This window comes from Miscanthus floridulus, chromosome 13, assembly GCF_019320115.1.
Source record: "Miscanthus floridulus cultivar M001 chromosome 13, ASM1932011v1, whole genome shotgun sequence".
Lineage (NCBI taxonomy): Eukaryota > Viridiplantae > Streptophyta > Magnoliopsida > Poales > Poaceae > Miscanthus > Miscanthus floridulus.
In genome coordinates, this window is record NC_089592.1 from 73,095,733 (window position 1) to 73,167,821 (window position 72,089).

The 72,089-nt window shown below is 42.9% G+C and overlaps 1 long non-coding RNA gene and 3 pseudogenes across 1 annotated transcript; 1 reads left to right on the forward strand and 3 right to left on the reverse strand.

Moving 5' to 3' along the window:
* Nucleotides 1–31,683: 31,683 nt before the first annotated feature.
* LOC136500326 (uncharacterized) lies at nt 31,684–32,430 on the reverse strand. The gene is made up of 2 exons (XR_010770008.1): nt 32,067–32,430; nt 31,684–31,839 (listed from the first exon to the last, which is right to left on the reverse strand). It is a non-coding gene; the product is annotated as an uncharacterized lncRNA (long non-coding RNA).
* Nucleotides 32,431–32,464: 34 nt separating this feature from the next.
* LOC136499032 (uncharacterized protein At3g49055-like) lies at nt 32,465–34,656 on the forward strand (annotated as a pseudogene).
* A 2,192-nt stretch (nt 34,657–36,848) lies between these two features.
* Nucleotides 36,849–38,128, reverse strand: LOC136501771 (uncharacterized; annotated as a pseudogene).
* Nucleotides 38,129–38,605: 477 nt separating this feature from the next.
* LOC136500661 (dihydroxy-acid dehydratase, chloroplastic-like) lies at nt 38,606–44,629 on the reverse strand (annotated as a pseudogene).
* Nucleotides 44,630–72,089: the final 27,460 nt, after the last annotated feature.

Below are 72,089 nucleotides of genomic sequence, written 5' to 3' on the forward strand. Positions count from 1 at the left end.
ATGAGATGGACATTAAGGTGAAGAGATTGCTGTAGATTTCACTTGAAGTTGCATTAATTTACATTAAGTTGCGAATTTCCCGAACAACAACTCATATTTCTATTGTCATAAAAGTTGCGATTCTCTGCAGCCATGAGGAGAAGAGATGGACATTAAAGTGAAGAGATTGCTGCAGAGTTCACTTTAAGTTGCAGTAGTTTACATTAAGTTGCAAATTTTCTGAACAAAAACTCCTATTTCTGTTGTCATAAAAGTTGATCTTCAGAGTTAAGTGATTGCCTTACCTTCATCCAAATAACTGCCTTTCAGGAGCTGATGGAGAAGTTAAAGGTGCCATCACATGCTGAGTTGATGAAGATTGCTATTGCTGACATTAATAATTCCTTTGTTTTGCTGGAGGACCGCCATCGTGCACACAATGATAATTGTAAATTAGGTACTTGTTTGTCAATATAAACATATGCTCGCAACCTCATCTTTGGCAAATCAATGCATGGATAAACGTGTAGTTACGGATAATAGATGTGCCATTTTTTACTCTTGTCCATAACAGAGAGTATGTTAGTTTAGTTATTTACCTGTAAATGATGCATGCTAAGATGATCCATGTACATGTTGAATAGTTATTTGTACTAATTAGGGTTATCATATTCATACTGATTAGGAGTCGCACATCCAAACTGATTAGGGTTACAGCAGGTATACTAATTGGTGGCTGCAATAGGCATAATGATTAGGGATTTAGGGGTCACTGTAAGGGTTGTGACTATTGTTTGCCCCCTCTCTACTTTGTAGTTTGTTGTGATTTAGGGTTGCTTGAGGGGTTAGAACTATCATTTTCACTCCACCCTAGTTTGCAGTCTTGTGATTTAGTGTTACTTTAGGGGTTAGGACTATTGTTTGCCCCCCATCTTACAACATGTTTTGATTCATAGTCGATATAGGGTTGTGACTATTGTTCTCCTTCGGTTTGTAGGCATTTGTGATTTTGGGTTGCTTCAGGGGTTAGAACTATTATTTTGCCCCTAGTTTGGGACATGTTTTGATTCATAGCGGATGTAGGGTCATCACTATTGTTCCCCCCTAGTTTGTAACCAATTGTGATTTAGCGATGCTTCAGGGGTTATGAGTACTACCCACACACACACACACACACACTAGCTTATACCACGTTTTGATTCACAGTCAATCCAAGGTTGTGATTATTGTTTGCCCTCTCCCCAGTTCTGCTATGATCTTACATAAGTGCGGGAGGTTTGATCTTGGTTTCCCTCCACCCCCACTCCACACAATGTGATTTAGGGTCATTGTAGGGGTTGTGAGCTGTGGATGTGAGTTTTCCTCTAGTTATTTGCAGCTTGTGATTTAATTTATCACAGCATATTCCTAAGAATTGCCAACACGCCTTAAGTTACTACATACCTAGTCTATATTGGAGTTGATTTTACATAAGTTTTTATCACATAGTTTTTTCACTACATAAGTTATCCATAGTTTTATATAAGTTGCACGATTTTATTCGACAAAAGTTGCTACTTGGGTCCTATACATAAGTTCATACATTGTAACAGAGAAGGCTTTTATATGATCTCTTCATAAATTGCTATTAAACATTTATCATAAGTTGCTACACTGTCTCTACATCAATTAATTACATTATCTCACTTCAAAAATAAATACATTATCTCAATATAAGTTGTTACATGTCTCTTCGTAAGTTGTGGTTGTATAAAAGTTGTCGTATATTCTTTATATATATTGATCATAATAAGTTCATACATGGTCTCCATATAATTACGACTTAAAAGTGGTAGTAGACATACCATTTACTACACCATAAAACATAGGCTATTGACATGTGCATGCACAACTGCTTTATACTAGACATTCATGACAAGCCATTATTTGCAAAATACTACATAAGTCATTACACAATCTGTACACAAGTTACTATTGTACATTCAATATGGATCTAGTTCTATAAGGGTTCGTCGTACAAAGCACAAAAACATACACTTTATGAGAGAAATATGCGCATTTGAAGAAAATATTCTCGCTAACATCAGTGGCGCGGCATCATCCATAAAAGTGACTTGTGCATGTTGCTACATGCTAGGCCTGCTTGGATGCCAGCCATAAATTGCCACACCCCATGTGCGACGGCGCCACCGTTTGTGGAGTGAGAATTCAGTACCAGAGTAATGGGATTTGTGACGCTTCTGCTATGGAAGTAATATTGTGGTTGTCTAACCAGTCTCATAAACCAAGCATCTAACAGAACGTGTGTGGCGCTGACACACCCGTGTGGTGTGCACTACTAGAAAACAGACTTTAGAACGATGTCTCAATTTAGCATTAGCCTCGGCATTTTTTGCTCCAACCGGAACTAAAGGTCCCTGCCCAACGGTCGTCCGCGGGGCAGGGGTCAGGACTAAAGCTTTTAGTCCCGGTTTGGGTGTTGCCCCGGGAATAAAGATTAATCTTTAGTCCCGGTTTGGACCCCTAACTGGGACTAATAATCCCGGCCTATAATTCAGCTCATTTCTTCCTCCCCGAGCCCGAGCCATTCCATTCAAACTCACTGCCTCTGTTTTTTAGCTTGCTGTTGTTCTTGCTCTCTCCCCCTCCATTGGTGTTGCTCTTCGATTTTGGAGGTAACAAACTTAATCCTCTTATGTTTTATTAGTAGCTTATTTCATTTTGCGATGTAGATGCATGTGTAACTTTATATGTTGGACTTTATTATGATTTTATATGTAAACTTAGAAAATTGTAGAAAATTCGTACTAGTTGAACTTGCGGACCGTGTTCAGCTCGGCGAGCATGTTCTCTACCGAGCGGTAACGGACGTCAAGGAGGAGCTTTGATTCTACGAGGGAGAGCGGCAACGGTCGTGGAAGACCGTGTTCCCTTTCTCGTAGAATCGGAGCTCTTCCTTGGCCAAGTACGGTGCCATCCGGTGGAGAAATGCTCGCCGAGTTGATCACGTAAGCAAGGTCAACTAGTACGGATGGTTATTTATTGAAACATGTTTTTGAGCTATAATTTGATGGATATTTGATAACTTCAGACCTATAAATGTCATCTACAAATGTTACTATCCTCGGCAACCTAAACGTCCGCGAGCTCGCCGATATCGAGCAGGTCACTTAGAATTATTTTTTCCATGAAATGAACTACTTAGAAATCATGCCTTTTATTTTTTAGAATTAAATTTTCCATGAAATAAAAAACTTAGAAAATAGTTAGAAAATTGTAGAAAATACGTACTAGTTGAACTTGCGGACCGTGTTTAAGTCGGCGAGCATGTTCTCTGCCGAGCGGTAACGGGCGTCAAGGAGGAGCTTTGATTCTACGAGGGAGAGCGGCAACGGTCGTGGAAGACCGTGTTCTCTTTCTCGTAGAATCGGAGCTCTTCCTTGGCCAAGTACGGTGCCGTCCGGTGGAGAAATGCTCGCTGAGTTGATCACGTAAGCAAGGTCAACTAGTACGGATGGTTATTTATTGAAACATATTTTTGAGCTATAATTTGATGGATATTTGATAACTTCAGACCTACAAATGTCATCTACAAATGTTACTATCCTCGACAACCTAAACGTCCGCGAGCTCACCGATATCGAGCAGGTCACTTAGAATTAATTTTTCCATGAAATGAACTACTTAGAAATCATACCTTTTTTTAGAATTAAATTTTCCATGAAATGGAAAACTTAGTAAATAGTTAGAAAATTATAGAAAATCCGTACTAGTTGAACTTGCGGACCGTGTTTAGCTCGGCCAACATGTTCTCTGCCGAGCGGGAACGGACGTCAAGGAGGAACTTTGATGCTACGAGAGAGAGCGGCAACGGTCGTGGAAGACCGTGTTCCCTTTTTCGTAGAATCGGAGCTCTTTCTTGGCCAAGTATGGTGCCGTCCGGTGGAGAAATGCTGACCAAGATGATCACGTAAGCAAGGTCAACTAGTATGGATGGTTATTTATTGAAACATGTGAAATCCGTACTAGTTTTGTTTAAATATATCATTTTAGAAAATATGAAATTTACACTAGTTTGCAAAAATAAGTATAGAAAGTAGATGACAACTGGTACCGGATCATCGGCCTCTCGTTCGGTTGCGAAACGACTGAGGCCAGAACTCTCTCTCATTATCTGCGGCAAGTGTAAGCAGAAGATTGTGATGGAGTACCGAGTCAAGAGATAGGGACCCAACAAGGGTCGTGTTTTCTACAAGTGCCCGGATCGCGATGTGAGTTTCTTACGCATTTTATCTTTATGGCTAATTGACCTACTTTTTTGAATATTTTTGACTAAATATTTTTTGGCTTTAATTACAGTTGGAGGGCAATGGATGCGATGGTTGGTACTGGGAGGAAGATTATACTATATACGTGCAGAATTTGGGTGCACTTGAGGTAGCGGCTGCTGCTGATGAGGCAGTGAGCCAGCAGGAGAAGCTTATTGATATTCAACAGAAGAATGATTTGTCTGTTTTAGTTGCGTACGATCACGAAATAATTATATTACTAAAGTGCATTATAGTTTTAGTTTGTTTAGTGATAGTTGGGATTGCTTACGTTGTAGCCAGACTTAGTTAATTAATCAACCGTGTATGTGTCATTTATGTTGTGTAATAAAATACTAAATTATGTTCAAGATTTTCATAATTTGTCGTGTAATACAGATTATATCACGCCATTGGATGTACAATGCCGATCGCCGCTCCCAAGACTTTGTTGAGGGCTTGCACTATTTCTTAGGTGTGGCCGAGGCAAATAAGCGGGATGGTTTCATGTGCTGTCCATGTGCCCTATGTAAGAATTTAAAGGAATATTCAAGCTCAATGAGTCTTCATTCACATTTGCTTAAGTCAGGTTTCATGTCAAACTATATATGTTGGACTAAGCATGGAGAAAGCGGGGTCATGATGGAAGAAGGTGAAGGAGAAGATTTAGACATTGATGACATTATTGCTCAGTATGGTGCCTTTGATGATACTACAATGGGGGGAGATGAAGAAGAGATAGCAGTAGAAGATGATCTCGGTGATGTTCTTGGCGATGCCATTCGTGATGCACAACAAGAATGGGAAAGTGAAAAAGAGAAAGTTAAGTTCGAGCGCATGCTTGAGGATCATAGGAAGTTGCTATACCTGATGATCGAAGAGGGGCAAAAAAAGCTAGGTACAACACTGGAATTGCTACAGTTGAAGGCAAAGAATGGTATATCCGACAAGGCATTTGAGAATTTATTGAACCTCATAAAGAAGATGCTTCTGAAGCCAAATGAATTGTCCACCACTACGTACGAAGCAAAAAAGGTTGTCTATCCATTGGGATTAAAAATCCAGAAGATACATGCATGTCCTAATGACTGCATCCTCTACCATGGCAATGAATACGAGAATTTGGATGAATGCCCGGTATGTAAAGCATCGCGGTATAAGATCAGGCGCGATGATCCTGGTGATGTCGAGGGTGAACAACGTCCTAGAAAGAAAATCCCTACCAAGGTTATGTGGTATGCTCCTATAATACCACGCTTAAAACGTGTGTTCAGAAATAAAGACCATGCAAAGTTATTGCGGTGGTATAAAGAAATTCCTCAATGCAATTTAAAGGGTATAATAAATGTGCCAGATAAGAAATTCCTAAACTTAAAGTCCCATGACTGCCACGTGCTTATGACGCAATTGCTTCCAGTTGCTTTAAGAGGAATTCTACCTCCACATGTACGTCTAGCCATCGTGAAGCTATGTGCATTCCTCAATGTAATTTCTCAGAAGGCAATCAATCCAGTGGAACTAGCTACTCTACAGAATAATGTGGTTCAATGTCTTGTCAGCTTTGAGTTGGTGTTCCCTCCATCCTTCTTTAATATCATGACACACATCCTAGTTCATTTGGTGAAGGAGATTAGTATTCTTGGACCTGTGTTCCTATATAACATGTTCCCCTTCGAGAGATTTATGGGAGTCTTGAAGAAATATGTGAAAGTCCGTTCTAAGCCTAAAGGAAGCATCGCCCAGGGCTATGGAACAGAGGAGGTCATTGAGTTCTGTGTTGACTTTATTCCTGACCTTGCCTCGATTGGTGTTCCCGAATCACGACACGAGGGGCGACTCAGTGGTAAAGGAACTTAGGGAAGAAAACATATATCGGCATGGAAGACGATTATTTCAATAAAGCACACTACACAGTTCTTCAGAACTCGTCATTGGTGCATCCGTACATCGAGATACATAAGGAGTTCTTACGATCCAAATTTTCAGGGAAGACTGAAGCTTGGATTAGGCGTCAGCACATGGAAAGTTTTAGTGGTTGGTTGCGAAAAGAATGTCAAGGCGATGATAATATTGATGAGCAACTGTATTTGTTGGCTAGGCAGCCATCGTGGCATATCTTCACGTACCAAGGGTACGAGATAAATGGGAATACATTTTACACAGTTGCCCAAGATAAAAGGAGCACCAATCAAAATAGTGGTGTTCGCATAGATGGAATAGATCCAAATGAGAATATACAAACATATTATGGCCGCATAGAAGAGATATGGGAACTAGACTACGCACCTAATTTTAAAGTCCCTTTGTTCTGGTGCCAATGGGTGAAGCTGACCGGAGGAGGGGTAACAGTCGACAAAGAGTATGGAATGACAACAGTGGACCTCAACAATATTAGGTACAAAGAGGAACCATTCGTCCTTGCTGTCGATGTGAGTCTGGTGTTCTATGTGAAAGACATGTCTACAAAATCAAAGAGAGGAAAAAACGAAGACATCAACTCAATGATCAATGAGCCAAAGCGCCACATAATTCTTTCTGGGAAAATAAATATAGTGGGAATTGAAGACAAGTCAGACATATCAGAAGATTACGAAAGAAATGTCCGAATTCCACTCTTTATAGTGAAGAAAGATCCAAGCATCATGTTAAATGATGAAGACACTCTATGGTTACGACAAGATCATAACCAAGGGTCATACATCAAGAAGAAATTCACTGTTGTGCCCGTATGATACAACGATGCATGTTTAATATATTATGTTTTAGAGATAGATATTATGTAATATGTTATGACTTCACAATTGTAGATCTTACTGAGATGATCAAACTTGGTATTCAAAGTTTTTTCATCTGAGGTCATTTAGTGTCTCATTTGAGCAAGTTTGACCAAGTCAAATTTGGTCAAATAAAAAAACAACACTTTGACTCTAGTATTATGAACTCTAAATGACTTCAAACTGAAAAGTTTTGAATACCAAGTTTGTTAAACTCAAAAAGATCTACAATTGTTGTTTTGGTCAACTTTCCATTTGAGAAAGTTTGGATGGTTCAAATTTATGATTTTTAAATTTTAACGCCTACAAATTAGTTTTCGGGACCCTAGATTGTCTCAAATTAAAAAGTTTTGAATACCGAGTTTGTTAAGCTCATCAATATATACAATCCTTATATAGGCCATTTTTTCATTTGAGAAAGCTTGAACAAAATGTAGTTCAAATTTCATAAGTGTGTGACATAGTTTTAGAAAGTATATATGAGATTCAAGAAGTTGTGACTAGTGTTTGATAAAAATTTCTCAAATGGGAAAATAAGCTATGTAACAATTGTAGATCTTGCTGAGATGATCAAACTTGGTATTCAAAGTTTTTTCATCTGAGGTCATTTAGTGTCTCATTTGAGCAAGTTTGACCAAGTCAAATTTGGTCAAATAAAAAAACAACACTTTGACTCTAGTATTATGAACTCTAAATGACTTCAAATTGAAAAGTTTTGAATACCAAGTTTGTTAAACTCAAAAATATCTACAATTGTTGTTTTGGTCAACTTTCCATTTAAGAAAGTTTGGACGGTTCAAATTTATGATTTTTAAATTTCAACGCCTACAAACTAGTTTTCGGGACCCTAGATTGTCTCAAATTAAAAAGTTTTGAATACCGAGTTTGCTAAGCTCATCAATATATACAATCCTTATATAGGCCATTTTTTCATTTGAGAAAGGTTGAACAAAATGTAGTTCAAATTTCACAAGTGTGTGACATAGTTTTAGAAAGTATATATGAGATTCAAGAAGTTGTGACTAGTGTTTGATAAAAATTTCTCAAATGGGAAAATGAGCTATGTAAAAATTGTAGATCTTGCTGAGATGATCAAACTTGGTATTCAGAGTTGTTTCATCTGAGGTCATTTAGTGTCTCATTTGAGCAAGTTTGACCAAGTCAAATTTGGTCAAATAAAAAAACAACACTTTGACTCTAGTATTATGAACTATAAATGACTTCAAATTGAAAAGTTTTGAATACCAAGTTTGTTAAACTCAAAAAGATCTACAATTGTTGTTTTGGTCAACTTTCCATTTGAGAAAGTTTGGACGGTTCAAATTTGTGATTTTTAAATTTCGACGCCTACAAACTAGTTTTTGGGACCCTAGATTGTCTCAAATTGAAAAGTTTTGAATACCGAGTTTGTTAAGCTCATCAATATATACAATCCTTATATAGGCCATTTTTTTATTTGAAAAAGTTGTAGAACAAAAAATACTACATTTTCTCTATTTTTATAGGTTCAACAAAAAATTCCTGTCAATTTTGGTCAAAAACCGAGAAAAAATTGAAACATTGACGTTACAATAATGTGATAATAAATTTTCTATCGAATAATATTAGTTTTATTAATTTTAAGTTACAAATATATTTTTGCATTAACAAAATACTTAGTATTAGTAACATTTATATTCTATATTCATAAAACTAATTAAAAACTTTAGGTTACAAAATTTTCCTATTTACAATAAATAATTAGTTAATCAATAGTATTTTTTTAAATAAATATTGCAAAGTATTGAAGTTGCTATGGAATTAATTGATTAACCTAGTATTAAACAAAATCAAAATCCCAGGCCTTTCCAATTACGTTGGCGGGTTGGCAAAATTTTCAGAGCTTCAGTCCCGGCCCAAACCAAGAACCGGGACTAAATGGTGGGCGACTAAAGGGTCGCGGGCTATATATATCGAACGTCTGTTCTGTTCATCTTCGATCTCACCTCCGTCGCTCAGCCCCGTCTGGCCGCGCCATCCGCTGTCGTCGAGCTCGTCTCTGCCGCGCCGCCGTCGTCGTCTACCCCCGCCTGGCCGCGCCATTCTCCAGGCCCGCATCGCCGCATCCCGTCTCCGCCGCCGCACCCGACCCCACCCTCCGTCGCCGACACTTCCCGCGCGCCCACGCCGTACGGCCTCCGTCGAACTCGATCTTGATCTGCTGCTCTCGATCGGCCATGTTTTTTAGATTTTTTTTACAAAGTCTCGGCTGTATGTTAGATTAAAATGTATTAAATTTTAATTAGTAGTTTATTGTTAGTTTTTTAGTTATTTTTAGATAGTTTTTGATATATTAGATTTAAATGTATTAAAATTTAATTAGTATTTTACTTAGATAGTTTTTTTAGATAGTTTTTTATTATAGTTTTTGATATATGTTAGATTAAAATGTATTATCTATTACTAGTTTATCTAATTTCATGTTAGATTTATTTAATTGGATTTAGTAATTATATATTCTATCTCTCTATATATATTATATCTAGAGAGAGATTCTATATGTATACATATGTACTTAATTATTTCTATATGTATATATACATGTACTTATTTTCATGTGTTGAGAGAGAGAGAAAATTGTATCTAGAGTGACATTCTATGTGTATCACATGCATATCTAGAGATATAGACATATGCACTTATTTCTATGTGTTGAGAGAGAGAGAGAAAATATATTATATCATTCTATGTGTATATATATACATGTACTTATTTTCATGTTGATGAAATATTATGTGTTATTATATTTAATTGGATTTAGTAATTCTATATGTGTTATCACATATACTTATGTTATGTACCATAGTAATTCTATCTATGTGTTATCTTGAAGATACAAATGGCTGCTCCGAACGATAACTTGAGTGATGACATAATGGCGGATATTATCAACGCCGGCACCTATGTGGATGTAGATGACACGAGTCAGTACTTTGCTGATTATGAGGATATCCTGAATATGCCAATGGTTGAAGATCAACAAATTGTCGCGCAAGAAAATACTGGCGAGGTATATTCGATTATCTATCATCTCTTATAGATGCATGCGTACGTATATTTGTTATTAATCGTTGTGTTTCTACTCATGTAGCCGGTCTCTGGATCTACATCAACCACCGACAAAAGTAGGAAAGTCCAAGGGCCAAAAAAGCCATTAGAGGGACGTTTCATAATATCAGAATTCGACACCGACACCGGCAAACCATTGGGACCACATGCTCAGACATATGTCAATCAATGTGGGTTCGTTGTAAGGGATAAGATCCCAGTTAGTGCTCGTGAATGGAAGCAGAAGATATCCGCTCCTAATGTTAGTTTTGTATCTAATCGTGACAAGAACCTAGCTTGAAGAGATATCACTCAGCATTTCACATTACAAGCAGATGATGCTTTGAAGGAGCTAGTGAGGGATTGGACAATGAAGAAGATGGCAATATTGTTCTAGAGTTGGAAGAAGACATTGTATAAAAAGTTTATCTTGAAGAATGCTACGCCGAATTTCAATGCTAAGGCGTTTGTCAAGTTGAAGTCCCATTGGGATGCCTTCATAAAATACAAGACATCCCAAGATAGTGAGGAACGTGTGATGAGGAATCGGCAGAATACCCGACAGAAGCAATACCATCATCGCATGGGATCAGGTGGTTATAAGAGTGCTATTCCCAAGTGGCAGAACCTAGAAGCAGAGATTACTGCCAAGGGAATCATACCTAAAACAATAGAGAAGAACTGGCCTCAACGCGCGAAGAATTGGTTGTACGCTCATGGGAGAAGCCTAGACCCAGACACCGGCAAGCTAATTTTTGGCCAAAAAATTGAGAGAGCAACATAGAGACTAGCTCGTGCTAGGGAAGAAGCTGATAGTGGTGTTTTCAAGCCCAACAGAGAGAAGGATAAATTGACATATGCCCTAGAGAATCCCAAACATGGTGGTCGAACAAGAGGCTATGGGGCGGTTCCGTGGCTACACGCATTCCCAGCAGACAAGGATACCTACAGAAGCCACCAGAGAAAGAAGGATGAGGAGGCAGAACGAATCCGTGCATTGGAGCAATTTATTGATGAGTCACGACAAGCATTGCTTGGATAGATATTTAGGGACGGAGAGAGTACTGTCTACTCCTAAAACAGGCAGCGGTGGCTAACAGCCAAACTTGGCCATGACAGTAGCCAACTATCCTACGATTGCACAAGTGACAGTTAAGGATCCCACCTTTCTCATAACCATTGAAGATTGCGCCACATATCCTGTGATTGCAGTCAACACGAAAGAGCCCATAGATGAAGATCCACCAGTAGAGGCAACTTCTCCTCCGATCGCCACACCTAGGAAGGACAAGGACCTTTATGTCCTCCTATGCATCCCTTCTCCATTGAGCACAAGAACCATGTCGACGTAAGTCCTACGATAGATCATCACTTTATCGAAGTGTTCACTTTGCACAAGATGGTGTGTTAAAAGATTTGGGTACAGTTAGATATGATGGAAAGCTCAATGAGAATGTAGTACAAGTCTACACAGAACGATAAATATATTCTACCATTATACATCATAAATATTAGTTTTGTGTGTATATTATTAGAACAAATTTAAAAGAATTGACTCCGAGGTGTGTTGGGAAAGTGGTATTATGTACTGCTGAGCACATTGCTGTATAGTAGAGTGAAAAAGAAAGAAAGGTACTAGCTCAACTAGTGCTCGTTGCTGTACAGCTGAGCACGGGTCACGGAGTCGGTATAGCAGAGAAAGACAGCTTGCGTGGATGAATTTTGATCCGACGCGACGCTACAAGCTGACGACGACCTGTTTTTGGTTCCGGGTGCAGTTCTGAGAAAGGGACGGACCACAGATCTGAATTTGATAGAAGGCGACTGCACGACACAGAGCAACACAATCAACTGACGCCGCCTGACCGAAGGGTTGGACCCTGGAGTGGATTGGATCAATGCTTGGGTGTGGCAACCGGGCAAGCAAGTTCTGGAACCATCAGTGCACTCCTCCCAAAGCTGCCCCACGGCGTCAGCATTATCCGTGACCACTCCCCGAAGAAAGGCCGCACCGTGAGGGACTGCCGCGCCACGCCAAGATCGGTGGCGCGCAGAGCCTGTCACGTCACCGGTCAGCGCCTCCGGTCTTCGCCGCGTCATCTTCCCGTCGCGCCACCATGTATGGCGCGTCACATGCGTTTGGCCGCGCCATGGCAATAGGCGCGGCCAAAAGTGCTAGTTTTAAAAATAAAAAACAAACAATGTTAGATTTAAAAATAGTTTACAAAAAGTGTTAAAATTAAAAAAAAATCTCCTCTCGCCGCCTAGTAAAAAGCAGACCTCAATATGTGGGGCAGGCCAGCCGCAAATTCTTAAGGCCTTAAGGATTGAAAAAGATCGATAAATGTTTGCTAGGGATTTATCTATATACTATAAATGTTGCTCAAAAAAATCTATATTTGTTAGCCCTAAGATAATTTATTGATTAAGGGTATATCCACGAGATTAGCCAAATCACTTTTCTTAAAAGAAAAAAAAAGATTAGCCAAATCATTTTGTAAATGTAAATGACTATTATTAGAAAAAAATCGTCTTCAACAGACTCTGTATATGGCACTCCAAATTTAGTAGCTGGTCGTCACTAAAATTCTGGTCTCCCATACGCCTATGCCGCTCGCCATCCAGCCTTTTTTTCGCGCCAGCCGACTCCTTCACGCGCGCTGCCCCCTTCTTCCCACACAAACGCGATCTCGCGCACGCTATACGCCCACTCACGGCCCTTTGCGCCCATTCCCCAATCAATCACCGGCGGCGCCATGTCCCTGCCGCCGCAACCCCGTGGTCCGGCACTTGTGTGCGAGGGTAAGCAACATGGGCACCCAATCTATTATCTCTTCTCGCCATAGCGCAAGAGACCGCCCCGATGTCCATGCCTCCTTCTTGTGTCATCAGCTGCAATGAGGTCACGTGTTGTGGCTCGTCTTCGCCGTGCCGCCGTGCCGATGCTCCTCGTCGCATCCGCCGCGCGCGCCGCCGACGAAGGCGGGTGGCGGGGCCGACGGCGTGGCGGCGTAATGCAACTGCACGCAGATCAAGGCGCTCTAGATCACGGCGTTCTTCTCCATCATGGTGTGAGGTGGCGGATTCTCAAGGGTTGGCCTGATCTGCGGCTGTGAGGAGATGAGATGGACATTAAGGTGAAGAGATTGCTGTAGATTTCACTTGAAGTTGCATTAATTTACATTAAGTTGCGAATTTCCCGAACAACAACTCATATTCTATTGTCATAAAAGTTGCGATTCTCTGCAGCCATGAGGAGAAGAGATGGACATTAAAGTGAAGGAGATTGCTGCAGAGTTCACTTTAAGTTGCAGTAGTTTACATTAAGTTGCAAATTTTCTGAACAAAAACTCCTATTTCTGTTGTCATAAAAGTTGATCTTCAGAGTTAAGTGATTGCCTTACCTTCATCCAAATAACTGCCTTTCAGGAGCTGATGGAGAAGTTAAAGGTGCCATCACATGCTGAGTTGATGAAGATTGCTATTGCTGACATTAATAATTCCTTTGTTTTGCTGGAGGACCGCCATCGTGCACACAATGATAATTGTAAATTAGGTACTTGTTTGTCAATATAAACATATGCTCGCAACCTCATCTTTGGCAAATCAATGCATGGATAAACGTGTAGTTACGGATAATAGATGTGCCATTTTTTACTCTTGTCCATAACAGAGAGTATGTTAGTTTAGTTATTTACCTGTAAATGATGCATGCTAAGATGATCCATGTACATGTTGAATAGTTATTTGTACTAATTAGGGTTATCATATTCATACTGATTAGGAGTCGCACATCCAAACTGATTAGGGTTACAGCAGGTATACTAATTGGTGGCTGCAATAGGCATAATGATTAGGGATTTAGGGGTCACTGTAAGGGTTGTGACTATTGTTTGCCCCCTCTCTACTTTGTAGTTTGTTGTGATTTAGGGTTGCTTGAGGGGTTAGAACTATCATTTTCACTCCACCCTAGTTTGCAGTCTTGTGATTTAGTGTTACTTTAGGGGTTAGGACTATTGTTTGCCCCCCATCTTACAACATGTTTTGATTCATAGTCGATATAGGGTTGTGACTATTGTTCTCCTTCGGTTGTAGGCATTTGTGATTTTGGGTTGCTTCAGGGGTTAGAACTATTATTTTGCCCCTAGTTTGGGACATGTTTTGATTCATAGCGGATGTAGGGTCATCACTATTGTTTCCCCCCTAGTTTGTAACCAATTGTGATTTAGCGATGCTTCAGGGGTTATGAGTACTACCACACACACACACACACACACTAGCTTATACCACGTTTTGATTCACAGTCAATCCAAGGTTGTGATTATTGTTTGCCCTCTCCCCAGTTCTGCTATGATCTTACATAAGTGCGGGAGGTTTGATCTTGGTTTCCCTCCACCCCCACTCCACACAATGTGATTTAGGGTCATTGTAGGGGTTGTGAGCTGTGGATGTGAGTTTTCCTCTAGTTATTTGCAGCTTGTGATTTAATTTATCACAGCATATTCCTAAGAATTGCCAACACGCCTTAAGTTACTACATACCTAGTCTATATTGGAGTTGATTTTACATAAGTTTTTATCACATAGTTTTTTTCACTACATAAGTTATCCATAGTTTTATATAAGTTGCACGATTTTATTCGACAAAAGTTGCTACTTGGGTCCTATACATAAGTTCATACATTGTAACAGAGAAGGCTTTTATATGATCTCTTCATAAATTGCTATTAAACATTTATCATAAGTTGCTACACTGTCTCTACATCAATTAATTACATTATCTCACTTCAAAAATAAATACATTATCTCAATATAAGTTGTTACATGTCTCTTCGTAAGTTGTGGTTGTATAAAAGTTGTCGTATATTCTTTATATATATTGATCATAATAAGTTCATACATGGTCTCCATATAATTACGACTTAAAAGTGGTAGTAGACATACCATTTACTACACCATAAAACATAGGCTATTGACATGTGCATGCACAACTGCTTTATACTAGACATTCATGACAAGCCATTATTTGCAAAATACTACATAAGTCATTACACAATCTGTACACAAGTTACTATTGTACATTCAATATGGATCTAGTTCTATAAGGGTTCGTCGTACAAAGCACAAAAACATACACTTTATGAGAGAAATATGCGCATTTGAAGAAAATATTCTCGCTAACATCAGTGGCGCGGCATCATCCATAAAAGTGACTTGTGCATGTTGCTACATGCTAGGCCTGCTTGGATGCCAGCCATAAATTGCCACACCCCATGTGCGACGGCGCCACCGTTTGTGGAGTGAGAATTCAGTACCAGAGTAATGGGATTTGTGACGCTTCTGCTATGGAAGTAATATTGTGGTTGTCTAACCAGTCTCATAAACCAAGCATCTAACAGAACGTGTGTGGCGCTGACACACCCGTGTGGTGTGCACTACTAGAAAACAGACTTTAGAACGATGTCTCAATTTAGCATTAGCCTCGGCATTTTTTGCTCCAACCGGAACTAAAGGTCCCTGCCCAACGGTCGTCCGCGGGGCAGGGGTCAGGACTAAAGCTTTTAGTCCCGGTTTGGGTGTTGCCCCGGGAATAAAGATTAATCTTTAGTCCCGGTTTGGACCCCTAACTGGGACTAATAATCCCGGCCTATAATTCAGCTCATTTCTTCCTCCCCGAGCCCGAGCCATTCCATTCAAACTCACTGCCTCTGTTTTTTAGCTTGCTGTTGTTCTTGCTCTCTCCCCCTCCATTGGTGTTGCTCTTCGATTTTGGAGGTAACAAACTTAATCCTCTTATGTTTTATTAGTAGCTTATTTTCATTTTGCGATGTAGATGCATGTGTAACTTTATATGTTGGACTTTATTATGATTTTATATGTAAACTTAGAAAATTGTAGAAAATTCGTACTAGTTGAACTTGCGGACCGTGTTCAGCTCGGCGAGCATGTTCTCTACCGAGCGGTAACGGACGTCAAGGAGGAGCTTTGATTCTACGAGGGAGAGCGGCAACGGTCGTGGAAGACCGTGTTCCCTTTCTCGTAGAATCGGAGCTCTTCCTTGGCCAAGTACGGTGCCATCCGGTGGAGAAATGCTCGCCGAGTTGATCACGTAAGCAAGGTCAACTAGTACGGATGGTTATTTATTGAAACATGTTTTTGAGCTATAATTTGATGGATATTTGATAACTTCAGACCTATAAATGTCATCTACAAATGTTACTATCCTCGGCAACCTAAACGTCCGCGAGCTCGCCGATATCGAGCAGGTCACTTAGAATTATTTTTTCCATGAAATGAACTACTTAGAAATCATGCCTTTTATTTTTTAGAATTAAATTTTCCATGAAATAAAAAACTTAGAAAATAGTTAGAAAATTGTAGAAAATACGTACTAGTTGAACTTGCGGACCGTGTTTAAGTCGGCGAGCATGTTCTCTGCCGAGCGGTAACGGGCGTCAAGGAGGAGCTTTGATTCTACGAGGGAGAGCGGCAACGGTCGTGGAAGACCGTGTTCTCTTTCTCGTAGAATCGGAGCTCTTCCTTGGCCAAGTACGGTGCCGTCCGGTGGAGAAATGCTCGCTGAGTTGATCACGTAAGCAAGGTCAACTAGTACGGATGGTTATTTATTGAAACATATTTTTGAGCTATAATTTGATGGATATTTGATAACTTCAGACCTACAAATGTCATCTACAAATGTTACTATCCTCGACAACCTAAACGTCCGCGAGCTCACCGATATCGAGCAGGTCACTTAGAATTAATTTTTCCATGAAATGAACTACTTAGAAATCATACCTTTTTTTAGAATTAAATTTTCCATGAAATGGAAAACTTAGTAAATAGTTAGAAAATTATAGAAAATCCGTACTAGTTGAACTTGCGGACCGTGTTTAGCTCGGCCAACATGTTCTCTGCCGAGCGGGAACGGACGTCAAGGAGGAACTTTGATGCTACGAGAGAGAGCGGCAACGGTCGTGGAAGACCGTGTTCCCTTTTTCGTAGAATCGGAGCTCTTTCTTGGCCAAGTATGGTGCCGTCCGGTGGAGAAATGCTGACCAAGATGATCACGTAAGCAAGGTCAACTAGTATGGATGGTTATTTATTGAAACATGTGAAATCCGTACTAGTTTTGTTTAAATATATCATTTTAGAAAATATGAAATTTACACTAGTTTGCAAAAATAAGTATAGAAAGTAGATGACAACTGGTACCGGATCATCGGCCTCTCGTTCGGTTGCGAAACGACTGAGGCCAGAACTCTCTCTCATTATCTGCGGCAAGTGTAAGCAGAAGATTGTGATGGAGTACCGAGTCAAGAGATAGGGACCCAACAAGGGTCGTGTTTTCTACAAGTGCCCGGATCGCGATGTGAGTTTCTTACGCATTTTATCTTTATGGCTAATTGACCTACTTTTTGAATATTTTTGACTAAATATTTTTTGGCTTTAATTACAGTTGGAGGGCAATGGATGCGATGGTTGGTACTGGGAGGAAGATTATACTATATACGTGCAGAATTTGGGTGCACTTGAGGTAGCGGCTGCTGCTGATGAGGCAGTGAGCCAGCAGGAGAAGCTTATTGATATTCAACAGAAGAATGATTTGTCTGTTTTAGTTGCGTACGATCACGAAATAATTATATTACTAAAGTGCATTATAGTTTTAGTTTGTTTAGTGATAGTTGGGATTGCTTACGTTGTAGCCAGACTTAGTTAATTAATCAACCGTGTATGTGTCATTTATGTTGTGTAATAAAATACTAAATTATGTTCAAGATTTTCATAATTTGTCGTGTAATACAGATTATATCACGCCATTGGATGTACAATGCCGATCGCCGCTCCCAAGACTTTGTTGAGGGCTTGCACTATTTCTTAGGTGTGGCCGAGGCAAATAAGCGGGATGGTTTCATGTGCTGTCCATGTGCCCTATGTAAGAATTTAAAGGAATATTCAAGCTCAATGAGTCTTCATTCACATTTGCTTAAGTCAGGTTTCATGTCAAACTATATATGTTGGACTAAGCATGGAGAAAGCGGGGTCATGATGGAAGAAGGTGAAGGAGAAGATTTAGACATTGATGACATTATTGCTCAGTATGGTGCCTTTGATGATACTACAATGGGGGGAGATGAAGAAGAGATAGCAGTAGAAGATGATCTCGGTGATGTTCTTGGCGATGCCATTCGTGATGCACAACAAGAATGGGAAAGTGAAAAAGAGAAAGTTAAGTTCGAGCGCATGCTTGAGGATCATAGGAAGTTGCTATACCTGATGATCGAAGAGGGGCAAAAAAAGCTAGGTACAACACTGGAATTGCTACAGTTGAAGGCAAAGAATGGTATATCCGACAAGGCATTTGAGAATTTATTGAACCTCATAAAGAAGATGCTTCTGAAGCCAAATGAATTGTCCACCACTACGTACGAAGCAAAAAAGGTTGTCTATCCATTGGGATTAAAAATCCAGAAGATACATGCATGTCCTAATGACTGCATCCTCTACCATGGCAATGAATACGAGAATTTGGATGAATGCCCGGTATGTAAAGCATCGCGGTATAAGATCAGGCGCGATGATCCTGGTGATGTCGAGGGTGAACAACGTCCTAGAAAGAAAATCCCTACCAAGGTTATGTGGTATGCTCCTATAATACCACGCTTAAAACGTGTGTTCAGAAATAAAGACCATGCAAAGTTATTGCGGTGGTATAAAGAAATTCCTCAATGCAATTTAAAGGGTATAATAAATGTGCCAGATAAGAAATTCCTAAACTTAAAGTCCCATGACTGCCACGTGCTTATGACGCAATTGCTTCCAGTTGCTTTAAGAGGAATTCTACCTCCACATGTACGTCTAGCCATCGTGAAGCTATGTGCATTCCTCAATGTAATTTCTCAGAAGGCAATCAATCCAGTGGAACTAGCTACTCTACAGAATAATGTGGTTCAATGTCTTGTCAGCTTTGAGTTGGTGTTCCCTCCATCCTTCTTTAATATCATGACACACATCCTAGTTCATTTGGTGAAGGAGATTAGTATTCTTGGACCTGTGTTCCTATATAACATGTTCCCCTTCGAGAGATTTATGGGAGTCTTGAAGAAATATGTGAAAGTCCGTTCTAAGCCTAAAGGAAGCATCGCCCAGGGCTATGGAACAGAGGAGGTCATTGAGTTCTGTGTTGACTTTATTCCTGACCTTGCCTCGATTGGTGTTCCCGAATCACGACACGAGGGGCGACTCAGTGGTAAAGGAACTTAGGGAAGAAAACATATATCGGCATGGAAGACGATTATTTCAATAAAGCACACTACACAGTTCTTCAGAACTCGTCATTGGTGCATCCGTACATCGAGATACATAAGGAGTTCTTACGATCCAAATTTTCAGGGAAGACTGAAGCTTGGATTAGGCGTCAGCACATGGAAAGTTTTAGTGGTTGGTTGCGAAAAGAATGTCAAGGCGATGATAATATTGATGAGCAACTGTATTTGTTGGCTAGGCAGCCATCGTGGCATATCTTCACGTACCAAGGGTACGAGATAAATGGGAATACATTTTACACAGTTGCCCAAGATAAAAGGAGCACCAATCAAAATAGTGGTGTTCGCATAGATGGAATAGATCCAAATGAGAATATACAAACATATTATGGCCGCATAGAAGAGATATGGGAACTAGACTACGCACCTAATTTTAAAGTCCCTTTGTTCTGGTGCCAATGGGTGAAGCTGACCGGAGGAGGGGTAACAGTCGACAAAGAGTATGGAATGACAACAGTGGACCTCAACAATATTAGGTACAAAGAGGAACCATTCGTCCTTGCTGTCGATGTGAGTCTGGTGTTCTATGTGAAAGACATGTCTACAAAATCAAAGAGAGGAAAAAACGAAGACATCAACTCAATGATCAATGAGCCAAAGCGCCACATAATTCTTTCTGGGAAAATAAATATAGTGGGAATTGAAGACAAGTCAGACATATCAGAAGATTACGAAAGAAATGTCCGAATTCCACTCTTTATAGTGAAGAAAGATCCAAGCATCATGTTAAATGATGAAGACACTCTATGGTTACGACAAGATCATAACCAAGGGTCATACATCAAGAAGAAATTCACTGTTGTGCCCGTATGATACAACGATGCATGTTTAATATATTATGTTTTAGAGATAGATATTATGTAATATGTTATGACTTCACAATTGTAGATCTTACTGAGATGATCAAACTTGGTATTCAAAGTTTTTTCATCTGAGGTCATTTAGTGTCTCATTTGAGCAAGTTTGACCAAGTCAAATTTGGTCAAATAAAAAAACAACACTTTGACTCTAGTATTATGAACTCTAAATGACTTCAAACTGAAAAGTTTTGAATACCAAGTTTGTTAAACTCAAAAAGATCTACAATTGTTGTTTTGGTCAACTTTCCATTTGAGAAAGTTTGGATGGTTCAAATTTATGATTTTTAAATTTTAACGCCTACAAATTAGTTTTCGGGACCCTAGATTGTCTCAAATTAAAAAGTTTTGAATACCGAGTTTGTTAAGCTCATCAATATATACAATCCTTATATAGGCCATTTTTTCATTTGAGAAAGCTTGAACAAAATGTAGTTCAAATTTCATAAGTGTGTGACATAGTTTTAGAAAGTATATATGAGATTCAAGAAGTTGTGACTAGTGTTTGATAAAAATTTCTCAAATGGGAAAATAAGCTATGTAACAATTGTAGATCTTGCTGAGATGATCAAACTTGGTATTCAAAGTTTTTTCATCTGAGGTCATTTAGTGTCTCATTTGAGCAAGTTTGACCAAGTCAAATTTGGTCAAATAAAAAAACAACACTTTGACTCTAGTATTATGAACTCTAAATGACTTCAAATTGAAAAGTTTTGAATACCAAGTTTGTTAAACTCAAAAATATCTACAATTGTTGTTTTGGTCAACTTTCCATTTAAGAAAGTTTGGACGGTTCAAATTTATGATTTTTAAATTTCAACGCCTACAAACTAGTTTTCGGGACCCTAGATTGTCTCAAATTAAAAAGTTTTGAATACCGAGTTTGCTAAGCTCATCAATATATACAATCCTTATATAGGCCATTTTTTCATTTGAGAAAGGTTGAACAAAATGTAGTTCAAATTTCACAAGTGTGTGACATAGTTTTAGAAAGTATATATGAGATTCAAGAAGTTGTGACTAGTGTTTGATAAAAATTTCTCAAATGGGAAAATGAGCTATGTAAAAATTGTAGATCTTGCTGAGATGATCAAACTTGGTATTCAGAGTTGTTTCATCTGAGGTCATTTAGTGTCTCATTTGAGCAAGTTTGACCAAGTCAAATTTGGTCAAATAAAAAAACAACACTTTGACTCTAGTATTATGAACTATAAATGACTTCAAATTGAAAAGTTTTGAATACCAAGTTTGTTAAACTCAAAAAGATCTACAATTGTTGTTTTGGTCAACTTTCCATTTGAGAAAGTTTGGACGGTTCAAATTTGTGATTTTTAAATTTCGACGCCTACAAACTAGTTTTTGGGACCCTAGATTGTCTCAAATTGAAAAGTTTTGAATACCGAGTTTGTTAAGCTCATCAATATATACAATCCTTATATAGGCCATTTTTTTATTTGAAAAAGTTGTAGAACAAAAAATACTACATTTTCTCTATTTTTATAGGTTCAACAAAAAATTCCTGTCAATTTTGGTCAAAAACCGAGAAAAAATTGAAACATTGACGTTACAATAATGTGATAATAAATTTTCTATCGAATAATATTAGTTTTATTAATTTTAAGTTACAAATATATTTTTGCATTAACAAAATACTTAGTATTAGTAACATTTATATTCTATATTCATAAAACTAATTAAAAACTTTAGGTTACAAAATTTTCCTATTTACAATAAATAATTAGTTAATCAATAGTATTTTTTTAAATAAATATTGCAAAGTATTGAAGTTGCTATGGAATTAATTGATTAACCTAGTATTAAACAAAATCAAAATCCCAGGCCTTTCCAATTACGTTGGCGGGTTGGCAAAATTTTCAGAGCTTCAGTCCCGGCCCAAACCAAGAACCGGGACTAAATGGTGGGCGACTAAAGGGTCGCGGGCTATATATATCGAACGTCTGTTCTGTTCATCTTCGATCTCACCTCCGTCGCTCAGCCCCGTCTGGCCGCGCCATCCGCTGTCGTCGAGCTCGTCTCTGCCGCGCCGCCGTCGTCGTCTACCCCCGCCTGGCCGCGCCATTCTCCAGGCCCGCATCGCCGCATCCCGTCTCCGCCGCCGCACCCGACCCCACCCTCCGTCGCCGACACTTCCCGCGCGCCCACGCCGTACGGCCTCCGTCGAACTCGATCTTGATCTGCTGCTCTCGATCGGCCATGTTTTTTAGATTTTTTTACAAAGTCTCGGCTGTATGTTAGATTAAAATGTATTAAATTTTAATTAGTAGTTTATTGTTAGTTTTTTAGTTATTTTTAGATAGTTTTTGATATATTAGATTTAAATGTATTAAAATTTAATTAGTATTTTACTTAGATAGTTTTTTTAGATAGTTTTTTATTATAGTTTTTGATATATGTTAGATTAAAATGTATTATCTATTACTAGTTTATCTAATTTCATGTTAGATTTATTTAATTGGATTTAGTAATTATATATTCTATCTCTCTATATATATTATATCTAGAGAGAGATTCTATATGTATACATATGTACTTAATTATTTCTATATGTATATATACATGTACTTATTTTCATGTGTTGAGAGAGAGAGAAAATTGTATCTAGAGTGACATTCTATGTGTATCACATGCATATCTAGAGATATAGACATATGCACTTATTTCTATGTGTTGAGAGAGAGAGAGAAAATATATTATATCATTCTATGTGTATATATATACATGTACTTATTTTCATGTTGATGAAATATTATGTGTTATTATATTTAATTGGATTTAGTAATTCTATATGTGTTATCACATATACTTATGTTATGTACCATAGTAATTCTATCTATGTGTTATCTTGAAGATACAAATGGCTGCTCCGAACGATAACTTGAGTGATGACATAATGGCGGATATTATCAACGCCGGCACCTATGTGGATGTAGATGACACGAGTCAGTACTTTGCTGATTATGAGGATATCCTGAATATGCCAATGGTTGAAGATCAACAAATTGTCGCGCAAGAAAATACTGGCGAGGTATATTCGATTATCTATCATCTCTTATAGATGCATGCGTACGTATATTTGTTATTAATCGTTGTGTTTCTACTCATGTAGCCGGTCTCTGGATCTACATCAACCACCGACAAAAGTAGGAAAGTCCAAGGGCCAAAAAAGCCATTAGAGGGACGTTTCATAATATCAGAATTCGACACCGACACCGGCAAACCATTGGGACCACATGCTCAGACATATGTCAATCAATGTGGGTTCGTTGTAAGGGATAAGATCCCAGTTAGTGCTCGTGAATGGAAGCAGAAGATATCCGCTCCTAATGTTAGTTTTGTATCTAATCGTGACAAGAACCTAGCTTGAAGAGATATCACTCAGCATTTCACATTACAAGCAGATGATGCTTTGAAGGAGCTAGTGAGGGATTGGACAATGAAGAAGATGGCAATATTGTTCTAGAGTTGGAAGAAGACATTGTATAAAAAGTTTATCTTGAAGAATGCTACGCCGAATTTCAATGCTAAGGCGTTTGTCAAGTTGAAGTCCCATTGGGATGCCTTCATAAAATACAAGACATCCCAAGATAGTGAGGAACGTGTGATGAGGAATCGGCAGAATACCCGACAGAAGCAATACCATCATCGCATGGGATCAGGTGGTTATAAGAGTGCTATTCCCAAGTGGCAGAACCTAGAAGCAGAGATTACTGCCAAGGGAATCATACCTAAAACAATAGAGAAGAACTGGCCTCAACGCGCGAAGAATTGGTTGTACGCTCATGGGAGAAGCCTAGACCCAGACACCGGCAAGCTAATTTTTGGCCAAAAAATTGAGAGAGCAACATAGAGACTAGCTCGTGCTAGGGAAGAAGCTGATAGTGGTGTTTTCAAGCCCAACAGAGAGAAGGATAAATTGACATATGCCCTAGAGAATCCCAAACATGGTGGTCGAACAAGAGGCTATGGGGCGGTTCCGTGGCTACACGCATTCCCAGCAGACAAGGATACCTACAGAAGCCACCAGAGAAAGAAGGATGAGGAGGCAGAACGAATCCGTGCATTGGAGCAATTTATTGATGAGTCACGACAAGCATTGCTTGAATCACGTGAACGAGAAAAATCTCTTAAGGCAAGAATGCAGGAGGAGATTAAGAGGCAAGTGTAGCTAGCAATGAGTCAAATGCAATCACAATCAACGCCGAGAGTCACCATTAGCCCCGTTGGTCAGATGAAAAATAGTTGTGCTTCTACGGAGCTGCCAGTTATTCAAGACGACGCTGGGTTGTGCTTCCCTGTTGATGACATTACCGAGCCTCTAACAACATGTGAGCTGCACATTCCAGATGATAATAATGCATCAATCATGGTGGCTATCGGGGTTGTATCTTCAATAGACCGAACAAAGACACCAAGAATCCATGGGTCAGTTATTCAACCTGGATATGCTAGCGTCTCGGTCGATAGAGTGCTCAAAGGTTACAGCAATGTTCCTCTTGACATTGAAGGCGGTGATGGGGAGAAGACACTAGGAGAAGCAGAGAAGACATTTATTCAATGGCGTAAACGCTTCATCATCATTCCTGGGGCGCCACCACTTCCCCTACCTCACCCTAGGTACGAATGAAAGTGAATGAAATATTATTTTCCATTAATTTTCTATTGGCTTAAAAAATAATTGACACACAACTTGTTTTTGTAGCAGGGTCTCCCCCTAGCCTAGCCTAATCATTCATTCCCCATCTCATCACAGCGTCGCGGGGGGCGAGACGACTTCATCCCCACGGCGATCGCCAACTCCTACACCGGCCCCATCGCCTCCACAACGATCTCCAACTCCTACACCGGCCCCACCACCTCCACAACGATCTCCAACGCCTCCACGCCGGTCTCCACCAACACCGACCACATCGCCTCCACGCCGGTCTCCAACACCGCCCCCACCCCCTCCACAGCGACGCACTACAAAGACGTCTAAGGTCTCGGTGACAAAGAAGACCCCGAGAAAAAGAGTTATTTCTCAAGAAATACTTTTTGAAAAGACTGATGAGCAAATAGCAGCTGAAGAAGACAAAAAAGTGAAAGATTTTTTTATAGATACCAAAAAGAAGAGTCAAGCGAAGCTTAAGGAGAAGCCGTACTTTTACCTACCACGAGAGGTGCTGAGGCAGAAGGTCGATGCTCACAAGAAAAAGATGATTGAACTTCATAAGCCTTCGCCACTATCAGACTATGACCGCTCCCTCGTAAAGTCACATGATGCAGATAAGAAAAGGAAAAAAGCATTAGGGAAGGATGTCCCACAGCTCGGACAACAGAAGCAACCAATGCAAAATCTTATTGTTGTTAATCAATATGGTTCCAACATAGAAGTCTATCGACCAGACAACTCTGGAGAAGTGTCGGTTCAAGCCCTTAATGCTTTTTTTTCAAGATACTAGTTTAACCTTGGATCAATTGACGGGCAAAGCTCCAATCCAGAACCTGGAAGTTGATACCTGAAAGACTTATAAATATGGCAAAAGTCTATACAACCCTGCGGCTCTGAATGAATTGGGTACGCAAATGTACTTGCTCAACAAATGGTACATGCAGGCATGTGGTAGGGGTGAGCAGTGGATCTTTGTCAGATTTAGAGACCATCATTACTTCCGTGGCAATGACATCTTACATATTAGTTTCGAAGAATTGCATCAACTATACCACATGGACGCTCTGGACAAATCAATCATTAGCTCCTTTTGTTTGTAAGTGATTCTTACTTTTATTTAATAAACTCACTTCCATGCGTACGTGTATATAATTATCCTCACATGTAGCTTATATTTATATACAGATTCCAGATGTCAGAGCTCCAAAGAATACAAGACACCAGTGTTGGCTTCATTGATCCTTATATCGTATTCAAAACCGGTATTATTGTCAAGGAGCGATGGGTATCAGAAGCACAGGAGAATATCATGATGTTCTTTGTGAAGCAGCACGACAAGACAACAATATTTTTTTCGTACAACTTTGAGTAAGTGTTAATAATAATATAGTCTACATATTTTATGTAATATCAATACAACTTATATGCATGTACGTGTGTGTATAAACCAATGCAGTTTTCACTGGATACTATTGTCATTGAGTTAAACTCAAGTCGGTTACTAATCTTTGACTCGTTGAGAAAAGAACGGGCACTATACCAAGATATGATAGACATTATCTAGGGGTAATTTCGATCTCTCGCGCACAACTATTATTGAATAGACTTTGCCATAATTTATTAACGATCGTACATTATTGGTCGCACAGGGTTTGGAAAGAGTTTATTCGGCAACATCGCAAGGATTGCAAGGCACCACTTAATGTAGTTGAAATACCAGTAAGTTGTACCATATACACTTCCCCACGTGTTTAATTACTATATCGTACTTCAATTTACGTGTGAGATGATGAGAATAATCTTCTTCTCGTACAGTGGTGTTTGCGGCAGGAACCAGGTAATAACTTGTGTGGATACTATGTTTGTGAATTTATCACTGCGCACATAAGAAGAACTCCTGAAAATGTCCTCAGAGTACGTATATATCAATTTTTATTTATTTTTAAATGAATATATATACATATATGTGTATTAATACTTTTCCTTTTATTTCAAATGCAAGACTGAATGGTTGAAACGAAGGGTCATGCAAAAAGACCATCTGAAAGCAGTTCAAGAGTCAATAGCAGGATATCTTCTAGAAAAAGTGCTAAATCCCAACGGCGAGTTTACTTTGATCCTAAGAAATAAATGATGTAAATTAAATGTTTATTGATATCGTTATTTTCGAGAACAAGATTATGAAAGTGTTGTATATATACATATATATATATATATATATATATATATATATATATATATATATATATATATATATATATATATATATATATATATATATAATATATAATTTTATACTTTATTCGAATATAATAATGCTCAAGATGAGAATTAGATGTAATTATACGCATGCGTGTATTTATATTAGCAGCATAGAATACGTACATAAAAACATATTATATATTAAACAAATACGTGTAACTGAACTGAAAACAAATTAAACAAAAAAAAGAACCTTTAGTCCCCAACCGGGACTAAATGATGAACCGTTAGTCCCGGTTGGTGTTACCAACCGGAACTAAAGGGTGCGCCAGGTTTGCTCGGCTGGAGGGCCTTTACCTCTTTAGTCCCGGCTCAACGACCCAGGACTGAAGGTTCCACCTTTAGTCCCAGGATCGTTGTCCCGGCACGGTAATCGGGACTAAAGGTTGTTACCGCGTGTGGCATCCGAAGGAAGGGAACCAAATAGCCTCGCTATCTTTTTTGTTCCCTAACTAATCCAACCAGGATCGAACAAGTGTCGGAAAAAAACATGCAAGACCTCCTGCATGCTCACTCGTGCATGCTGGCCTAGGATTGCACGCTAACCCCAATGCACCATGAGTCGTGTGTTAACACACTTCATTTCAAAATTGCTACCCAAAAACTTCTGACCCGGTGCTCGTATCCAACAGTAGGTCATCCCGTAGTTGATAATTGGCCCACGTCACACATCCTGCACCCGTTGTCCTTCCCCGTGCGGCCAACACTCATGCTCACCGGAGAGCGAACCCAACACCGTACCCACCCTCATGTCGCGTCGTGCCGTTTAGACATTAGTGAGGAGCGGGAGACACATACACGGGTAGATACAACATGGAAACATAGTCATTGAAACATCTGAAATCACCTTATGAAACATTAAGAGAAAGCTTATTGCAACACAGTAGAATGATTGAAACAAACTAAGCCACTTGTTGCATCATCCTGAAGAGAATGATTGAAACAAACTAAGTCACTTGTTGCACCATTGAGAAACTTGCTACTTCAACTTCAAAAAATGGCATCTCGATCTCCGTCTCCATCCCAAGCAAAACAAACTAGCAACGTCCAGAGAAAAAGTCATTACAACAAAATCAATCTATATTTGGGATGTCTAGTTATGGTTGGTGCAACATCCAAAAACGCATCTTGATACCCATGTGAAGGGACCGTGATGCCTAAGAGGAGACGAATTAGGTCATTTAAAAATAAGGCCAAAAGTCACTTACAAAAACATATACAAGATCTATCTGGATGTGCACTGGTTTTTTTTTCTAAAGTGTCGTTGATGCTTAAATTTGGTTCAGTTCTCATTTCTCATTTACATGGACACAATTTGATGAGAAGAATGCCTTAATTCTTGGTACATTAGTTTGATTAATTCAGCTAATATTTAATCATTTTTTGGCCGATTACTTGAGTTCAGGATTAGTTTAGTCAAGCATCAGGTGAAAGCAAGGATAAGGATGTATCATCAATATTTGTGACGGATTAGTAGTTAGTCCTGATGCTTAAGTTCTGAGACATAGGCTGCAGATGTGTACAAGATTTTATAAAGACCTTGTACCGGCCAAACATGTATACAAGATTCTATATGCGACTTTGTTTGGGGTCTGCAGCTGTTTTTAGAGGAAGGAAAAGAAAAGTTAAAGTCCAATGCGTTGACCAATCGGAGTGTTTGCATGCATCCATGCAACGATCACGGAGCATGGGTCACAGAGAAGACAGATAAGCGTGAGGGTGTTGTGGGAACAAAAATAAAATTAAACTAAAGAATCGTTTCGCTCTTTAATATTACTAACTAACGTGCTTTTATGTTGCACGAAACTTAATACGTCTTGAAATCAGACTCTGTATCATCGATAGACGACATGAGTGTTCTAACAAATATGTGCACGGGTCAAAAAGTTGGGTCATATACGAGACATGGAGGCACAAAGGCAGTTTAGAAAATAAAAAACGAGATGGAAAAAAACCATTTGCTCTTTAATATTAGATATAGATATAGTCATAGTCATATAGATTACATATTGTATGGCTAGATTTCACGTGTGAAGGAAAGAAGGAAACAATTTTATGCAAAAGAGAGAGAATTTTGTGCTATTTTATTGGTCCCGAGCGCTGGCTCCAATGGTTTTTGTGGTTGACAAGGTAAGAGTTCAGATTGCTGAGAGGAATGTGTATCATACCGAGTTCTAACTAGATAACAAGACCGACTAAATGGAAAGACCAATCGTCTTATAATATATATATATATATATATATATATATATATATATATATATATATATATATATATATATATATATATATATATATATATGGAGAATGATGACCGATTGATGGCACAATCTTATCTATCATACCATTTTTACCTTTTATCATTTACTATACTTTTCCAATTTATTGTTCCTTCTTGTTATTCGTTGTTAACAATTTGCTTCAATGATGGCGAAGCCCTAGAACAGTTAGGCCGGCTAGGGCAGCCCATAGTTGCCACACGCCCACATAGGGTCCCTCCTAGACGTGTGCTGATTTCGGGTCTCAGCAGACCTTGCCGGCGTGTGTTGCATATTGCGCTCCCGACGAGGACCCTTGAAAGGATCAAGGTGCTCATAAGGAGAGTGAATTGGGCTAATATAAAATTCTCGTGAAATTAAAATCTTTCACTTAGTCCATTTCACCCCTTGTGCCAAAAGTGTTTCTAGCCTACGCAAAAAAGTTTAGCAACCTAGTTCCAACCCTAAGCTAACATGACAATTCTAGTAACGTAAGGAACACAAGCGATATTTTTCTAAGGTATCGGAGAGTCGGCACTCCTACTAGTCCTCGTTGGTGTTGTGAAACGACGCCAGTACACCAACAGGCGTCCTTCTATAGATGATCTCATCCGTCCGTATAGATCCGTACGGCGTCCGTACAAGCAGTTAGGATTAGAGATTAGATTAGTAGTTAATTGTGTCACCGAAGGGGCATGTCTCTTGGTGACGAGATGTAACTTCTCCAATCGGTTGTTTCCTTTGGTCACACCCCTTCACATGTATATATTCTATGAGATCAATGAAACACAACAGTTATTCCCAAATATTTGTTCATTTACATTCACATTCAACAGTTGGAGCACCCATGTAAGGGTATAGCTCCCCCCTTGATCCGTGCAAGGACCAAGTGCTCTCTACGGGCTAATTCACCACTTTGGCACGGTGAATCATCAACAACTGCTCACAACATCACTTGGGCCTCTCACAAACACCACAGAGAGATCACCAAGCTTCCAATCACCACAAAGTCATCTAGGTGATGCCGATCACCAAGAGTAACAAGCACAATCTCTTACTTGACCTAACCAAGCCTAACGAGAAGAGTTGATGCACACTTGCTACTCTCTAAGCACTAATGAAGTCCTTAATCTTGAATTAGCAAATCCAAATCACTCCAGTAGGCCAAATCTCTCTCTTGGACACAAACGAGTGTAGGTGTATCTTCATAAATGCCACAATAAGCCTCTTGCACGAGATGGAGGGGTATTTATAGCCCCAAGTCAAGGAACTAGCGGTTGCCCCTCCACTCAGTAGAAACGGATGCACCAGACACGTCTGGTGTAGTCCTAGTCTCAGCACCGGACATGTCGGGTGAAGCTCCAATGGCTAGTTTGAAAACTAGTCGTTTACTGTATGGCGCATCCAGTGCACCTGTTATATCAGACACTTCCGGTGAGTGCTAAGCCACTGAGGTACCCAATGCAGACCTCTCTGGTAGAATGGTGCGGTGCTGACATCCGAGGCACCACCAGACTCGTTCGGTGAATGCTCCGACACAGTGCCAAGCCAGATGCCTTCTCTAGTTAACCTGTCCAATGCTCCATGTCCGGTGCACACCAGACACCATTGTGCCACGGCCTGTTTCACAACTGAAAATGGGCACTGTGCCTCGTCTGGTGCACTTGTCCGCACACAAGGCAGGTCCGGTGCATACAGAGCACCACCAAACTCATCCAATTCAAATGCCTTTGAGTTTGGTTTTGATTCCAATCATCCCTAGGTTTCATTGGAGCTACCTAGCGCTAGTTTTCACAAGTGTGCATCAAATCCACTTACTAGATTAAACTAGGTCAAGCTACCAATTTAAAACCCCTCTAAGGGCTCATTCGGTTATGACTTATTCCTAGTAGAAATAGTTCCTGGTGATGGATGGCTATACAAATTGTACAAGCGTTCCCGGTAGGATTGGTTCTAGGACTTGAATCCCTAGAAACCAAAAGGGGCCTAAGTATCCCTCAACACCATTAATACTTAAAACTAGTCGAGCCTTAATCTTCGTGCTCATTCTTTGAAAACCAAAACGAATACCATGAAATAGGGGCATGAAACCATGAATACCATCAACTACACAGTCAACTACAGTACGCAGATTCCATGTTTGTCGCATACAACACTATAGCATAGATCCGAAAGAAACATAGAACCGGGGTGCAACTGCAACACGGTCTCAAGGCTTGTCCGTATATAATTCCTGGGCATATTACAAAATCAACAACCTTATGCCTATGTCCTGTGGAGTCCAAGTAAGTTCATGGTGCACAATTGCAGGACAGACGATACTAAGGCCTTGTTTGGTCGGGCTCCCGGCAGCTCTGGCTCCGGCTGGCACCCCTACACTGAACACTGTAGCATCAGAGCTGTTTTCCTCTCCCCGCTTTTTCCCTCTCACTGTAGCGCGGTTATTGTTCGTGGAGCCAGCGAAGCTCGGATTTCTGGCTCTCCCGGCTCCGGTTCTGACACGCTACAGTCATGAACAGTGTAGGAGCCGAGCCATACCAAACGGGGCCTAACTTGGGACTGCTTCCAGCTTGGTCTCCCACAGCCAACCCCTTTGATTGTGAAAGTTACCATGTCTCTCACAGCTGCCGCCACTTCCTATTGGCATCCGTTTCTATGTTGCCATCTCATCATCACCCCATGATCCATACTAGTAGTCTGGCCAGAAAGAAAAAATGATGTAACAATAGTCAATCAATCAAGGAGCGAGAGCACTGTATTTATGTGCTAACAAAAAATGAAAAACAGCCTGTATCAAAGAAAAATAGCCTAATAGATAAGCTAACTACTCTTCATGCGTTGTATGGATTAGCTACCTACTCTTCAGTGTTTTTCGTTGACTGTTAGACGCTACATACTATCCCTCCCTCTCCCCAAATACCAACATCTGCATTCACTGGATCCATCATGGATCAACCAAAGGTTGCCTTGCAGCAGATTATCGGGTCACTCCACTCAGTCCATGGGATCCTGGAGAATATCTTCGACAGGGTTTCTAATGGCAAAGCTGACAGAATTTGTGAGCGCTTTTATTTGGATCCCAATGATGGCCTGAAATTTCTGGCGTTAGAGGCCAAGAACATTCATCAGCTAGCCATGGATATTGAATCCAACCTCTCAGGGCGCATAGAGATGCAAAGGAAGGATACAAGTAGGATGGAGAGCAAAGTATCAAGTTTAATGAAGGAGAATCAGGAGATCCGCAACATGTTGAAGGTTGCTATAACTGAGAAAGAGGCAGCAGAGAACATCATCCATACACTGAAGGGTGACAAGGAGCAGGGAAGAAGTTCCATCTTGCAGATTGCTGAGAAAGGATTGCACAAGGTAGGCTTTGGCTTCATCATGGAGGTGATAAGTGCTGAACCAGCAAGCCAGGAGCCAAGCACCTCAGGTTCCACTGTAACATCTAATAGAACAGAAAATGAACATGAGGCACATCAGTCTGGTAAATAGTTATTCTCCTCCCTAGCTTCAGTTTCAACCTTCGCTTATATGTGGTACTTCTGTTCCAGATCTAATACAGTGTACTATAAACATTTACCCTTATAAAAGTTTTATACTAGATTCAGTAGTTTTGATTCAAGAAATAATTATTATGCAAATGCAACCCTCCAATTAGTGACTGTTCCCACCACCTTAAGTCTCTATTCTTTATAAGAAAAAATTACTAACCTGGCAGAAAAAATAATTATATGATCTGACCATGTATGCCACTAGAATTGACATGAACCTTTTATTCTCATTATAAGTTGTCAAGCTAAAATCATTTCTCATTGGGAAACTTATCAGCTAATCAAAATATTCAAACTGTTCCATTTCAGGCTAGTATAGTTGAAAATACAATGAAAACCCTGCATTGCGAGATCAGTGATCTAAGGCAGGCCTTTGATGAGTCCAGGTAAACCAAAAAAGCCGATGACTAAAGATGGACTCCTCAAATAAATAAAAATGTTTCCTGTGACTGTGATCTGTGCTAGCCAAATATAAAATTTCTTTGAATAGGTCAGACAGTTATCATTTCCAACTTCTTGCTACTGAACGGGCTCAGAAGATACACAAATATGAATCACACATAAAAGAATTGAAGAAAGGGAGAGCTTCCTGGTTCACAGGGTAAGGATAAATCTATTTTGTACAGCTTGTTATTCGCTAGCCAGGTAAACCAGAAGGACCTGAACTCTCTTTTTCAATGCCTAAGGTGGAAGACCTCACTCTAGAGACAAAAGCAGTAGGACAGGAGGCCACAAGATGGAAGGAGGCATGCCAACTGGAGGTAGAAGCTGGAAAATCTGCCATCAAAGAACTCAACCAGGAGGTAATCCGTCAGAAATAAGTTTAAATCTCACCTTCATTAAGATGATGTCATGAGGCATACTTTGCATGCTGACAAATGACGTGTTTTCATGAGCCGCCTTAGTAAAAACATGTCACTGTTTTTTTTCTCAGAGTACACAGGAAAGTTGTGTGTCATTTCACTAAGATAAAAGAAAAAAAATACAACGAGCTGAGTTTAGAAAGAACCCGGACTGGAGGTCCTCAACACACACACAAGGCAGACTATGCTTGTGACAACAGTGTCACCGTTTACTGACATAGAAAACACATGAGTTTGATTTCCTTAGTTCTCAGTCATCCTCATACCAACAGGGGCAAAACATCTCTAATGGATTGATGGTACCTTATTGATGGTCATGTTATAATGTGATACCATTTCAGATTACCTTGCTCAAAGAAGAACTAGGAAGGGTAAAAACAGACTTGGAGGCTGCAAACAGCAAGGCACAGCTAAAAGAGAAATTAGCAGCCAGTGCAATGGCAGCACAAGCTGCTGCAGATGCATGCCTCAAGCTTGCTGACAGAAGATCTGCTGGGCTGCAGCAAAGGATAGAAGAGTTGACGAGACAAATAGAACAAGAAGATGCACATGGAAAACAGGAGATAGGAAGTACTCGCAGAAGATTAAGATACACCTGCTGGCCATGGCATCGACTTCAAGTTATATCATCATCCTCTCGAGCTAGGACATGGTTTGTTGATCAGAATGGTAGATTACTACCAAGCACAGAGGCACTTTTGCAAACAAGAATCTAATTTCTCTCCCCACACATTCCCTCAACCTGTGCAAACTTGAAAACTACCAATCAGGACCACTAGATACTGATCCAATGGATGGGGTGATGGGGCTTAAGCGCAAAAAAAAAAGGCCGGTGGGTGGGGGCTTAAGCGTAAAAAAATCCCACCTCTCACTCCATCCATTGGATCGGCATTAGTGGTTCTGATTGGTAGTTTTCAAGTTTGCACAAATTGGTTGGTTTGCACCAGATACGTTGCCTTCTTTGTAACTGGTATCCCCAGTAGAATCTTGTACTGTAACATTGTTTTCTTAAAAGCAGAGGTAAAACTCCTTAAAAAAATTGTTCCATATGTTGCGCTTTCTTCCCTAGCAAAAATGATTTTTATGTTCACGCAATTGCACATATCTAAGGTGTTATACTGTTATGTACTAACTTCTTCTGTACTAAGTTCAACTGGTGTTGACATCAGATCTAACTTTTCTAGCTACGGCACGAAGACAAATCATCCAACTTCCAGCTCTTTCACATGGTACCATAATACCATTTCAGAGAACAATCAACTATAGAGAGAAACGAAATAAGCGAAAGTAAATGGGCATGTTACTTACCTTATGAAATGCACAAAGACAATAAAATATTTGAGTGTTGATGTACCATTGATTACTATCTGGGTTTTGCCTGTGCAATGTAGCAGCGTGGGTTTCTCATTCACCCATAATTTTCACTGCTCACAACACAAGCATAAGAAACCTTACATTGGTAGAAACGACATTTTCTGCGTATACTCCTGTTGACTCTCTTCCGTTCTCTCAACAGCAGCTGTGACACTGCTGCATCAAGATGGTACAGACCCACCATATACTTCTCCATTAAAATTGGACTTCATCAAGAGTCAGCCTTAAGCCCGTATCTCTTTGCCTTAGTAATAGAATGAGGTTACCAGGAACATACAAGGGGATATCCCTTGGTGTATGTTGTTCGCTGATGATGTAGTGTTAGTGGACGAAAGTCAGGCAGAAGTAAATAGGAAACTAGAGTTATGGCGGCAGACCCTTAAGTCTAAAGGTTTTAGATTGAGCAAAACTAAAACCGAATACATGAGATGCGACTTTGACGGAGTTGTACAGGAGGAGGAAGATGTAAGTTTAGAATGTCAAGTAGTGCCTAAGAAGGATGTCTTTCGGTATCTGGGATCAATGCTACATAGGGACGGAGATATTGATGCGGACGTTAGCTATAGAATCAAAGCAGGGTGGATCAAGTGGCGACAAGCTTCTGGTATTCTCTGTGACAAGAGGGTACCACAAAAGCTAAAAGGCAAGTTCTATAGAATGGCGATTAGACCGGCTATGTTGTATGGAGCAGAATGTTGGCCTACAAAGATTCGACATGTTCGACGACCGAGTGTTGCAGAAATGCGTATGTTGCGATGGATTTACGGTCACACAAGAATGGACCGAGTTCGGAACGATGATATACGTGATCGCCTAGAGGTAGCATCAATTAAAGAAAAGCTTGTCCAACATCGGTTGAGGTGGTTTGGCCATGTCCAAATGAGACCTCCAGAGACACCAGTGCATTGTGGAGTCCTAAAATGAGGAGAGGTAGAGGAATGCCGAAATTGACATGGGGAAAGGCAATAAAAAGATATTTGAATGCTTGGGATATACCTAGAGATCTATGTTTGAATAGGAGTACTTGGAAAGCAACTATTGAAGTGCTTGAACTGTGACTTAGGGCTCTTGGTGGGTTTCAACTCTAGCCTACCCTAACTTGTTTGGGACATATACCTAGAGATCTATGTTTGAATAGGAGTACTTGGAAAGCAACTATTGAAGTGCCTGAACCGTGACTTGGGCTCTTGGTGGGTTTCAACTCTAGCCTACCCCAACTTGTTTGGGACTGAAATGCTATGTTGTTGTTGTTGTTGTAGTATAGGAATAGGATTCCCTGGAACTAAATAAAGAAAGAAACACAGAAGAGATATTTGCATTCCAGAAAAGAAGAATAAACTCATTTGCCACACTTCATCTAAAGGTAGAGACATTATGATATAACATGATGCACGTAAACTTTTAAAGAATTGTTCCTTTAAAACAGTCATGACAGCAAAGGTTTAATTATATTGTACTTCTGTACCTTTAAATTGACATTCTTGAGAAACAATTACATGAAATTTTATTAGAACAATGCAACATCTGAACCAACATAGTACACGAAACACTAAAAGCGAGCGGACATGACATTGGAATCAAAGGAAAAATAATCAAATACCACAGTGTATTTATCTTTGAACAGAGAGTATGTGAATTTCTGAATTGGCAATGAGCATTAACAATATCAAGCACAGCTATCCCTTTAAATTCAGGAACCACACTAGGACTATGAGAAGCTATACCATGCCCATGAAAATAGCATCAGTCTGGGAGTCAATAAGAAACACAACCAGAACAAGCCGATCACTCAGATAGGTCTATGCATACAGCTTGTCACTTTGCCTTCTTCCCTAAAGGTGTAGAAGTAACTGAAGGCAGTGGCCTCTTCTTGTTAAAGGCACCGGTCCTGCTTTCAGGCTCATCGTCGTCACTAACCTCATTCACCTCCTTAGCGGTTCTACTTTCATCCTCCAAGGCCTTTCTCTTTTGGGCATTCACCTTCCCAAGCAACCTCCTCTCAACTGGGTCAGTGGGGAGCCGCACGCTTCACACCAGGTGCGGCTTTAGCACCAAGACCGAGCCTAAAAATTTTTCTCGGTCACATACCAGTTATCCAGGTAAAAGGAAAAAAAAATCAATGAATTATATACCTTGCTTGCCGGCCCTCGAAATCCTTATCATTGAGTTCATCCGGCTCTGATGCACTCATTTTGTCCACCCATGTTTGGGCCTGAGAATGATTTATGGCATGGGTCAGATATCTGCTTCTGTAAATTGAACGCAACAGCAGTTGCTGCAGGTTGAACTCTAATTCGATACAGCATGACGCATCTAAGCCCAAACAACGTGCGCAGATCAGGGAATGCGCAAGAGACAGTGCCTAACAACCGGAGAGGCTGAATTTCATTTTCCATAGCAATTGGAGATTGCGTCTAACAAATTAGCGGCAACGTCTACAAAACCTAACGCTGGTAGAAGAGAGCAGGAGAAAACATTGCATCAAACACCACTGGGGGAAGAAACCACGCTCCAGAAGGAAGGAACAATAGAAGGAACTGAGGAGCCGAGTAGGCGGCGACGAGGAGCTCACCAGCTTGAGGGCCTTATTGAGCGTGACCACCTTGGGGAGTGGAGCCTTCTTCTTCTCCGCCGCCGCCGGCGGCTCGGTTGCCATCGCTACCAGCTGGCCAGTTAACGCCGCGGCGCGACGAGCATGCGAATCACGAAGGGCAGCGCCGCGGTGGGTTGGGACTGCGAGGCGAGGAGAGACCAAGGGAGCGGCGGCTTGGGCGAGCAGACCGACCGGCAGAGGCAGACGAACGCGGCGGCGCTGTGGATTCTGGCCGGAGGTTGGAGGAGAAATAGAGTGGGCCGGTGGACCAGGTCTAGTAATCCAATCGTGGGCCGGGCCATATGTCCAACTGTGAACATTCCGGCCCTAAAAAACCTGTTATCACCTTAATATTTTTTTTTGTTCGATTGTTGGTATGTTTGATATTTGAACGATTTAGAACTCTGAAGAACATTTTCCTCAAGTAACGCATGTGGCAGAAACTATCAAACCGATTAAAGTACAACTTAACATGTTCAATGCCGGCTTGTAGCACTGGTAAACCACCTTTATTACACTTCTACTCCAGTTATACAAGAATATTTTAGTCTCAGCAGAGATTTAAGCACACCAGATGCTCAAGTGGTCGCCAGTGGAGGACCAAAGAACAATCCACATGCTCATCTCTTTGAACAAGGTAGTACAAACAATGAGTACAAACAAAACCAGGGACAGACTGAAAAAGATGTGATTGCTCACAAGCTTAAACAGACCGATTACACTCGATTATTCAGCAGTTTCTACAGCATTGCTAAGCTCTTAGAAACCAGCATTTTATTGTTATACCTGCCACATGCAATCCGCACTACCATGAATCACTCTAACAGGGCAATTGTTCCTGGCAACAGCCTTTGATTGACAACACATCATGTGCACAGCCTAAAAGAATGTAACACATCCTACTCATCAGTGACACATCCTCTCGACGCTGGAGCCACAAGCTTGATGTACTGCAATAATATATGGAGGAGAGACATTCAGCACGGAGCCAAGGATTATTCTGACGCCAACAAGGCAGACAATGTTCGAAGCTATAGTACCTTCCAAAGAGCTCCACGGGTGGACTTGTATGGCGGTGGGGTCCATTTCCTCCATCTTTCTTCGAGCTGTTGTTCTGTAAGGTCAACATCGATTACCCTCTTACTAACATCAATGGTGATTACATCACCAGTCTGGACAAGGCTAATTGGGCCACCTTCCTGAAAAAATAGCTCCTTTGTGAATAATACAAACCTTCTGCAGTTTATTTTTACTATCATGCACCGCGGTGAGAAACTTAATCTTGAACTGCTACTGAAAAGAAACTGGTACAAAAATATGCAGCTTAGATTAAATTGTCGCCACTGCTTGAGTGCCGCAAAGCAGTACCTGTGCTTCAGGGCATATGTGGCCGACAACAAATCCATGTGACCCTCCAGAAAATCTACCATCTGTCAGCAGGGCGCACTCCTGTAATGGAGATTGGGCACTGGTTAAGTGGTTATCACATCAACTGTAGTGAAGAATAAGTAATCTGACGAAAGCAGGATAGTTACCAGGCACACATGCAACTAGGAAACAAAACTTAGGTAGCACCAGATAATGCAAATATAAAGAACATGGGCAAAGAAAATCTGATCCTTTGTATTTTTAAGAATGCGAGAAGCAATGTTTTTGAGGCGCCGTGGCGAGGCGTGGCGCCCGACTCCCTTCATAACGCCTAGGCGTTGCCATACACATATTGTATACCTCGTTTGTTGCCAATTCTTGAGCCCATGTTCCTTAGGAAAAGAGCAAATTTGCACAGCTAAGGGAGCACTACTAATCAGTAACATACTAATCAAAGCAAGTGTATACTAATCAAAGAAAGACCTGTTGCTGTAGCAACTGTAAACTAATCAAAGCAAGTGTATACTAATCAAATCCATGTTGCTGTAGCAGTGTATGTGGCAGTCCAAGCACAAGCAGACATTAGTATATGTGAGTAACACTAAACAAAGATGGCTCAGTAATATAAAAGCAGAGCATGAGCAAGGCGCACGCAGCATGTGCAAAGCAGAGCACGAGGCATTAAATACTACAATACTCAGAGCTGAGACGGGATACCAGGCACCAGGCAGGGTCATAACAGGCGGAGGGAACAGAGAGGAGGCAGGGGCATACCAGGCGGAACAGAGAGGAACAGAGAGAAGGCAGGGGCATACTAGGCTGACGGCAGACGGCCGGCGGAGGTGGAGACACGAGATGAACGAGCAGCTGTGGACAGGCGGACGGCCAACGGAGGCAGACAGTCACGGCGGACGCGCAGATGCGGATGGCCGATGCCTGCAGCGGCGGAGATGCTGGAGCGGCTCCACGGCAGGTGCGGACGACCAAGCAGAGATGCAGGGGCGGCTCCTCGGAAGGGGCGGCTGGCCGGTGGACTCGAGTTGTCGAGCAGAGGAGCAGCAAAGCGGAGCTCAAGGTCCGCCCGCTGCCTTCTCTCTCTCCCCTCGCCCGCACTCGCGGTAAATGCCTCGCGCAGGTAGATTTCTCGCGCGAACAGCCTATCTAGGTCACAGTTCCCAGCGCCAGGGGCGGACGCGCGGTCGATTTTCCGCGGGCCGCGGTCATTTTCGCACCCTTCCCCCGTGGCGCAGAAGCGCGGTCAATTTCCCGCGGACGCACGGTCGATTTCGCGCCCTTCCCTCGCTAATTAGCATCTGGCGTCCATGGCGGGGCTGTAGGCGTCCGTCCGACACCTTTCTACGCCTAGGTGACGCCAAATTCGATTAAGCGGATGCCATACGAGTCTAGGTCGTGGCGCCCTCGACACCCAGATCCTCTGCCACGCCTTGTCGCCTAGGCAACACCTAGGCGACGCCTTGTCGCCTAGGCAACACCTAGGCGACGCCTCAAAAACAATGGCGAGAAGAGCTCTTGTTGCTTTGAAATTTCTACAATTTCTGGAGAAGAAGAACATCAGAGTTGTGCATCATCTGAGATGAGGAAGATGATGCATATAAGTTAGTTGTCACATTACCAACTACTTCAACATCATTCATGAATGTGCAGTGCTAAAGAGGTGAAGAGGTGAGAGATGTCAAAAACCTTGTTTTAGTACACTACATCTAAGACCAAATAAAATATATATAGCATGTTCGCTGGTTGGTTTCTGGGCTGGTTTGGGCTGGCTGGTGCTGGTTTGTTGTGAGAGGAAAACACTGTTGGTTGGCTGGTTTGGGCTGGCTGAAACCGACAAGCGAACAGGGTGAGTATAATTGCTGAAAAATGTTAAGCTATGAGCTAAGTGGTACCTTTCCAAGACCAGCACCCATTATTGCGCTTGTTGGAGTCAACATTTCGGGCATCCCTGGCCCGCCTTTTGGTCCTTCTCCTCGGATCACTACTACCTTTCCCTGTTGTAACCATCAGGGCAATAAAATGATTTGTCATATGAATGCAAAACTTGCTCTGAGACGATATATTCCACTAGCAGAGAGAAGAAAGGCAATCGTGCTCTCCAAAAGAGGGAAGAAATGGCAAGCAATAGCGACAGTAGCACATGCAGAAATTACTTGCATCGCACATATTACCTTGAAATTCACTGGGTTTTCTGAGATAGCTGTAATCATGGATTCTTCACCCTCAAAAACTAATGCAGGGCCTGACATTTTATCAAATAACAGTTAAATTCCACACATAGTACAGAGGCTTCCAAGGATTGGAGATAGGAGCAACAAATCACCTGAGAAGAACAGTCCCTCTTTGCCAGTTATTTTTGCTACAGAACCTTCCGGTGCAAGATTGCCATAAAGTATTTGAATATGGCCAGTTGGTTTGATAGGATTGTCAAGTGGTCGAATTATTTGCTGTGTGTCAGAAACAAAGATAATGTCACGATTCAAGGTGTTAGCTGACAAGGCTAAAGAACTCACAATTGAGTATTACCTGCCCTTCAGACTAGAGGAGGGAAGATTTTGGCATTCTCGGCTAGAGTTTTCCCAGTGACTTGAATGGGAAAAAGAAAGACCATGTTATTAACTAAAATATAGAGATCTTAAATGACAGAATAGAAATTATTGACTGTACCCACCAGTCATGCAATCACCATCAAGAAGACCTTGCTCCAGAAGATAATGAATGACTGCAGGTGTCCCACCAATCTGTAACATGTGGATTATTCTCGAACACATTGCATGATTAATTTAAGTTTATAGGTATTCTGGCTTTATTGGTTTAAGCTTTAACTTTCCATAGAAATTATGTGAAGAATATCACAATGTGTAAGTGCATTAAATTAAATATAACACAACAGAGCGATAATGGATTGAAAAGGTAAACTGGAAACTTAAGCTGGATTGAGCCTGGCTCAAAACAAAGTAAATCTTAATACCATTAAACATTTACCTTATGCAGATCCTCCATGACATATTTACCACTGGGCTTCAGGTCTGCAAGGAAAGGAACTTGGTCACTGACCTTCTGGAAATCATCAAGAGTCAAATGCAGACCTACAGACCTGAAAGAAGACAGCCAATGAGCTTTTGTCAACCTAAGTAGAAAGCACATGCAAGAAGATGATAACTCACCGAGCAATGGCAATCAAATGCAGAACAGCATTAGTCGAACCACCAAGTGCCATAACAATAACCATTGCATTTCGTAATGATTTCTCAGTGATAATGTCCTTAGGCTTCAAATCCATCTTTAGCAACTCTAAAAGATACTTCCCAGCAAGACGGCATTCTTCTAGCTTTAGCGGGTCTTCAGCAGGTGTCGAAGAACTTTTGTACATAAAAACAGCAAGTTTGATAAAAAGAAGTCAAAATACATCCTCCAAGCATATTTATATAAATAAAAACCATATTTATTGTTTAGTGACAAATGAGAAAAAAAAATCAAGATATAATTTGCACCTGTATGGAAGGCTCATGCCCAATGTTTCAATAGCAGATGCCATAGTGTTTGCTGTGTACATACCACCACAGGCACCTGCCCCTGGACATGAATTGCGGAGGACGTTCTTTCTTTGCTCATCAGTGATTGAACCACTAACATATTCTCCATAGCACTGCACAAAACATCAAAATGCAAGCAAACCTTAGCTGTACAATGCACATTGCCATATAAGCACTTCTATTCTATCAAAGATATAGAGTTGCCGAACAGACCAAAGGTGATATACATACCTGGAAAGCAGATACTATATCATAGGAAGTTGCCCTGAAAGTGACCAGGCTGCACCAAAAAGTTCCATCAGAAAATTGTCAAAATGAAGCAGCCCGAAAAGCCATGCATATTTAACAGATTTTATCACTGGTCAAGGACTCCAAAACACACACGCTGGCAATTTCCAACCTTAACCTGAATTTCTAGCATAAATTATCCACTGTATCAATCAGTTATTCAGTTCTCATTGTACATTGCAGTAATGCGATGTCCAGGAAAGCAGTTTGTTCCATCACACTTAAGCAAATGTCATATGATTATTCAAGGGATTCAAACATTCTGTTGAAGAACAGCACATTTCAGAATTAGTACTAATACAGCAAGAGACCAGGGGGGCATTACCTTAATAGTTCCGCCATATATCATGATACTAGGTCGATTAAGCCGTCCCATTGCCATTATTGTACCTGGCATCTGCAAACAAAGGACCGCTAAATCCAGCTGCAACTAAAATCTAAATGTGCATGATTATTCTAGGATGGGGTAGTAAAAAACTAGAAATGTTAACTCCCTCCTACTAGTTCCTAAGCTTGGACTGAACACATATGTCCAATCACCTCAGCACCCACTCAAACAACAAGCTAGGTACCCCTTTTTTTTTTTGCCAGAGACATAGGAAAGCTCGTTGCTTCTCAGCAAATAATGCAATTTTGTTGCATCCAGAAGAAGACTAATGAGATGGCCATGGGGCATAGAAGAAAGCTCCAGTCCATGTTGCTAATTTTTATTCCCCTTTCTAGAACTGAGCTAAAATTTCACCACCAACTCCGAACCAACACAATCTCCAGCAGGAAGTAAACAATAGTCGAGACCAGGATGAAGAATTTAGTGGTGTTGAGTATCATGTAACAATTCAGAGCAGCAACCTTTGACTCCACTCCCACAGTCCCACTGAACTAATAACTGGTGTATGAACACATTTCCACCCAATCGATCATATCTGCAACACCAGAGACAGCGGGAAGGAACTCACGTTCTTGTCGCACCCAGGTATGGAGATGTTGGCGTCGTAGTGCTGCGCGCCCATGACGGTCTCGATGCTGTCGGCGATGAGGTCGCGGGACTGGAGGCTGTAGCACATGCCCCGGGTGCCCATGGAGATGGCGTCGCTGACGCCGACGGTGTTGAACCGGAAGCCGACCATGCCGGCCTCGCGGACGCCGTCGCGGACGGCCTCGGCGAGGCGGAGCAGGTGCATGTTGCAGGTGTTCCCCTCGTACCACACCGAGGAGACGCCGACCTGCGGCTTGCGGAGGTCGGCGTCGGTGAGGCCGACCCCGTAGAGCACGGCCTGCGAGGCGCCCTGCGACTTGGGCTCCGTGATGCGCGCGCTGTACTTGTTGAGCTTGGCCTCGTCGGAGACCGCGGTGGCGCGGACGCGCTGGAGGCGGCGGCGGGGAACGGAGCCAGCCGCCGGGAGGGAAGGGGAGGTGAGCGCCATGGACTGCATCGCAGTGGCAGCGGCGGCGGCGTTGAGGTACGGAATGGGGTTTAGGGTTTTGGGTGGTGAATTGGTGATGGAGTGTGAGCCGAGTGAGCTAGGGCCGCGTTTAGTTGCCCGAAGTTAGATCACTGTAGCGCACGTAGCATTTCGTTTGTATTTGGTACTAATTGTTCAATCATTAACTAATTAGGCTCAAAATGTTTGTCTCGCAAAGTACAACAAAACTGTGCAATTAGTTTTTAATTTCGTCAACATTTAGTACTCTATGCATGTACCGTAAATTTGATGTGACGGGGAATCTTCTTTTTTATAGTACCAAAGTTTAGATTTTGGGGTAACTAAACAAGACCTAGGTGACGAGGAGTGACTCGTGAGTGGATAGATACGGACAAGTGGAGAGGTGGGCTGGCGGCGGCAGGAGGGGAGGAAGGCGATGAGACAGCACAGCCCGAGTTGAGAACTGAACAGGGTGGCACCCCCGTGTTTTTGCCTCGATCCCATATAATTACCCAACAACCTTTAGAAAACCGAGGTCCTTTTTGTCTAAAATTGCGTAGAAAACCTGGACTTTTTCTCTCTCTTTCTTTACTGGTTCAGCATGCCCGTTCGCTCATACGGCAAAATCTGAAATAAACAACATAATGGTTATCAAGAGTTGTGAAAACTATTTGCCGAAGATTGATAAACCAAACATGAGATATTGCCAAGTTTCGATACTAAATCCGATGGCAACTGAACACTTGGCTTACACGCTTAGGGCTCGTTTGGGCAAGCTCTTTGTAGCTCCGGCTATGTGCTATAGCAATCGAGGACCCATGGTATGAGAAGTTATAAAACATAGCTCCTATGAGAATCAGGCTCCTAGTGTATTTTGAAGAAAAAAAAAGGCACCTATGAGTAGCACAAAAAGTTGTACCAAACATATCCTTATTTTGACTCTAAAATTTTAGCCATCAATTAATCATAAAATCGTAGAGTTCTTGTTGGGCCAAAAAATGACCAACAAGTAAATATTTATTGTTTTATCATGCGTTGTGATCGGATGTGGCCTAACACTCAATGACACAGGGTTTATATTAGTTTATGCAACGTGCCCTATGTCCAGTTCCAGTCGATCGGTGACTTTATTCCTGAGCCCAGGTACTCGAAGTTTGCTGTGGGGTTACAAACGAGTGGGAATAAGAAGGGGGTGTTAAAGGTTCGGTCAGGATCTGGACCGAAAGGCCAAGAGTGACAGGAGCTCCTACGTACGCTAAGTATTGGAACGTATGCTCTGTGTAGCTTTAGAGTTCTAAAGCCGTGGAGCTGTTCGAGTGCTAAAAATATCTAAAGCTTAGCAGAGAGAGAGTCGGAATGACCGTCCTCTGTTGGGAGAGAGCACATCCTCTTTTATAGGTGAAGGGGATGGCCTTACAAATAAGAGAGAGTGTGTGCTCGTGTTTTACTAAGTCTTGTTGCCCACGCTGTCAGGTATAAGACAGTTGTCGACGCCCACAATATTGTTTATGTCAGACGTGTGTGGTAGGCTTTACCGTGTTCGCCTAGTATGGCAAATGACGGCGCCCGCAACACGGTAAGACAAATGCCGACGCTCACAACACTGTTTGGGGTCTGACATGCCTAGAAGGTTGCAAAAGCACCCTTCTGGCATGGTCTGGCTGTACTGTCCTGCAGGTGTGCAGGGTATGGTCCTTGGTATTGCGGTTGACTTGAGCGTCTTGTCTTATCTGCTTCGCCTAATTCTTGAGTCCTCACCGAGCGAGCGTCCCCGGTTAGTCGTTCCCAGTCAGCTCCGACCGTGCCAGTCAGAGAAGAGCTGTAAGTAGATGTTCGGTGTATTCTTGGTCGGAAAAGCGGGTCGGAGTCGGAAATGAGTGTTGTCCCCTCCTTGGCCAGGCCTTCCGGTCGGAGACTGGATCGCTCTTCCGGCCTGTTGTTAGGTATCTGGGCCAACCCAGGAGTCACACATTTGTTATAATGCCGTGTGCTAGGCCAAACTTTTGCTAGAAAGCGGGCCAACGGGGACCTTGGGTTTATAAACTCGATAGGAGCTCCTGAACCCTTTTGGGACTTCTGCGAAGTCATGAAGGGGCTGTTTATACTCGTTGTACGAGAGCAACGGATGGGTGTAAGATCATGAGTCACCATCGGGCGCGATGGAGCACAGACCCATGCATCGGGCGCGGCCGAGGGGTCAGGCTCGATAGAGCGTGGACATAGGCATCGGACCGATGAACCAGCATGCTAATCAGCGATCGTACAGGGTGTAGGCAGCATAGTGACCATGTGTCCATCACTGTGGGTCGATGTGAGTCCCCTGGAACGTCATGTCATAGAGACGGGTCATGCTGAGACGCGACCGCTCCCTGTACGATGCCAGAAGTTTAATCTAGGGTTGTACTTTCTAGACCGTAGTGGTTGGTGGCGATGCGAGCTTCCATTAGGGACCGTGTCCGAGGGATCGGACGAAGCGGGGACAACCTTCGGGAGTCAGCCGAGGCGAGGCCTACCCTTGGGGGTCAGACTAGGCAGAGCCCAGCAAGGGGCGTGGCCTTGGTGGTCCTAGAGATTGCCTGGGGATTTTTTGACTTGCCAACGGGTGCACGTGAGCACACCCGGTGAGTGTAGCCCCCGAACCCCTGGGCGATTCGGGTAGAATCGCCTGGGGATTTTTTGACTTATCATCGGGCGCGGTCGGGGGGTCGGGCACGATAGAGCATGGACCCAAGTGCGGGGCATGGCCGAGGGGTTGGTCTAGTTTCGTGCGTTACCCCATCCGCGGTTTCATCAATCAGAGGGGCTGAGCTAACATCACTTGTCTCGACGGCTCGAGTGATGCGCTCGGTGAGCTCTCTAATGGGTATGTCCAAGTGGAATCTAGGTCTGTCATTCGTAATAGGGTCGGCATAGCCCTCATGTGGCATTCCACTGCTCCTTAACCTGCCTCTTGACAGATGCATGAGTCGTTCCGGAGACCGACTCAGGTGGCCCGCTGGCCTCCCCTTGATGGATATTCTATGGGCATGGCTCGAGGTTAGGATCGAACGAGAAGGTCAAGATGACCCTATCTGCTTCTGATCAGATCAGGACGAGGGCCGCTGGGGCTCATCTGTGTTTTCTCCCATGGCTCTGTTTAATGCGAGGTGGCCTCGAGCCCTTCGCGAGCTGTCCTTCAAACCCCGGTCGGTCGTCACTCATGTCGAATGAGGCGACTACCGCTTTGTGACTGCAACACGAAGCGTTGTGATGCATCAATTGCATATGCAATGCTTTAGATGTATGGGATGAATGAATGATTGTATGGATGAATGTGTGAATGTGTACATGAGAAAGGATGAATGAATGATCATGCATTAGAAAATAAAACAAAGTAAGAAGGTTTGGTAAAGTTACCTTGATGACTCGAGTGATGGGATTTGAGGAGCTCTTTATCGGATATGTCCTGAATGGGATCCGTGTCCATCATTCATGATGGAGTCGGTCATAGCCTGTATGGGACATCCCACTGCTCCTTACCTGTCTCTCGGTAGTCGCATGAGCCATCCGATCGACTTAGGTAGCCCATTGGTCTTTCCTTGATGGAGATCCTATTGGTAGGCCCTTCCAAACCCTGCCTAGGAAGGCAGATGGTTGTTTGCATGCGGTTGCACCTTGTTTCCTAGTGCCTGGGCTATGGTAGTGGTGGGCCCTACCTAGGCCACGTCCCATTTTACCAGGCAACATTTCGTTAGGTAGGGCACGTCCTATCTGTTAGGACGTGTCCCACCGTATGCCTATCCGCATTAAATAGGGGGAAGGGAGAGGGTTTTCTTTCACATTCCTTCGCCTTTCTCCAACTGCTTGCCTCTCCTCCTTCTTCTTTTCGCCAAGCCCATTCGTGTGTCGTGGTGGTTTCTAGGAGAGAGAGGGTAAGGCGAGGGAGAAGAGAACTCACAGATTCTTTAGTGAATCCAGAGCGTGATGTTGAACTGGAGGCCATCCAACGTAGATGAGGAGGTGTTGGCCACCTTCGCCGAGAAGGGGTTGCTCCCATCGAAGGAGGTGGCACGTTGGAGGGCTCCTATGCCAGGGGAAGCTATTCTGTGACCATGGGCCAATGAGGTTGAAACGACCTAATTTCTGCGAAGGGAAATCTATAGAGTCGAAGTGTATTATGACCGTTGTAGATCATATTACCCAAATTCCAGTCGAATACCACATCCATACAATGATAATATCAGAGTACAAATAGTGCAGAATTACATAAATTATTACATCGCCGTATTGGTGGACTCAAAAGTAGTATTCATTCAGAACAGCTTGAAGATAAGATCACCAAACTCGAGCATAGGAACGAACCCCTCAACCGTCAAACTCCTCAGAGCTATACTCCTCAGCACAACCTATGTGCCAAAATTTATCAGTATGATTTGTACTGGCCACTCGCACCCTATGAGCATTGTTTTGTAGAAATTGGATGCAAGTTGGATATAATCAAAAGGAACCTATAAGGCTAGGGTTTCCTATGTTTTAGCATATCAAGTATATAATAATAGTTGGTCAAGTTTTAACACCATTCCCACAGCCATTCCACCCCATTTCTGTCTAGAGCCAGGTTTCGATCCTGGGATCAATATACCACCATCTCCATATCATCACCATACCATCACTCAGTCGACAGGCCAACTCCCTCTTGGCACTGTCTCATGGCCATAGCCCCTGGCTACGACTGACACTCACTCACAGGGGGAAGAAGAGGACTCATCTCACTATCTAGTTTAAGCAAAACCCAGGAAAGGTCCATAGCCGACAAGTCGGCATATGTATCGATCGATCAATCATACACCCTGTAGAGGTTTTACATAATCACAAGATCTACCTTCTTCGCTGACCGTCGTCAACTAGGCTGATTCCGACTGCTTGCTAGCCTAGGATAATGCCACTCTACCATTCAACCCTGGTACACCCCATGTCTAGTCTGGGGTGGCTGAAACTATGAGTCATGAGCTGAGTCCACAAGGTCTCCATGAAGTCTCGAAAGGGTGTGGGGGAAATCCTCCATGCCCCGTACCTCCTTGCACTATCCGCTATCAACCTAGCAGTAGTGGCAATATCCTACCAAGTAGTCCGGCCATCCCACACCATATAGGGCGAGTGGTACGTAAGGCTTCCTAGTGAGTCAGAGTACTAGTAAGTCCTTAGAGATGACCAAGCCAGAATGTCTTCATCAAGGTTTTACCGTGCCATCACAGCACCTCCACCCCGGGCTCCTCCCATCATAGGTTCACACCCAGGGCCACCTCATATCACCATTTACCCACCACAGGTATCCATTCCAGGGGTGCCCAGGTAGCACCTCACGGCAAGACTTGCCCTAGGCTCGTCGTATACTCCAACTTGGTCGACACAACCTTTACCCTCCACACACCTAGGTCACACACGCAGCACTCTCCCCATAGTCCAGATAACTCCAGTTTCCACCACGCATCAATATGGTATATATAAGCATAGTAGAAATAATAAGCAGTGAAATATAGCAGCAAGCATGTGACTTAGCCTAATAGCAGGGTGAGCAGGAGTAAGGTTGCATCAAGGTAAAGACCATCAAGAAAGCATACTATCATGCAAGTCCTATCATAGTATGATTATAACAATAAAGTAAAGCAATAGCAGCTCTATATTAGCCATGCGTAATAGGTGCTATGAGATTGGATGGGATGTGGCACCTTCAGTGTAGTCATCTCCGTACTCCTCATGGTACTCTCGGTCCTCGTCCGTCTGGTTCTCCTCTGAGTCTGCAAACGATCGCATTATAGTCGCGTTAGCGACGTCTATAGAATAGCACAAAAAGCAATGAAAATTCAAAAGAGCCAAATGCACTCAAACATGGGTTCACTGCGTAGAGCTCGATTTTAGATAAATTTTGGTCCTAGTCTTGTATTTTTCTGAGTTTGTATGAATTAGTTATGAATTTCCGAAGTTTCAATCATTTTTGAAAATAGGAAAAGGCTGAATTAATATCGTGCTGACACGTGTCACGCTCCTGTTGGTCCACGTGGCATGCTGACATTAGTATGACATTATTGTCTCGGTTCTAGAACTAATAGGTGGGTCCAGAGCTACTGACGTCATCGTGACATCATCATGACGTCACCTCGGCTGTGTTTGTCACTAACAGGTGGGACCCGCATGATGTCATCATGACGTCACCCACTGACAAGTGGGTCCAGCGGCTCTGTATCGCTGACTTGTGGGCCCGGTCAATGATCAACGTTGACCGGTCAACGGTCGACCTAGCCGGGTCCAAACTGGGCCGGTTGGGCCTAGATATAGGCTTGGATTCGGGCTGGGCTTGGCCCAACACGTGTCAATCTCTGGTTGTGCCACATCGGCTGCTGGATACCCATTGGGTTTTGTCCATGGGCTCGGCACAGTAGGATGGTCCATGGTGGACTATCCATAGTGGGTCTATGGACCACAGCGTGGTTCATCGTGGACCAAGTCCATCTTCTCCCTGTTTCTCACGGCTCATGGTGGAACATGCACACAGCGCGGCTGCTTCTTCTCCTTACCCCTTTCTCCTTTGTTTCTCCTATGGTAGCGCTCTCGCTGGCGGCGAGCTCGCACGTGGCGCGCTCCAGTGGCTTGGTTGGGCTGCGAGGGTGACTACGGAATTGCAGGGCCATCGCGAGCGCGTTAGTAGGGTCGCAGCGGGGTCACATCGCTCCAGGAGGCCGGTGTGCGTGGAATGGCGGCGTGGTAGACACGACCACGGCGGCGCTGTGCACCGAGGCTTCGGTAAGGGCTCGATGGGGCTCAAACGGCTTCCACGTGATACAGCGGCTAGGGCAAGGATGTCTGTGGGGGCGCTAAGGGCTCGAGCAAAGCCGGCCGGTGGAGGCCTAGCAGCGATGGCGGTCGGTGGTGTAGGGGCTACGGCATCAATAGGAGCCAAGGGAGGTTTCCTTCCCCAAATTGGGGTCTAGAGCGAGCCAAAGGACTTAATCAACAACGGTCAAGGGCGCAACGAAGTCCGCACCGCGACGAGTTGCATGGCGGAGCTCCAACGGTGGTCCGATATGGCTACGATGGCACAAACTAGGGCAAGGCGGGGTTTCTCGCCCCATCTTCGAGGCGGCTTCATGTACAGGGTCAAGGCGAAGCTCTACGATCGATCCTCACGTCATGGGGTGGCTGGAGATGGCGGGGACTCTTGCGGCACGGTGGCGCTCTAGAGCGCGTCCGCGCTGGCGAGGTGGGGTTAACTAAGGCGTCCAGAGCTCCTATTCCTCCATCTTCTTGTGCGTGAGGCGTCCTATGGCAAGGCAAAGCTCTAAAGGGTGAGGTTGCTGCTTATGCGGGCCTCTGGGGGTCGGAACAGAATGAAGCCATGGTGGTCTATGGCCATGGCGTGTAGGGTGGTCGTGCCGGTGTTCCTGAGCTGCTAGGGGTCGGTGAGGCTAGGCCTTGGGCTTGTGCGCATGCGGTGCTTGTGCAGCGTGTCCAGGAGCGGGAATGCTCCGCCTCTGTGTCCCCTAGGTGCGGGAACGTGGTGGCGTTCATGGCGAGTACGGCTAGCGTGGCAAGCGGTGAATGACGTGGCTCACCATAGGGTTCGTGGCGGTAGGATGGTGGTGCGGTGGCGAGGTGAGGCCATGATGAGGCGATGCAATGCCGTGCCAAGTTGCTACATTACTGTAGCTGATCGGGGTGGTGCTCCTGGCTCCGGCGAGGTCCGGTTCCGCTCCTCCTTCTCTGTTCCTCCCCTTCCTTCCTTCCTTCTTGTTTCCTCCACCCTTCTACCATTCTTGGTGTGGTGTTCTAGAGTGCCACCAGCGGCGGCAGGGTTGATGGGAACCCTAGGGCACCGAGGTGTAGTTTTATAGGCGGCTGGTGAACATTGTGCGCGGCAGACGGTGATCAAGGCGTCGGGGCGATTAGGCGGATGCAGGACGCTTGAGCGGTCGCTGTCGATCCTTGGGTGGGCTCTAGAGGTTAGTGGTAGGCGCCAATTTGCCTTCACGGCCAAGGCAGGGCGGGGAGCAGGGGTGCGGCAGCGACATGTGCTCTGTCGTGGCTGTTGGCGCGCGTGGCTAGGTCATGCAATTCATGTGACTCATGGGTCCCATGAGTGCTGTGCTGGCATGCGTGAGGTCATCGAATGGCCAAGGGGTGGAATCGGTCGATGGGGGAGTGCACGTTGCGCGCGCGCTGTGTCGTCCGGCGGCCGAAACAGGGGCCCAAGGGGGGATCGGTGGAAGGGATGACAAGTCGGTCCCACTTGTCATCCGCTGTGGGGAAAGGAACAGTGCACATGACGTGTCCCTGCGTGGGCCGTGATCATGGGCCGGTCTGGTGGCTTGTTGGGCCGGTTGGGTTGGGCTGGCTTAGTTTCCCTCTCTCCTATTTCCTTTTCTTTTTCTATTTCTTTTTGTATTATGTTACACTTCTTTCATGTATATAAATCAAAGTGGCATATTTCTCATTTGGTATAATGTCCCATGGTGATAAACATTGGTCATAGTATATGTTGGGATATTAATCCCATGTTAGTACATTTATTTATAAACAAATATTTGTTAGCTTTTATTAATCAACACATAAACCCAAATAAAATCCAAATCACCATGTTGAATATAATGCAACTTGATGTATGCTATGTGGTAAAATAAATTCAAGGTGATGAGGTGAGATACTTGTGCAAGTCATGTAGGTTTAGTTAGATTATGACTAATGCAACACTTAGGGTTAGCTCCTACAAATGTCACTCCTCATCACATGGGGGTTTTGAAGAAAAAATTTTGTAGTTGGGATTTTTGGTGTGTGGATTTTTGGGTTGTTACAGTCCTACCCCCTTAACAGAATCTTGTCCCCGAGATTAAAGCGTAATGTACCCTTTGAAGAGATAAGGATATTGTAGCCAGAGGTCAAACTCTTTCTCCCATGTTGGTTCTCTCTCAGTGTGATTGCTCCATTGGATCTTGCACATAGGAATATTTTTGCTTCGGATCTCTTTGGTATCTCTACCTAGAATTCTGATAGGATGCTCTTTATACTCGAGAGTGTTCTGAATGTCAAGTGTATCAGTCGGGATCACTTCATTGGGCACTCTCAAACACTTGTGTAGCTGTGAGACATGGAATACGGGATGTACACCCGCCAATTCCTCAGGTAGCTCAAGTTTGTAAGCGAGTTTTCCAATCCTCTTGCGGATCTTGTATGGCCCAACAAATCTAGGGGTGAGCTTTCCTTTCACGTGGAATCTGATAGTTCCACATAGCGGGGATACCTTGAGATAGACGAAGTCTCCCACATTAAACTCAAGTTCTCTTCTTCTTTTGTCAGCATAGCTCTTGTATCGACTTTGAGCAATTCTCAAATTCTCCTTTACCTGAGCAACTCCTTCTTCGGCATCTTGAATCTTAGCAGAGTCAAAGAATGATCTTTCCCCTGGTTGAGACCACATTAAAGGTGTCTTACAAGGTCTGCCATATAGAGCTTCAAACAACGACATCTTGATACTGGCTTAGTAGCTGTTGTTGTAAGAGAACTCTGCATAGGGTAGGCATTTCTCATAATCAGAGCCATAATTTAGTACACTTGCGTGAAGCATGTCTTCTAAGATCTGATTCACTCGTTTAGTCTGTCCATCTATCTATGGGTGATAAGTGGTACTAAAATCAAGTTTGGTTCCAATGGACTTGTGCAGGGCTTCCCAGAATCGAGACATAAACTGAGGACCATGATCAGATACAATACTAGAGGGAGCTCCATGTAATCTGAGGATATGCTCAACATATAGATCTACTAACTTTTCAGCATCGGTCTTGGTCTTAATGGGTACAAAGTGAGCAACCTTGGTCAAACGATCAACAATCACCCAAATGGAATCATTGCCTTTCTGTGAACGGGGTAATCCAACTATGAAATCCATGGATATGCTCTCCCATTTCCACTCGGGAACGTCAAGGGGCTTCAGCAATCCTGCAGGCTTTTGATGTTCAGCCTTAACTCTATTATAGGTGTCACATCATGCCACATGTCCTGCAATGTCTATCTTCATGCCTTTCCACCAAAAGTGTTTCTTTAAGTCTTGATACATCTTTGAACCTCCAGGGTGAATACAGTACTTAGAATCATGAGCTTCTGACAGAACTTCATCTCGTAGTGCTAGATTGGAAGGGACATATATTCTGTCCTTGAACCAGATGGTTCCTTATTCATCTTCATGGTGGTTGGTCTTGTAGCCTAGTTTCATAAGACCACAGAGATATTTGATCTCTTCATAATTTTTCTGAGCTTGACGAATGCGATCTGTGAGATCATATTGTATGCGGAGCTCATTCAACAAGCCATGCGATAGCATCTCAAGTTGGAAATCATCAATCTCTTCCTTGAGCTCAGGTGGTATGGATTCAGTGATCAAAGTGTGATAGTAACTCTTGCGACTGAGAGCATCTGCGACTACATTAGCTTTTCCCGGATGATAGTGAATTTCCTAGTTATAGTCCTTGATCAATTCTAGCCATCGGCGTTGCCTCATATTTAGATCTTCTCGAGTAAAAAAGTACTTCAAGCTCTTATGATCGGTATAGATATCACACTTGTTGCCTATCAAGTAGTGCCTCCAGATCTTTAAAGCATGCACAACTGCTGCTAACTCAAGATCATGAGTAGGGTAACGGTTCTCATGTTCTTTCAACTGTCGAAAAGCATAAGCTTCACTCTTCCACCTTGCATCAATACATAGCCAAGTCCTTGATGGGATGCATCACAGTAGACCATGAAATCTTTGCTGATATCAGGCAATGCTTGCATAGGAGTTGTGGTAAGCTTCAATTTCAACTCTTGAAAGCTTTTCATACTTGAGCGTCCATTCAAACTCCTTAGTCTTCTTCAGAAGATTGGTCATTAGATGGGCTATCTTGGAAAAGTTCTTGATGAACCGGTGGTAATATCTAGCCAATCCCAAGAAACTTCTGACTTCGGTCACGTTACGAGGTTGATCCCACTCTTTCACAGCTTCAATCTTGGCTGGGTCAACTACAACATCTTTAGCTGATAGTACATGGCCTAGGAAGGCAACTTTCTATAGCCAAAACTCGCATTTGCTAAACTTTACGTAGAGTTGATGTTGGGTTAATTTCTCAAGCATAGTTCCTAGATGATGTTCATGTTCTTCGGCGGTGGGTGAATAAACAAGGATGCCATCAATGAATACTACCACGAACTTATCTAGATCATCCATGAAAACCTTATTCATCATGTTCATGAAGTAGGCAGGAGCATTCATGAGTCCAAAGGACACCACAGTGAACTCAAACTGCCCATACCTAGTCACAAAAGTTGTCTTCGGGATGTCACTCTCTTGAATCTTCATCTAATGATAGCCAGATCTGAGATCAATCTTGGAGAAATACTTGACACCTCTGAGCTGGTCAAGCAGATCATCAATTCTTGGTAGAGGGTACTTGTTCTTGATGGTGACTGCATTCAAGTTTCGGTAATTAATGCACATTCTCATCGAGCCATCCTTCTTCTTAACAAACAGAACAGGGGATCCCTAGGGTGAAGCACTGGGTCTGATATACCCCTTCGAAATGAGCTCATCAAGCTATTTCTTGAGCTCGGCTAGTTCATCAACTAACATGCGATAGGGTCTCTTGGCAATGGGTCCTATTCCCGGCAAAAGATCAATGATGAACTCTACATCACGGTCCGGTGGCATACCCGGTAATTCTTTAGGGAATACATCAAGATAGTCTCTGACCACAGACACATCATGAACTGTCTTCTCCTCTTTTTTGATTCTGAACTGGCTTTAAGGGCACATAGGATAGAAGTGGACTTTCCAGACTGAGGTTCACATCTAATAACTTGGCCTGATGGGTGGGTCACTTGGACGTATCTAGGTGAACATGATATGATACCTCGGTGATTGGTTAGCCAATCCATATCTAAGATGACATCTAGGCTCATGAAAGGTAACAGGGTTAGGTCAGCTTCAAAGATAAGACCCTCAATGGTAATACTCACTCCCTTATAGATGTGGGTGCAGTTTAGGTCTCCTAAAGGTGAGCTAGTGATGATAGGCTTTCCATGTGGGGTTACAGGTAGGTCATGCTCTCATGCGAACTTGGATGATATGTAAGAACAAGTTGCTCTAGAGTCAAATAGAACTGATGCAGTATTGCCATTAACTAAAAACATACCATACACAATGTCAGGGGCAGCCTGTGCTTCCTCGGTGTCTAGATGGTTGAGACGTCCACGAGTAGCAGATCCCTTGAACTAAGACTTATGAGCGGCTGAGTTCTGAGGGCACTCAGTGGCTTTGTGACCCGGTTGGCCACAAGCGAAGTAGGTGAAAGGCGCACCACCTGTAGGGGTTGGCGCGGGTGCCTTCTAGTTTCCAGTGCTTGGTGTAGAGCGGTTCTATGCTGGGCGTTCATTCGCTAAGCGGGGATGGTTGGAATGGTCCTGGGTGTTGTGGTCCTAAGCATAATGGTCCTGGGTGTAATGATCCTGAGCAGGGCAGGAGTATTTGGTGGTGTAGCCTCCACCACCCCTACTCGATCCAGGGTTGTCATCCCTGTTGTGGCGAGAGCATTCCCTGGATGGTGCATCTATGTGGAACCTCTTGCGATCACGGCCACGGAAGGACTCCTCAGGCTTACACTTGGATGGTGCATCTCTGTGAAACCTCTTGTAATCACGGCCATGGAAGGACTCCTCAGGCTTACGCTTCCTCTCCTTGTACTCCTCTCCAGCTTCAGCACAGTCCTTCTCGATCTAGATGCAGTGATCCACTAGAGCATGCAGCGTGCTACTCTCAATACCGCCAAACTTCAACTTGATGTGTGGGTTAAGTCCCTTGCGGTATTAGTATAGCTTCTCCTTCTAAGAGTTCACAACATAGGAAGGTGCATAGCATAGAAGGTTGGTGAAACAAGTAGTATACTCAATCACCCTATCCTTTCCCATCTTAATGTTGTGGAACTCCTCGGCTTTGGCCTCCATGATACCCTTGGGAATGTGATACTCAGTGAATGCTTCGACGAACTCATCCCACGAGATGTTGGCAGGGTCCTCATGGGAATCACTGAAACTGTCCCACCAGGCACGTGCTGCACCTGTGAGCTAGTGTGTGGCAGCTCCAACACACTCATCGTTGGTGAAGGTGGTGAGGTTGAGCTTCTTTTCCACCTCCTTGAGCCAGTCATCGGCTACAAGCAGGTTAGGGTCAGTGCCATCATAGGTAGTTGGCCTCAGCTTTAGAAATCCCTCTAGCTTCCTTTGTAAGTCATTCTGCTGACCTCACTAGCGATGGTTTGCTCTATCTACAAGAGCTGCAAGAAGCTGGGTCTGTTGCACCATCACTTCTGCCAGGTTCAGTGGTGGTGGTGGCAAAATGTTCTCCTCAATAGGCGGCGGGGTATTCTCCAGGTTGAAGGGTATCCCTCCATGTACACATCCACGGCCATGGCCATGGCCACGGTTGTTGCCACCATGCCCCCCATTTGGTTCAACTGGTTTAGGGTTGGGCGCACGTCCATGGTTCATTAGGTGAGCAGATCGGTGGTTCGGCATCTACAACACGGATCATAGGAATTTTAGTGTTTGTGCCATAAGTGCTTATAATTCAGTATGATTACATGATTTTGACAATTTAAAGAAAAACATTTATACTATCCAACACTCATTACAAAGAAGCAATCAGATCCATAAGATGCAATAAGATCCAAAACATTCATTACATGGGTTTTATTACATAGCATCATCTCCAGTAGCTACACTTGGAGACTCGCGAGAATTGTACTACGCATAGTGTCTCATATTACATCTCATAAGGGGTACATCATGGGGTACAACTTATGGAAGCCACTGACATGACTCATGACCATACAGGGTCATCTACTCTAACTCATACACTGTAGCTAGGATACGACTGTTCTCGATCTCGATCTCCTCGTCAGACTTGTGAAGTCGGGACACGTACTTCAAGGCCTCGGTGAGCTCCTCAGTAGGCTTGGCTCTAGGTAGGGTAGGGTAGGCATCTAGGTTGAGGTGAGTCAGGGCTAACTCAAACTCCTCTATCCTAGGCTTTGTCTTGCTGTGAATCTCCTTAGGTAGCTGATCCCACATACCCTTCATCTCCTTGAGGCGCTTCTTGTTAGACTTCTACCAAGCCTGCCAAGTCCTCTCACACTTGTCCTATAGGTACTCGTTCTGCCTGAGTGTCTCGATCAGGTGACCCTAGTTGCGAACGGCCTTCTTCCTAAACTCCTCTAGCTCCTGAGTCATGGTCTTGTTCTTAGATTGGATTTTTAGCATATCAATCCCCTTGGACCTCTCTCTGTCTCCTCTGCGGTTGAACTCAGCCTTCTTGTCATCCAACTCTCTCTGCAACTCCAAGACCTTGCTGTCGAGGTAGCAGTTCCTATTGCCTAGGTCAGTGGCTTTGTCCTGTAAGTCAGCGACCTCAGCTCTATGGACTTCTTCATGATGGTTGAGCTCGTCCTGTAGCTTGGCAACTGTCTCAAGTAGACTAGCTCGCTCCTATGCTCCCTGCGAGTCTCGCTCCTGGTACTCCCACAGAAGGGCCCGGTCCTGACGTCTCCTCTACTCAAGCTGGGTCACATACCTGTCCTGCTCTAGTAGGTGGATAGCCGAGACACGAAGGCATCTGTCCTCCTCGGTAAGGATAACTCTACTGGCTGTGAAACTCTGCTCACTAGGGGTAAGGCTGAGGTCGAGGGCCTAGGGAAATAGATGGAACTCTATCATCTTTAGGTGCTTGTAGTGGTCCCTCATCACTCTACGAAGTGCCTTGTGTGAGACAGCTCGTAGTCCCTCCTCAACTATGTCCTCTATAGTCAACTCGGTGAAAGCTGTGACAGAAGGTAAGGTAGTGCTAGCTAGGAACTCGACTGAGGTGACAACCGGTCCTTCGATTCCTCCTTCCTAAGCTGACTTCCCGGTGTGCAGGTGACCTTGACAAGCTCATCAAGGACTCCTACTGTGATGAGAACTCGGTAGAGGGTCTGTGCAAAACCCCTGAGCTCACGTAGGTCGAAGGTAAGCTTGGCGTGGTCCAGAGGTAGCGGTCCTAGAGGCAGCCATTCGACATTCAGTGCCATCTACATGTTTTAAGAAAATAGGTGTTAGCAGGTCAATAAATAGATAAGCCTTGCATAAAAGTAAATGCAGGGTCGGTATATAACCAAAAGAAGGGCTGTTCACGTCCTATTCTATCGTCCATTTCTGAGGGTTTCGCCTAAGGGTCAAGTATGGCTCTGATACCAACTGAAATAACCTAATTTCCACAAAGGGAAATCTATAGAGTCGAAGTGTATTATGACCGTTGTAGATCATATTACCCAAATTCCAGTCGAATACCACATCCATACAATGATAATATCAGAGTACAAATAGTGTAGAATTACATAAATTATTACATCGCCGCATTGGCAGAATCAAAAGTAGCATTCATTTAGAACAGCTTGAAGATAAGATCGCCAAACTCGAGCAAGGAACGAACCCCTCAACCGTCAAACTCCTCAGAGCTATACTCCTCAGCAGAACCTATGTGCCAAAATTTATCAGTACGATTTGTACTGGCCACTTCCACCCTATGAGCATTGCTTTGTGGAAATTGGATGCAAGTTGGATATAATCAAAAGGAACCTATAAGGCTGGGGTTTCCTATGTTTTAGCATATCAAGTATATAATAATAGTTGGTCAAGTTTTAACACCATTCCCACACCCATCCCACCACATTTCTGTCTAGAGCCAGGTTTCGATCCTAGGATCGATATACCATCATCTCCACATCATCACCATACCATCGCTCAGTCGACAAGACAACTCCCTCTTAGCACTGTCTCATGGCCCGTAGCCCCTGGCTATGACCGACACTCACTCACAGGGGGAAGAAGAGAAGGACTCATCTTACTATCTAGTTTAAGCGAAACCCAGGAAAGGTCCATAGCCGACAAGTCGGCATATGTATCGATCGATCAACCATACACTCTGCAGAGGTTTTACATAACCACAAGATCTGCCTTCTTCGCTGACCGTCGTCAACAGGGCTGATGCCGGCCGCTTGCTAGCCTAGGATAATGCCACTCTACCATTCAGCCTTGGTACACCCCACTTCTAGTCTGGGGTGGCTGAAACTGTGAGTCATGAGCTGAGTCCACAAGGTCTCCATGAAGTCTCGAAAGGGTGTGGGGGAAATCCTCTATGCCCCATACCTCCTTGCACTGTCCACTATTGACCTAGCAGTAGTGGCAATATCCTACCAAGTAGTCCAGCCATCCCGCACCATATAGGGCAAGTGGTACATAAGGCTTCCTAGTGAGTCTGAGTATTAGTAAGTGCTTAGAGATGACTAAGCCAGAATATCTTTATCAGGGTTTTATCGTGCCACCACAGCACCTCCACCCTGGGCTCCTCCCATCACAGGTTCACACCTAGGGCCACCTCATATCACCATTTACTCACCATGGGTATCCATTCCAGTGGGGGTGCCTAGGTAGCACCTCATGGCAAGACTTGCCCCAGGCTCATCATATACTCCAACTTGGTCGACACAACCCTTACCCTCCACACACCCAGGTCACACACGCAGCACTCTCCCCATAGTCCAGATAACTCTAGTTTCCACCACACATCAATATGGTATATATAAGCGTAGTAGAAATAATAAGCAGTGAAATATAGTAGCAAGCGTGTGACTTAGCCTAACAACAGGGTGAGCAGGGGTAAGGTTGCATCAAGGTAAAGGCCATCAAGAAAGCATAATACCATGCAAGTCCTATCATAGTATGATTATAACAATAAATTAAGCAATAGTAGCTCTATATTAGCCATGCGTAATAGGTGCTATGAGATTGGATGGGATGTGGCACCTTCAGTGTAGTCATCTCCATACTCCTCATGGTACTCTTGGTCCTCGTCCATCTGGTTCTCCTCTGAGTCTGCAAATGATCGCATTATAGTCGCGTTAGCGACGTCTATAGAATAGCACAAAAAGCAATGAAAATTCAAAAGAGCCAAATGCACTCAAACATAGGTTCATTGCATAGAGCTCAATTTTAGATGAATTTTGGTCCTAGTCTTATATTTTTCTAAGTTTATATGAATTTGTTATGAATTTCTGAAGTTTCAATCATTTTTGAAAATGGGAAAAGGCTGAATTAATATCGTGCTGACACATGTCACACTCCTGTCGGTCCACGTGGCATGCTGACATCAGTATGACATCAACATGACATCATCATCTCGGTTCTGGAACTGACAGGTGGGTCTAGAGCTGCTGACGTCAGCAGCTGACGTCATCGTGACATCATCATGATGTCACCTCGGCTGTGTTTGTCACTAACAGGTGGGACCCGCATGATGTCAGCATGACGACACCCACTAACAAGTGGGTACAGTGGCTCTGTGTCGCTGACTTGTGGGCCCGGTCAACTAGGCCGGGTCCAAACTGGGCCGGTTGGGCCTGTATACGGGCTTGGATTCGGGCCGGGCTTGGCCCAACACGTGTCAATCTCTGGTTGCACCACGTCAGCTGCTGGATACCCATTGGGTTTTGTCCATGGGCTAGGCATAGTAGGATGGTCCATGGTGGACTATCCACAGTGGGTGTATGGACCACAGCGTGGTTCGTCGTGGACCAAGTCCATCTTCTCCCTGTTTCTCATGGCTCATGGTGGAACATGCGCACAGCGCGGCTGCTTCTTCTCCTTACCCCTTTCTCCTCTGTTTCTCCTACGGTAGCGCTCTCACCGGCGGCAAGCTCGCACGCGGCATGCTCCGGTGGCTCGGTTGGGCTACGAGGGTGGCACGCAGCGTGCTCCTAGCTCCAGCGAGGTCCGGTTCTGCTCCTCCTTCTCCGTTCCTCCCCTTCCTTCCTTCTTGTTTCCTCCACCCTTCTACCATTCTTGGTGTGGTGTTCTGGAGTGCCACCAGTGGCGACAGGGTTGATGGGAACCCTAGGGCACCGAGGTGAGTTTTATAGGTGCCTGGTGAACATTGTGCGTGGCAGACGGTGATCAAGGCGTCGGGGCGATTAGGCGGATGCAGGACGCTTGAGCGGTCGCTGTCAATCCTCGAGTGGGCTCCAAAGGTTAGCAGCAGGCACCAATTTGCCTTCATGGCCAAGGCAGGGTGGGGAGCAGGGGTGTGGCAGCGGCATGTGCTCTGTGGCGGCCGTTGGCGCGCGTGGCTGGGTCATGCAATTCACGTGACTCGTGGGTCCCACGAGTGCTGTGCTGGCGTGCGCGAGGTCATCGGATGTGAAAGCTCTAGTTTGGTTTTGGTGAATTGATGAAACCCTAAGTGCTAACCTAGTTTATCAAGTGATCATGACATAGGTAGCACACTTCAAGTAGAAGAAGCTAATGAAGATCATAGCATGACAATGGTGATAGCATGGAGATGATCAAGGGCTTAAACTTGAAGAGAAGAAAGAGAAAAACAAAAAGCTCAAGGCAAAGGTATAAACCATAGGAGCTATTTTGTTTTGGTGATCAAGACACTTAGAGAGTGTGATCACATTTAGGTTTGATAGCCGTACTATTAAGAGGGGTGAAACTCGTATCGGAATGCGGTTATCAAAGTGCCACTAGATGCTCTAACTTATTGCATATGCATTTAGGATCTAGTGGAGTGCTAACACCCTTGATAACATTTGTGAAAATATGCTAACACATGTGCACAAGGTGCTTGCAGGGTTGAGATGGGTTTGGGTCAAGGGCATTCATTTGTCAAGGGCATTCACAATGAGTTTGAAACAACCATCAAGAGAGTTAGAAGTGACAATGGTAGTGAGTTCAAAAACACTAGAATTGATGAGTTGTGTGATGAATTTGGAATTAGACATCAATTCTCAGCCAAGTACACACCTCAATCAAATGGCCTTGTTGAGAGAAAGAATAGAACACTCATTGATATGGCAAGGTCTATGCTTAGTGAGTACAATGTGAGTCAATCTTTTTGGGCCGAAGCTATCAACACGGCTTGCTATTGTAGCAACCGCCTCTATTGTCACCGATTGAAAGAAAAGACACCATATGAGCTCTTGAATGATAGAAAGCCCAACATTGCATATTTTCGGGTCTTTGGTTGCAAATGCTATATCTTGAAGAAAGGCATAAGATTGGGCAAGTTTGACAAGAAATGTGATGAAGGATTCCTACTTGGTTATTCCACTACAAGCAAAGCATATAGAGTTTGGAATTTGGATAATGGTACTCTTGAGGAAGTTCATGATGTTGAATTTGATGAAACCAAGGGTTCACAAGAAGAAAATGAGAACTTGGAAGATGTTAGAGGCATTCAACTTTCAAATGCCATGAAGAACATGGATATTGGTGAATTGAGGCCTAGGCAAGTGAATGATGATGAAGATGATCAAGTGCAAGTGCTCTCCAACTCAAATGTGCAAGATGATACAAATCAAGCTAGTGCAAGTGACTCTCATGATATTGATCAAGATCAAATGGCTAGTACATCATCTCAACCAAATGATCAAGCAAGTGCAAGCAATCAAGTTCCAATCCTTCAACCAACAAGTATTGCAAGAGATCATCCTTTGGATACAATCATTGGAGATATTTCAAGAGGTGTACAAACAAGATCAAGATTGGCATCATTTTGTGAACACTTCTCATTTGTCTCATCCATTGAACCAAAGAAGATAGATGAAGCATTGAAGGATGTTGATTGGGTAAATGCTATGCATGAAGAGCTAAACAACTTCATAAGAAATCAAGTATGGGAAATGGTGGAAAGACCAAAGGGACACAATGTGATTGGTACCAAATGGGTCTTTAGAAACAAGCAAGATCAAGATGGGATAGTAGTAAGGAACAAAGCAAGATTGGTAGCACAAGGCTATACACAAGTTGAAGGTCTTGACTTTGGAGAAACTTATGCCCCGGTTGCTAGATTGGAAGCAATTAGAATCTTGCTAGCCTATGCTTGTGCTCACAACATAAAGCTCTATCAAATGGATGTTAAGAGTGCATTTCTCAATGGCTACATCAATGAAGAAGTATATGTTGAGCAACCTCCCGGTTTTGAAGATGACAAGAAGCCCAACCATGTGTACAAATTGAAGAAGGCATTGTATGGCTTGAAGCAAGCACCTAGAGCATGGTATGAGAGATTGAGAGATTTCCTACTCTCTAAAGGGTTCACCATGGGCAAGGTTGACACCACTCTTTTCATCAAGAAGATTGGAAAGGATCTATTTGTATTGCAAATCTATGTTGATGACATCATATTTGGATCAACCAATCAAGAATTTTGTGATGAGTTTGGAAAGATGATGGCTAATGAGTTTGAGATGTCCATGATTGGAGAATTGAGTTACTTCCTTGGTCTTCAAATCAAGCAATTGAAGAATGGTACATTTGTGAATCAAGGCAAGTACATCAAGGACATGATCAAGAAGTTTGGAATGATTGATAGCAAAGTCATTAGCACACCAATGGGAACCAATGGCAACTTGGATAGTGATGCAAGTGGAAACATGGTGGATCAAAAGTTGTATCGGTCTATGATTGGAAGCCTACTCTATGTGACCGCATCAAGGCCGGATGTCATGTTTAGTGTATGCATGTGTGCAAGATTTCAAGCCTCACCAAGAGAAAGTCATTTGAAGGCTACAAAGAGGATATTGAGGTACTTGAAGCATACACAAAATGTTGGTTTGTGGTATCCCAAAGGAGCAAAGTTTGAGCTAGTTGGTTACTCCGACTCGGATTATGCGGGATGCAAGGTTGAAAGGAAGAGCACATCGGGCACATGTCAATTGTTGGGAAGATCACTTGTTTCATGGTCATCAAAGAAGCAAAATAGTGTTGCATTATCAACCGCCGAAGCCGAATACATATCCGCCGGTAGTTGTTGTGCACAAATACTTTGGATGAAAGCCACTTTGAGTGATTTTGGAATTAAGTTCAAGAAAGTGCCATTGCTATGTGACAATGAGAGTGCAATCAAGTTGACAAACAATCCGGTGCAACATGCAAGAACAAAGCACATTGATGTCCGCCATCATTTCATAAGAGATCACCAACAAAAAGGGGACATTTGCATTGAGAGTATAGGCACCGAAGATCAACTTGCCGATATATTCACCAAGCCATTGGATGAGAAAAGGTTTTGCAAGCTAAGGAATGAGTTGAACATATTGGATTTCTCAAATATGTGTTGATGCACCCCCACTCATATGACATGCCTCTCCTTCGAGCAATCTAAGGTAAAAGTTGATTGGCATGACATACATCCTTGCTAAGGACATGTTTAGTGCATCTAGTCATATTTTCAATCTCATTAGGATCTTGCAAATGGTTCTATCTTGTTAGGCTCATTCATGAAAATCAAATGAATTTTGATGTCAATATGGTATCACTATTGCTTCTATGCTTGACTTGATCTAGTGATGGCATATGACATGTTTATGGGCTTGCAAACCTAGTGTTTAATCTAGAAAATGAACTATAAGTGTTTAACTCAACATGGTACAAGATAACCCTTATTTGGAGGTGTGAAGAAGCTTGTCCTTGGATCAAACCGAGTTAAATATCTTTGGGAAACAATCTAGAATTGAACCAAATTTGGGAAAATGACCCTCACCCCATCGATTGACATTGATAATCTCGACCCTTCAAGTAATTCTATTTAGAACCTTTGTGGTCATTGATGACAAAGGGGGAGAGAAACAAAGATAAAGGGGATAAGGGGGAGAGAAACAAAGGAAAGGGATCAACTAAAATTTTGAGCACACAAGTAGGGGGAGCAAGCTCATGGACTTGTATGGTGCATTTGAACGTGCATTTCATATGTTTGCTTGCATGGTATAAGTTCCATATTTATAATATCCATGCTTGTGTGATGTATGCTAGTTGTAGATTTGAATGATGAAATGCAAACTAGCATGTATAGAATATCTAGTGATTTCACTTCCAAATATTTCTAAGTGGTATTGAGCTAACCATGATGCTAAGGATGGTATATTGGTGCACTCCGATTGGTATCACGCTTCAAAGGTCCATCTTTTATACCTTAGCATCATTTGGTAGACATTGACTCCTACATTACCTATCTAAGCATATGTGCAAGCTTCAATCCAAACTCTTAGCACATATGTAGGGGGAGCAATTACTACCACTTAGGGTTCATGAAACTTGTCCATATCCTTTTACACATAGTAAATATGCTTGGGCAAGCAACATGGATTCAATTAAATTTCAATTCATATCTTTGTATAAGGGTTGTCATCAATTACCAAAAAGGGGGAGATTGAAAGCTCTAGTTTGGTTTTGGTGAATTGATGAAACCCTAAGTGCTAACCTAGTTTATCAAGTGATCATGACATAGGTAGCACACTTCAAGTAGAAGAAGCTAATGAAGATCATAGCATGACAATGGTGATAGCATGGAGATGATCAAGGGCTTAAACTTGAAGAGAAGAAAGAGAAAAACAAAAAGCTCAAGGCAAAGGTATAAACCATAGGAGCTATTTTGTTTTGGTGATCAAGACACTTAGAGAGTGTGATCACATTTAGGTTTGATAGCCGTACTATTAAGAGGGGTGAAACTCGTATCGGAATGCGGTTATCAAAGTGCCACTAGATGCTCTAACTTATTGCATATGCATTTAGGATCTAGTGGAGTGCTAACACCCTTGATAACATTTGTGAAAATATGCTAACACATGTGCACAAGGTGCTTGCAGGGTTGAGATGGGTTTGGGTCCCTCTCTCCCTCCCGCCGAGCTTGCGAGGCGGGATTCGGCGCTTTTGGAAAAATGAAATGTCTATTTTCTATTGCGCCGGATGCAAAATTCTTGGTGATTGGCTCATTGGAGCAAGGGTGAAGAAGTTAGAAGTGAAAACGAGTTGGTCGCAAAGATGCCAGCATCGGTCAACTGACCGGACGCTGGATCTGATTGCACCGGACGCTGGCAGGCTGCGTCCGGTCGCGCTGACATACGGTGTCACAGTAGCTGGAATGTGACCGGACGCTGGCTGCGTCCGATCGCATTCGACCGGACGCGTCCGGTCATGCTCGGGAGCTTACTGGAAACGACCGGACGCTGGGCCTTCAGCGTCCGGTCAGTTTATACCGGAGCGTCCGGTCAGGTCAAGTGACCGTTGGAATCAGGACACGCGAGCGACCGGACGCTGGGGTCCAGCGTCCGGTCAACACGACTGGAGCGTCCGGTCAGAACGCGTTTTGCCCAGTGAAGAGGTATAACGGCTCTATTTGATGGGGGCTCTATTTATAGCCCCATGGCCGGCTCAAGGGATAGCTCTTGCACATTTTTCATTAACATAGCAACCTTGTGAGCCTAGCCAAAGGACTCCCACTCATCTACATCATTGATTCATCATCATAGTGAGATTGGGAGTGATCCAAGTGCATTGCTTGAGTGATTGCATCTAGAGGCACTTAGTGATCGTGTTTCGCTGCGGGTTTCGCTTGTTACTCTTGGTGGTTGCCGCCACCTAGACGGCTTGGAGCAGCGAGGATCATCGAGCGGAGGTGGTGATTGTCTCCGGCTTCGATCGTGGTGATTGTGAGGGGTTCTTGACCTTGTCCCCGGCGGAGAGCCAAAAGGTACTTTAGTGAATTGCTCGTGGCTTGTGTGATCCTCATCTTGTGTTGGTTGTGCGGCACCCTATTGAGGGTTTGGCGTGTGAAGCCAATTAGCGCGTGAACCTCCAAGTGAGTGAATCGCCACAACGAGGACTAGCTTGCCGGCAAGCAAGTGAACCTCGGTAAAAATCATTGTGTTCATCCTTTGATTCCGAGGTGATTGGTCTCCATTGTTATTCATCTTTGTGATTGATTGGTACTTCATCTACACGGCGGTATAACTATCCTAATCACTCTCTTTACTTTACCGCAAACTAGTTGACAAGCTCTTTAGTGTAGCTAGTTGTGAGAGCTTGCTTGCTTGGTTGGTGTGGCTCTTTAGTTAGTCTTTGAGAGCACACTAACATAGGATAGTGTCTTTGCTATTGTGTGAATAGACACTATCTAAACTAGAATTGTGGTAGGTGGCTTGCATTTTAAGTAGGCTAGCGCAACACTCGCTTCGCCTCATAATTGTCTAACCACTTTGTTAAGTGTTGTTGTAGAAATTTTATTAGGCTATTCACCCCCCCCCCTCTAGCCATTAGGACCTTTCAAGTGGTATCAAAGCCGAGGTCACCGTTATTTGAGGCTTAACAACCTTCGGTGTTAAAATGGCTCAAATCAACAACACCAAGAAGCCACCCCAATTTGATGGCTCAAATTATTCTTATTGGAAGTCAAAAATGAGCACACATATCAAGTCAATCAATAGAAAGGTGTGGAAGGTGGTAGAAACCAAAATTGAGATTGGTGATCCGGAGAATCCCACCGCCGCCGAAGAAGTGCTTCTCCAAAACAATGACATTGCTCTAAGTGCCATTCATGATGCAATTGATGTGAGAACATTTGAGCAAATCAAGAATATTGAGATGGCTCATGAAGCTTGGAAGAAATTGGAAGAATCTTTTGAGGGCACTCAAGCCGTGAAGGGTGCAAAGGCATATATTCTCAAAGAGAAGTTTGCAAGCTTCAAGATGAAGGAAGATGAGAGTGTGCCGGACATGTTCCATCGGATGGAAGTGATTGTCAATGATCTCAAGGCACTTGGTGAGAAGATAGAGGACAAGGACTTTTCAAATAAGTTCTTGAGATGTTTGCCCGCAAGATTTGGCATGTTAGTCACCTTACTAGTAAGGAGCGGTTTGAACACAATGACACCAAACCAAGTCTTGGGAGATATCATGACCGATGATGCTTATAGAGATGATGATGAGAAGGAAGAAAAGAGGGAGAAGAAAGATGACAAGAAGGATGACAAGAAGAAGAGCGTGGCATTCAAAGCCACATCATCCAAGGGCAAAGCAAAGCAAGAAACATCAAGTGAAGAAGATGAATCATGGGATGATGATGATGATGAGAAGATGGCTCTCTTTGTCAAGAAGTTTGGCAAGTTCATGGTAAAGAAAGGCTACCGTGCAAGAAGAAAGAAATCTTCATTCAAGAACAAAGAAGAGTCAAGAAGGTGCTTCAAGTGTGGAAGCAAAGATCATCTTGTTGCTCAATGCCCATATAATAGTGAAAATGATGATGACAACAAGAAGAACAAGAAAAAGGACAAGAAAGAAATGAAGGAGAAGAAGGGCAAGACATTCTTCAAGAAGAAGAAGGGTGGATCATATGTGGTCACTTGGGATAGTGATGCTTCCTCAAGTGATGATGATGATGATAGTGATGATCACAAGACCACCAAGAAGAAGGTTCTTGCAAGTATAGCAATCAATGAGAAGCCTTCTCTCTTCGACTCTCCATCATGCTTCATGGCTAAGGCCACTAAGGTACAAACTTGTGATGATGGAAGTGATAGTGAACATGATAGTGATAGTGATAATGATAATGATGAACCTACAAAAGATGAATTAATTGACATGCTAGAAGATGCTAGAGAACACTTTGACATCTCAAGAAAGGAATGCAAAAGCTTGCGAAAGGAACTAAAAGCCCTTAAGCAAGCATTTGATGAGCTCAATGCATCTCATGAGAGGCAAGAGGATGCCCATGAGAAGCTTGGCAAGGCTCACAAAAGGCTTGAAAAAGCTCATTCCACTTTGCTTAATGAACAAGATAAAAAGAAGCATGTTGAAACTTGTGATGTAGGTGTAACTTGTGATTTAATTGATACATCACTATCTATGCCTATCATTGTTCCTCCAACTAACCCTTCTTGTAGCACTTCCACTTCTACCTCATCTAGTAGTGATGGTCATTCTTGTGATACCTCACTAGTGGTTGAGAATGAGAACCTCAAGAAGGAGGTAACTAAGCTCACTCACACCTTGGCTAAGGCTTATGGTGGTGAGGACCGCTTGCTTATGGCTTGGGTAGCCAAAAGAGCTTCTCTCTACAAAGAGGGATTGGGCTATACCCCCAAGAAAGGCAAGGCGGCCTTTGCTCCTCACAAGACAAGTTTTGTGAAGAACAATGGTCGGTTTTGCATTAGTTGCAAGCAAGTTGGTCATAGAGAGCATGAATGCACCAACAAAAGCAAAAATGCTAATGTATCCTCCATTAAGCTTAATTCTTCCTATATGCTTGTTAAGGGTACAAATGGTGTGAAGGCTAAGTTCATTGGCAAACCATGGATGGGCTCAAAGAAGAAAGCCATTTGGGTGCCAAAGAGCTTGGTTACTAACCTTCAAGGACCCAAGCAAGTTTGGGTACCTAAAAAGAATTGATCTTCTTTTGTAGGTCAATTACAAAGCCGGAGGAAGGCATTGGGTTCTTGATAGTGGGTGCACTCAACACATGACCGGTGATGCAAGAATGTTCAACTCAATCAACACCAATGGCAATGATGGCTATGATAGTATCACATTTGGTGACAATGGCAAAGGCAAGGTCAAAGGGCTTGGTAAGATTGCAATATCCAATGACTTGAGCATATCCAATGTGTTGCTAGTAGAGAGCTTGAACTTCAATTTGCTATCCGTGGCTCAATTGTGTGATCTTGGATTCAAATGCATATTTGGGGTAGATGATGTAGAAATCATAAGTGTAGATGGCTCTAACTTGATCTTCAAAGGCTTTAGATATGAGAATCTATACTTGGTTGATTTCAATGCTAGTGAAGCTAGATTGTCCACATGCTTGTTCACTAAGTCTAGCATGGGTTGGTTATGGCATAGAAGGCTTGGTCATGTTGGAATGAAACAATTGAATAGATTGATTAAGCATGACTTAGTTAAAGGCTTGAAAGATGTTGTGTTTGAAAAGGATAAGCTATGTAGTTCTTGTCAAGCCGGCAAACAAGTTGGAAACACCCATCCTAAGAAAAGCATGATGAGCACTAGTAAAGCATTTGAGTTATTGCACATGGATTTGTTTGGGCCAACACAATACACTAGTATCGGTGGAAATAAATATGGATTTGTGATAGTGGATGACTACACTAGATACACATGGGTATTCTTTCTAGTGGACAAAAGTGATGTGTTTGCAACATTCAAATCATTTGTCAAGGGCATTCACAATGAGTTTGAAACAACCATCAAGAGAGTTAGAAGTGACAATGGTAGTGAGTTCAAAAACACTAGAATTGATGAGTTGTGTGATGAATTTGGAATTAGACATCAATTCTCAGCCAAGTACACACCTCAATCAAATGGCCTTGTTGAGAGAAAGAATAGAACACTCATTGATATGGCAAGGTCTATGCTTAGTGAGTACAATGTGAGTCAATCTTTTTGGGCCGAAGCTATCAACACGGCTTGCTATTGTAGCAACCGCCTCTATTGTCACCGATTGAAAGAAAAGACACCATATGAGCTCTTGAATGATAGAAAGCCCAACATTGCATATTTTCGGGTCTTTGGTTGCAAATGCTATATCTTGAAGAAAGGCATAAGATTGGGCAAGTTTGACAAGAAATGTGATGAAGGATTCCTACTTGGTTATTCCACTACAAGCAAAGCATATAGA